The sequence below is a fragment of the Thunnus maccoyii genome, chromosome 8 (genome assembly GCF_910596095.1).
Source record: "Thunnus maccoyii chromosome 8, fThuMac1.1, whole genome shotgun sequence".
Taxonomy (NCBI): domain Eukaryota; kingdom Metazoa; phylum Chordata; class Actinopteri; order Scombriformes; family Scombridae; genus Thunnus; species Thunnus maccoyii.
In genome coordinates, this window is record NC_056540.1 from 3,058,836 (window position 1) to 3,130,924 (window position 72,089).

Consider the following 72,089-nt stretch of genomic DNA (forward strand, 5'->3'; position numbering starts at 1 on the left):
TAGCATTTTCACATCCAGACTGTGGATGTTGGCATGCCCATAAACAGCCGTCTGCTCTGTAGCCTTGGTTGCTAAGGTTCTTCCATGTGTTGGTTGTGTTGTGTTTGCGAATGCACTGGTTGAACGACGAAGGAGAAGAAAGAAGAGGAATAAGTGGTTGCTGGTGGTGGCTAACCGTTTTGTGTTGTGAAAAGTTTGACAACCCACATTTTGACAAATGGGGGATCATATTTATTTAGCACAAGAAAAATCAAGGAGGCCACCGCAGGTTCTTCTGCGCACTTGGAAAGGGAGGGATGAGGGGAGGGGTATTCAGTTGGTTGCAATCTACAAGGTCACCACTAGATGCCACTAAATCCTACACACTCGTCCTTTAAACTAACTTCCTTAAAATGTGTACTGTGTATATGTGCGATACAGAAGGAGGCAGCGATCCATCGCTCTAAGTTTAGGGACGGCCCCTTCAAGCTCAACCTCCATCCCAGAGACTATTTCCAGGGCAACCCATACCACAGTGACAAGCCACTCGCACCAGCACATAAGCCCCTCCCACCCGCACAGAAAGTCTCCCCTGCTCCCTTCAAGCCCTCGTCCCCCAGTAAACAGGTCAGTATCTCTGTCTGCTTTTCTCAGTCAGAATAAGAGTGAAACATCGAACTACTTTTTATTACAAATCAGATACTACCCAATCAGTGTCACCCACCTGTGATATGACTGTTTATGTGAATTTCTCTTGTGTTAGATTGGAGGAATGAAAGCAGGGACATTTGACAGGTATCCCTCACATTCTGCTGATCCATACGTCCTTCGCCGTTCCAGACCGACCAATCATGAACCAATCTTCCGTCCTGCACCTGGTCCTAAGAGCACACCTGTCAAGAGTATCATCACTGTCAATGTTAACAGGTTTGATCCCTGATTCTCTTTAAGCACCTACCCTCTCTGTGCTCTCACATAGGGGGCTTTCAAGTGAGACAAACCACCCAAAAAAAAGTTAAAGGATTAATTAAAGGAAGCATGGTAGGTTAGGGTGAAAAGTTGAAGTAGTAGGACACAGGAAGTTCCTCCTTTTTAACCTGCATTAACTTTTTAGGCCACTTGGGTTCAGCAGAACCAAACTGTAAACACAACACTGACATGCTGAGAAGTTCCAGAGGTCTGACTTCAATTTGTCAGATACAACAAACAGGTATTTGCTTTTTAAATGAGAACAAAAAATACATAAAAAGGAAATTCTGGAAAATTAGTTCATCCAATCTTAATACGTTGACTTTGAATTAACCTTGACATTTTCAAAATATTATTAGATCAATGCAAAATTTGATATCATATTTTATTTCAGCTGCACATCACCCTGAGGAGAGCTGTAATTAAAGTTGACAGCTTTCGCAAGAACAAGAGTCAAAAACAAAATGTATTTTTTGAGCTAATTTTCTAATGTGTTCTTTCTTGTTGTTTTCCTGTTGTTTCAGGAGTGTACATTCTGCAAACTACACTTCAACCATCCCAGCTGTGATGACCTTCTGACTACATTACCCATACTGCACCAACATTGGCTAACTTTTCTTTTTACCCGCTGTATAAGTTATTTTACTGCATTTGTTTTACCACCTGAGTGCTTTAAAAAGTTTGTATTCCAACATGAAGACGATACAGCTTTTAGCAGTGGATTGATTTATGTCTCTGATTACTTTTCTCTTTATAGCATATCTTTGCGTCATGTTCAGGATGTCACACATATGGTAACAAACGAGAGCTCAATAAAGTTGAGAAGAGTTACTTTAGTCTTCAGCTCTGTAACAAGATGTTTTTTTACTATGAATGGAAATATTACTCTTGATGAAGAGTACAGCAGTATGTGTGTGTGATGTTTGTTATGGACTATTGAAAGGAACTAGATGATTTCCATGCAGCAGTATTAACTCCTATGTATTCAGGGTCCTCCAATTTATGGTCTGGAAAAAACGCAAGGAAAAATACAAGATTTCTCAATAACCAGTTAACTTGAACTTACAAATTATGTATTAACATGAAACAATAAACATGAGCCAAGGTGAAAACGGATAGCATAATATATCTGTTTACATTGGAAGTCAGTAGTACAGACATCACAATCTCCATTGCAAATGTAAGAGATTCTGCACATGAGAAATGTTGACAGTGACCTCTACTGGGCAGGTTTTTAACATCAACTTAACTGGCCCTTATTAAAACGAATGGAGCAAGACTACATTTATGCAACTCACCATATTTAGGTGTGTACCCTAATGTTTCATATTGGGAGTATAAAGCTTGTTAACTGAACACACACACACAGTAGTCTCTAAGTAAAGCAACACGGAGGAGCACAAAGTAATGAGCAAACTATTCCCACACAGAGACTGTAGCTGAAATTTGACACTAAATGCAACAGAAATTGGTTACTTATTTTCTGGTCTCACATTCATATTTTGCAGGATTAATACAATCAGGAAAGACATTAAATGCCGCATGAAATATTCCACTGGTAGGGTAACTGGAACTTGGCTACTTCATACTGTAACTAAATCACACTGTGTAAAGCAGGCCTTTGCTAGTTACCTCTCAGGTGCGATTGGCTCATTAGCTTAGTGACTTCTATCAATCAGGAACAAGTAGTAATAACAGGATAATAAATCCTTAAAGGATAAGGCTGGTGATTACTTCTATTTTTCTTATTATCAACAAATCTCATGAACAGAACCAAACAATGAACTGATCTACCAACAAGTATTGTGTGTGTATCCAAAGCCTAATATATCTTATTCCTCTGTGCCATAGACCTACACTGTTGCCATAAACTATTAAAAAACACATCAGTAAACCACACCACTACACTGGGTGACTTGTTCCTTTGCCACAAAGATTATAGTAAGAATAGTTTTTTGGAAACAGCTCCAAAGACTAATAACAGCGGTAACGTTTTCAGTCTCCAGACAGTATTAAGTGTAAGACACACTACACTGAGCATGTGAAGGAACACAGTTCTGTTTACAGCTTTGCTTGCTTGTTGTGCTACATATCACAGCCACTCAACTTTGTACTATACTGTAAATATATTACGAACTTATCTGCTATCCTTTAGCTTGATCATTTGCTCAGTCTTTCTCCTTAGAAAATGCACAAATATATTTGTGTAAATACAATGAAAGAATGGATCGCAAATATTTTATTTAGTAATTCACAGTTAATCCATCTGTCTCATCCCACTGGCCAATTTTAAAGTTTTAACCTCAAATCTATTTAATGATATCTGACTGTTTCTGATGCTGTAGGCCTATGTGCTTTTGCTTGTCTGGCTATGTGTGTATCTCTGTACTCAGGTCTCTCTTGCAAAAGAGATCTTGAGCTTGATGAGACTACCTGGTTAAAAATAAAGGTTAGCCTATATATAATACTTATGATAGCCTATCCAGTCTATACTGGTGTAAAATTCTAAAAGAAAACATCTCTCGGTGGAAGAGTTACACCTCTTATGATATTAATTATATATTTTATATGCATATTTTTAATATAAAACCACTGCACTTTCTGTTGATGTAACTGTGTGAATAACAGTAGGCTAACTCGTATGTTAGTGACAATATTTACATTAAGAAGTTGTTGAACAAATAGGTTATAATATTTTCAAAACATTTTATAGAATAAAAAATAGCTATTAGTGCACCCAACGTTAGTGTCCAAATGTAGATTTCGCATGGAGGGAGTGTGGCTGGTGAACAGGGCCACCCCATAATACTGTATGTGTCTTTGTTCAGGAGAAAATAAACTAGTGGGCCATCTGTCTGTGTGACGATCTTTGGGAGAGCTTCACTTCCCACAATGCATCGCGACAAACTGTACCTTATAAAGTTGTGCGTGACTCTCGCGCCTCCTCTCAGTCCGGAACAGCCATGTGTGAAGAACGTGATACCGAGATCCCCTTAAATGTGGTAAGTACTAAAGTTGTTTTTAACAAATACTAGTGTAAAAATAAATATAGCTTATTGTATTAGACAATAATGTCTCAAGAAACTAATATAGTGTCTCGTTACTTATCAATGGAATGAACCGAAGTTATTTTTGGAAAATGGCGGTTTTAACTTAACGTTAACGTTACTCGTTTTTTCGCAAAGTGTAGAAATGAGCGTTATAGTATCGTTAATTAACGGTACCGTACAACCCTAACTTTTGTCTGGTTTGGTGGGAGCACCTGCTTAAATAAAACCTCAGGAGTGCGTGAGTTCAATAAATGGACCTCGGTTGGCTTCAAGTTTTAATATTAAAGTTTGAACGCAGCAATGAAACAGGCGGGAAAGAACTAATTGTCGTTAATTCTCCGGGTTTTGAATGGAGTTGGTGGCTGAGGCCGGTGTTGCACTGTCTGAGTCAACTGGACACGCTGCTGAAATGCTGCTCGCTGCGTAAAATGTTCAACAGCGCCGGTTAACACGAGCATTTACAAAGTGCTTTACAAGGGGCAGACATAAAAAGAACATGACAGAATAAAATACCAAGTACACATATATTCCCTCAAAGGCTATATAGCATAAAAATAGACGTAAATCAATTTTGTAACGTTAAACCAGTTGCATATTTTACCAGCATTTGGCTAGTGCTAATTTTGTGTCCTGCTAGTAGAAATGAGCACAGAGAAACTTGCCACTTTCAGCAGATGAATATGAAAGCAAACTCTACACATACATCATTCCACACAGTGAAGCTCAAGCATCCAACTGAAAGAACAAGAGAAACATATATTTGAGTTGGGTGGACTTTAAAGAAGACTTAGCAAGTCTGAGATTCTCAGGCAGGTCATTCTATGAAAGCTCTACCCCCTCTTGCAGACTGTCCTGCCTGACAACCCTTAAAGGGTGTACAGGTTGACAAGGAGAGTAACTCAAAGAAATAATCTGGGGCCTTGAAGTGCTTTAGTTAATTAAAGCCAGCTGGCAGCCACTGTAAGGACTTTAAAAAGGAATAATCTCTTTTCTTGGTCTGTTTTAGAAGTATTGCTGCTGCATTTTGTACAATTTGTAGTCTAGGAATTGATTTCTGATTTAGGCCAGATAAGAGGCCGCTGTAGTTATTTAGTCTGGAGGAAATTAAACTGTATGATTTCATTTTTGCCCACTGTACTGCCTGCCCACCAATTTCTATGATAGAAGAAACACTTAGTGGCTCCAGTGTGGCATGTTGTGACATTCATATTGTTTCTTTCAGAGATGCTGGGTCCCCTGATGAACTAACGTGGCAGAGCATCAGCTATGGGATAGAGCCACCAACCTCCTGCCTTTTCTTTGGACTAAAGGTAAATACACAGATAGTGCCGCTTTCAAATGCACATCAGGAAGATTGTTTTACCTCTGATGGTCAGATATTTGTGTAGGGACTATGTTAATCAACACCCAACTATACATTTCAGTATTTTTCAGTGTGGTATTAATAATAAATCCCTGAACTACCATTTGTTGGGAGTACCAGTGATGGTTGTATCCAAGCAGAGCTGCAATGATTAAATGACAGAAAAGTAATCGGTTACCGTTTTGATAATCAAATCCTTTTCAGTGAAAAAGAAATTAGCAAAACGGACAAATGTTCTGGTTCTCAAATGTGAAGATTTGATACTTTTCTGTCATACATGATAGTAAACTGAATATCTGGACTTAAGACTGTTGCTCAGACAAAACAAGACATCGATAATGAAAATCGTTAGTTGAACCCTTATATCAAATGATGTATGATCAGCTTGTTTGCTCAGTGATCTTTGCATTGGGCTCTGCTCAGGTTACACAACCATAACTTCAGGTACTGCAGCAGAACCCACATGGTGGTTCTCTCCCCTTCACCCCAGCACTCAGTCAGCTGTCCAGGCGGTTTGTGTCTGACTCAGTGTTACAGTGCTGGTAGAGCGTCTCTGTACTTGGCCTCAGCTCTGCAGGTTCTGTTTTAGAGTCTGCTGCTGCTGAGCTGCTGCAGAGTGCGGCCCAACGAGAGTGGCCTGTCCTGATCCAACAGCAGGGCAGGCCTAGTGCAGGGCCGCACACTACATACTGACACCTACAGGGTTGCTCTGAAGGTCATTGTTGTAGGTAGTGGTGCAGTGGTAGAAATCACTGTTACAGTGTGGTTCAGAGTGTCTTAAGATGCCTTTACACTTCCTGGTAAGGATGGATTTATTTTTCTATGCCTTGGGACTACAGTGACCACAAACTGGTCAGCTGGGGCTGCTTGTATACTGGCTAACAATATAACAGTGAAATTATAATGAAGACAACAGAGCAGTTTGGAAGGCTCAGTAACCTGTCAGTGATACTAGACATTTCTGTTAAAATGAAGATGGCAGATTTGCTCTGTTTATAGTTAGTCTGACTGAAGTTTGAACTTAATGGCAAATGTTGTATGGCTCAGCTGAATTTGACATAAATGAGACACCAAAATTCAAAACTGGACAGGGGGGTCTCATTAACATGGCCTCATGGTGTCTTTATGGTGAGTGATGTGGTTTGAGAACCTGTTTGAATCGCAGAATGCTACATGGATATTAAAGAATGAGACTTCCATACATCTGACATCTCAGTTTAAATTGATCATTGATTAATCATAGAACCAATTAAAAGGTAGCAACATGACTGATTATTTGACCATAGACATTTTTGTTGTGAATGAACTTGAGTGAAGTAAATTTGTTTTTCCATGACTGTTGCAGGCAGAGCCACTGATGAGCTGCTCACTGTGGAGCTGACAGTCATGCTGCAGGCTGACTGAAAGTGAGTGTTGCAAAACCACTAATAACATCTATATTAACAGTCATGTTACATGCTGTGATGATGAAATATATAACACATCATGCTGACAAAACACCATGGTGAATTCAAACCCCTGAGCATAGCAGCTGACTCTTAGCAGTGACCATAGTGTTTCTGCTTTTCCTGACTCTTCATTTCTCTACAGCAGTGTGTGAAACAGCCAAGCTGGAGGGGGCATTACACTCCGCCAGGAACTAAGACTGACATTAGGTATGTAACAGCTATGGACAGATGTGATGTATTCTGTATGTAGTGTGCAGAAACTGTAACCCCAATCAGTACTGCCATGTCAGAGACCTCCCCTCTCTGCTGTGGAATCGTAGTATTGGGAGAGAAATGTCAGGACTTTGGCACAGGTTTAAGTAAAAACAATTTACCAGAACCTGACTGAAGACCTGCAACATGCTTCTTGTAATAAATTCTAGTAAGCTAAGATTTGAAGGGCGGTTTGTTTAAAAACTTGAGTGTTCTCTAGTAATACATGTCCTCTTGTTTTTTAGTGTTGACAGCATAACCTGCCTGACTGGTCTGGATAACTGGAGTCCACCTGCTGGGATGTGACAGGGCTGCTGTCAGTCATTACCTGCACCTCCATGTTTCAGCCTCTTTTGCTCAGCCTGACTGAGGTCGAGGCTTGAAAATCAAACTGTTGATACTCTTCTGTTGATGTTGTTGTGCAGGCATCACTTAGTTAACGTGTGCAGGCAATAATCACTTGAGCTTTACTGGAATGTAACATCTGTGATGGATGAATAAAAATTGATCTGCAGCAACTTGATGTCCATACATTAGTTATTGTTTTGTTTGTTTTTTTGCTCTTGTTTTTCTCCCAGATTTGTGATCAACAGGTACCATGAAGAGACCAATGTGTTTGTTTCATAACTTTGCAACTTCCTTACTGTGTGTTGCTCTGAGCCTCAAGCCCACTGGTTCTACTGAAGATGTAAATCTAAAAGATTATGTATTTGAGGGGTTTTTTAAAAATCTCAGTAATTTACTAAAACAGCTGGTCAATAGTTAACAAATGTCACTCAACTGAGGAAATGGTGCATTTGTTAGTATTTCTGGCAGGACTGTGAGCTGGACTGACTCTAAATAAATTGGTGTGTTCATGGTAAGGAAGGAACATGTCACCCAGTGCAGCCTTTTTTTAAAAAAAAAAAAAGTCTTTGAACAACAGTGGTGCTCTATGGCAGGCTGTATACAAGTTCAATTCATTGTTGGTTTGGGTCTCCTTGTGGGACTTTTTTTCCCACCGTTTTGCTTGTTAATCATTTGTGCCTGCAGCAATCGAATCTGATTAAAGCAAGAAATCTTTAGTTTGTTATATGAAGTGTTATGAAAAGTTATGTATCCCCAAACACCAGCCAGTCTTTATTTCTTCTGATTCATCAAAACTGTTTAATATGATCACAATTTAACTGTTTACATGGTTTTCTTAAAGTACAATTTGATCTCATTGTTACACAAAAGGAGTGAATTGATTTGTGAATGACATTTTGCTGCTTAACTGTAATTATAACACTTAATCAAAGAAATCCCATTAACACGTAAACACAATTTTAGAATGTAAAATTTAGAAGACTGCACCAACACAAATATTTCTGGGTAACATAAAAACTAGTGTTATATAATGTTGGGTGATTAAAGGAAAAAGCAACGTGTGGTGTTTCACCATGAGCCTCCAGAACAGCTTCAGTATTTGTCATAGATTCTTCAAGTGTGTGGATTCTGCTCAAGGGATGAACAGAGTTCCCGGCCCAGTTGTTCTGAGATATAGACTGATTGGTGTAATTTTGATGCTCATCAACCACCCATCACAGTTTTTTCCTTTATTTTGTCACCTGTCAAACCCTGCTGTTACCCTGTTGTGTTTCCAGAGGTTGGCTCTTCCTCTGACAGCTTGCACATACACACTGCGGATCCAGGTCTAAAACCAAACCCAGGGTAGAGCGGTTCAGTGAATGTGGATTGGAAGGTGTGGAGGTGGATCAGTGTGTCAGAGGAGACTCTGTAGAAAGACAGAGTGCCAGCATGCCAATCCAGATACACTCCTACTCTCTTCGAGTGGAAGGAGGGTGGGACATTGATGTTTTTTTCTTTGTCATTGTGCCAGGCAGAGAAATGATTATCAGAAGCAAACAGAGCCCAAGACTTGTCATTCCTTCCTAACCTGCAGTCATTATCACTTCCTTTCCGTCTGATTCCTCTGTAAGCCACTCCTATAGACAGCCATCCCTCCCTCTCAACCTCCCAGTAACATCTACCAGTCAGACCATTAACACACAGAACCCCATACAAGGAATCAAATCTGTCTGGGTGATGAGGATACGGCTGCTTCTCTGTCACCGCTGACGCCTTTCTGCTGCCTTCAGAGAGGAGGATATCTCTGTTTGCTGTGTTTGGGTCCAGTGTGAGTTCACAGGCATCTGATGGACAGAACAAAACACAATACAGCACAGAGTTGTGAGTGAGATTATTATTATTTTAGACAACCAATGTGCTGAAACTAAAAGTCTTTTTTTGCGTTTGTTCATTTTTTGCAGTGTCAGGTGACCGACCTACTGTGAAAAAAAGAAGTCAAAGGAACTAGCCTATAAGCTAAATTAAAATTTAAGGGATGGGAAGTCAACATGACTCCAAAAGAACATTTTGGTAACACATCCAGTCACCAAGCTTAAAATTCAGTTGCATGTTCCTCTAATGTTGAGTGGAAACTAAAGATTAGAATTTGAGATGCCATTCTTTTGACAGTCTGCAGGTCTGCATTTCATGCATTCTCCATGGAATGTAAAAAAAAAAGTATTTTATTGGAATCTGACTAAAAACTTCACTTACACTTTCTTAAGCCTGGTTTCAACCATTGTTCTCCATGGTCAACCCTGAAAGTAAGAAAATACACAAATTCAGACCCACATATTATTTTTATACAGTAAGTGCATTTATGAAAATATTTGTGTTGCACGTTGATTTCTGTCTCCTAAAGCAGAATGTCACATCTGTATCCATTTTTGTCATGTTCTGAACATTCAATTAATAATAAAACCATGTTTCTATGTGTCGTTTTCTCAACTCAAATGCCCACCATTCAATATAACAAATCCCACACTTAATAGCTCAAAAGAACCGAAAAGCTGAAACATGTTTCTTGGGTTTTATGTTCATATTCTGAGTATCTTTTAGTGTAATGGCTAGCATGATTTAAGTATCTTGCTAATACAATAAAATTGTTTTGTTTTTATCAACAACTCGTGCAATACCTGTTCCGAACAGGCCGATTGCTTGGCCTCCAGTATTGCAGCATTCCATAGAAAAATTAATAGAGTTGATGTGAGGTGAATGAATATACACCAACAATATGAAAGAACCTAACATTCTGTTACACACAGATGTTAATTACTGCAATAATTAATCTTTTCTCATTTCAAATATAATGAGGTCTGCATTTAAAAATAAAATAGGCCTACATAACAGAGAGCTTCCTAAAAAATGTGCATCCTAAAATAAAGTGGATCGATCATATTGGGCTGTTAGATCATTTATTTTCTGTGGCTTCAGATCATTCGAGTGAATATACTTGCTTAAAAGATTTGCGCTTATATGAGACATACTGGTTTTTAACTGCTCATGGGAAGTAGCCTAAGAGTGTCCATTCTTGATTAAAATGTGTTTTCACTGTCTAAATTTCTTTTTAGAGCACGCCATGTGAAAAACCTTTCTCTGACTCAAGGTACAGCTCTGATCGCTGGCTGTGTTCATGTTTACAGTTTTACTATGGAGTACAAAAAATCAGAAACAAATATTTTTTGGTGAAAGCAACTCATGCAGAGACTTGAGGGTTTAATGAGCACTCACACTCAATATTTTCAGTAGTTTTTTTGTTATTTTAATTAATTTGATTTATTAATTGTTTTGCATGTCCAAATGTGTTTTCGCTGTATACTCCTTGCTCAGACACAGAGCTGAGCGACTCACTGTTCACTTGATTATTCACAGTTTATTAATAAATTTAATTTATTGTTAAATGTGTCGCATGTCCAAACACGCCATGTGAAAATACTTTTCTCTGACTCACTGTGCAGCTCTGATTTCTGGCTGTGCTCATGACACACAGTCGCAGAGCCTTGAAGCCCTGCCCCACTGCTGCAGAGCTGAGTGGCTCACTGATTGCTTCTGACTGTGCCTCCTTGGGTCGTAAGCAATATGCCTGCCAAGTGTGAAGTAGATCAAATGAACGGTTCTCGAGCTATGCATAGGACATACAGACAGACAACCATACAGACACACAGACAGAGTCCTTGCTTTATAGTTAGACATACAGTTCCCTCAAGTCTTTGGCCATGCCAATGATTAAGAACATGGGGATATGTACTGTATGTTGTTGAATGCCAATTAAGTAATCATTGTTTTGTCTTGGTTACAATGATAACAGGCTCAGATTTTACATACTGTATGCCTGGAGTCATGAGGCTATCACCATGCCTCATGGGAACCAGTTGTTATCCTAACAAAACAGTTGTTTTACCTTAATCAAGGAGCTCAGTTTTTACTGTAAAGTGCAGCAGTACTAGACATCCATTTACGTATGGACAGAAAACCAGAAACATCCATCCAACACTTTCTACAATTTGAGTCCACACTGCAGTGTCAGCAGGCTAGGCAAGATAACCCATACATTCTTCTCCCAGCTCTTCCTAACCTCCTCAACTGACTAATTTAAATACACAGGTGCAATGGCTCGACTCTGAGCTCTTAGCAGATGTCAGAGTTCCTCATTCTAACATTTAGGGTGAGCCTAGCCACCCTATTAAGGAAACAATTTTGGCCATGTATATCTGTGATCCCATTCTTTCAGTCATTACCCAAAGCTCGTAAGCATGGGTTGAAGGTTAGAATATAGGGTGATCAGTAAATCAAGAGCTTTGCCTTTAGGTTTTGCTCTTTCACTACGGCAGTCCAGTTCAGTACAGCATTACTGCTGACACTAAATGAATTGTGAACAAGATCCCAACATTGTCAAACTCCTTTGCTTGGGGCAGTGACTCACTCTCAACACAAAGGGAGCAATCAACCATGGCCTCAGATTTGGCTCTGAATTTCTGCTCTGAAATGCCTCAAGTGGCAGAAATGTAAAACCACCCCAGCATGCACTGTACAGTATGAATCAAAAGTTTGGACAAACCATTCCATTCCCTTGAATGAGAAAGTGTGTCTAAAGTGTGTCCAAACTTTTGACTGTTATTGTAGTTCTGTAAACAGCAGAAATGCATTCTTAAATGTCAACATACCGGACAGTTTCCACACTTCAGCTACAGCTTGTTATTGCTTTCATTAATATCACAAACAGAATTGTAAAATGGCACAAACCTGATGGAGCCCAGTGCCCACAGAGAACGGACTAACTTCTAGCAGAGAGTGTGGACAGAGCTCTCACTGTGGTTATAAAAGGGCCTAATGGCTCATAGTAATAGCTCCGTACCACATACTCCTGCAGTATACCCTACAAGATACACCAGGGACAAGGCCCTAAGCTATCCTGAGTCCACAAAACACAAGTATGAACAAAAGTTGCACAGCTCTTCGGGTGCCCCTGTGGCTGAGGTGTTAAAACTGCAACTGTGTATCTCAACAAGCCTGGTTTGACCCTTCCATCCCACATGATGTGAAGTTACATACATATGACACAGATTGACAGTATGATAGAGAAAATGGTTTCCAACTGCAAGAGATCTGCCAAACAATGACTACACTTGGTAGAGGGTCTCTCCATACCTGAGAGTGTCAAGTTTCCAGTGTGGATCGTTCAGTCCATCAGAGAGCAGTTTTACTCCCATGTCTCCTAGATGATTGTAGCTCAAATCGAGCTCTCTCAGATGGGAAGGGTTGGAGCTCAGAGCTGATGCCAGAGATACACAGCCTTCATCTGTGATCAGGCAGCCCGAAAGCCTGCAAACAGAAAGTGAGACAATAGTCAGAAAATTTGTGTCTTAAACTGAAATAGTTGACTGAGTAATACATTTTGTGTTTTTATTTGAGCTATTTGTTTACTCCATCAATAACAGAATCTTTAGTATGTAAATGGCAGATGCAGTGATTAGATAAAATAACTAAATATGCTCACAATACAGTAATACATTGTTGTCGGAAGCTATTGCCAAAGATTTGCAACAGAACCAACCGCAGAAAATACTTTGAAGGTTGGTCCTAACTGATGTTGCTATAACTTAAAATAGAGATTTAAAGGGTTATCTGTTGAACAGGTTGATGAATCCTGACCTTAGAGTCTCCAGTCTACAGTTTGGACTCTCCAGTCCAGCAGAGAGCAGCTTCAGCCCTGAATCCTGAAGGTCATTGTTACTCAGGTCTAGCTCTATCAGGCAGGAGGACTTTGAGCTGAGAACTGTTGCCAGAGCTTCACAGCTTCTCTCCGATAGGTTACAGCCACTCAGTCTGAAGACACAATAAAGTGTAAAAATACATTAAAAGATAGGCTTGGGTTTTTTCAAGTCTGCGTTAATACAATACAGATGTCCCAATATGTATATGTATGTGGAAAGGGGTCTTGTGCTGCTGTAAGAATTCCTAATCTCCATACTGGCCCTGAAGCTATTCCCTTGGAGTGCAATTACACTGAGAAGAAATGTGGAAGAAAATCCACAGCCCTCATTCTGTGTAAAAATGCATTCCAAAGTTCAGCTGAAGCTAAAATGAGGCCTCAGCAGTCTCAGTTAACTGAATCGAGTTGGTATTTTCCAATTACAGCCTGTTGAGTACCAAATTCATTCTTTTTGTTTCCGCTGAATTAAGTATCCAGCTGAGTTGTGGTGGAGGGATACCTTCTGGTAGTTGTGTGTAAGTTTGGCGACACTACCTAGCTTTTACTACTCAAGACATGCTTGGCATAAACTTGTAAAAAGTGAATTTTTTTCTTTGCAGATTATAGAGCTGGAATATTTTTGCAGTATTTTGAGGGTTTTGGTGCATGTGACATCTTAGACCCAAGTGGCAACCTCCAGGGCTGAAAAATGAAGCCAGCGCTGAAGTGCAAAACCTGCAGTTCCTCAAATGGCCACTTGAGCCTGGCTCAATGCAGGTCAATCCCTATAGACCCCCATGTTAAAATGCTCAACTTTAAAGCAGAAACAAACATGTTTATAGCCTGGTACAAAAAGTGGTTTTGGTCTCTATAGCTAATTTTCCTGGTCATGACAACTGTATGGGGTGTGAATTTTTATATAAGTCGCCCGTTTAAATTTTATTACGACTTAAAACTATGCATAATTAAGGGTGTGGCCACTTTGAGTGACAGGTGGGTGATGTCACAGGCAAGTCACTACCACAGCGACAACGTTGGTTAGGTAAGGTAACCATTGCATAACCCCAGATTCACAGAGTATAGGCGTAACCATAGCTGTTGATATTTCAGTGTGTTTTCAGTTCATAAAAGTTAATTTTAACATTTTGGTGGGCTAAAAAAATCTTCCTCTAATGAGTCGGATGTTCAGTTTTTTTTGGTAAGTACAGTTTGTTTTAATGGCTTTAAGTCTGTTTTTTGCTAGCAAAAAATAGCATTAGCATTATCACAGTTAACCATAGACTATAAGTGCACTGTGCTTACTAAGCTAGCAGCTAGCGCTAGGGTCAGCTCCACTCTATCGTCCAAATACGGTCACTTCTGGTTCCAAAAAAACAATATTGTGAATTTTGAAGATACTGACTCAATTTAGCTTACACAGACTGCTAAAGCATCATATTGGTTTCAGCTGAACTTTGGAATGCATTTTTACATAGAGCAAGGACTGTGGATTTTGTCCCCCATTTCTTACAGTGTAGTCTCATTCTGGGGGAATAGCTTCAGGGCCAGTAGTAGTAATTGTTCCAACAAGCAAGACCCATTTCCAGTGTTGGGCAAGCTACTTGGAAAGCGTAGTGAGCTAAGCTACCAGTTACTCTACATTAAATGAAGCTCCGCTACATTGACGCTATCCCCCAGAGAAATGTAGCCAGCTAAGCTACAACAACATAACATGACAGTGACTAGTAGCTATATCTACATAAATTTCAAGCAAATAATGTTGACTAACCACCATACTTCGGATTTGTAGAGACTTGCATTTTTGTTGTACCCTCTGTTGGTCAATGTTAAAAACTAGAAAAGTAATATTTCAGAGTAATATAAAACTTTACTCTGTTCCCACATTTCCCCCCCATCTCTTCCCTCCCATATATATGTGTTTATTTTTAGTTTGTCTTTTGAAAGTTGAGAGCAGCTTCTTATTTGGATTGCACAGTTAAATTAATGTATCTGTGAAGGTATGGCTATGGCGACTCCTTCGGGATCAATTTCTCTCCACCCTCAATGTTACATGTTCCCTCTGCCATCTTTCTATCAAGTAAACTGAAGCTCTGAGGCAGTTTTATTTCATACAGCACAGAAAGCTCAGCTGCACTTGAACTTCAGAAAAGCTAATGTAGCTTGTGTGGACGCTACCGCTCTACTTGATCAATAGAAAAGCTTGGCTACTGAAAACACTATTTGATTCAGAAAACAGCAACACTACTACCATGCTACTGAGAAATATAGTTAAACTAGTGGCACTGCTACTTGTAGCGATGTTACTGCCCAATACTGCCCATTTCCACATACTTATTGAGCGTGTCAGTATTGTATTAAGACAGAATGAAAAAACCCAAACCTATCCATTAAATTTCTTTTCAAAATAGAGTTTTAAAGTATATCTACAGTAATCTATTTAAGTATGGGTGTACATACACAGCGTTTTTGGAGGCTTTGACCACTGGCAGCAGTCTCAGAACAGCTTCTTCTGAAGCAGAGTATTTCCTCAGGTCAAACACGTCCAGGTCTTCCTCAGAGGACAGTAAGATAAAGACCAGAGCAGACCACTGAGCAGGAGAAAGTTCTTCTGCATAGAGACTTCCTGAACTCAGATGGTCTTGGATCTCCTCCACTAGAGAATGGTCCTTCAGCTCATTCAGACAGTGGAACAGATTGATGCTTCTCTCATGAGAGGTGCTCTCCCTAATTTTCTCCTTGACATACTCAGCCATTTCCTGGTTGGTCTGTGAGTTACTTCCTGTCTGTGTCAGCAGGCCATGTAGAAGAATTTGGTTAGTCTCAAGAGAAAGGCCCAGAAGGAATCGGAGGAACAAGTCAAGGTGCCCATTTGGACTCTGCAAAGCCTTGTCCACGGCACTCTGATAGAAGAGTTTAAATTTGTCACTTAACAGTTCAGATGTCTGGGATTTTGATTCTTCTTCTGCCAGGACGTTGACACCGTAGTTGATGAATGTCAGATGGTCATAAAGAGCAGCAAGGAACTCCTGAACACTCAGATGGACGAAGCAGAACACCTTGTCCTGGTAAAGCCCTCTCTCCTCTTTAAAGACCTGTGTGAATACTCCTGAGTACACTGAGGCTGCTCTGATATTGATGCCACACTCTGTCAGGTCTGATTCATAGAAGATCAGGTTGCCTTTGTGCAGCTGCTCAAAAGCCAGTTTTCCCAGAGACACAATCATCTGTCTGCTCTCTGGGTTCCAGTGTGGATCTGTCTCAGCTACTCTGTGATACTTTGCATTGCTGAGTTTGGTTTGAATCACCAGGAAGTGGATGTACATCTCGGTTAAGGTCTTAGGCAGCTCTGCGCCCTCTCTGGTTTTCATCACATCGTCCAGAACTGTAGCAGTGATCCAGCAGAAGACTGGGATTTGGCACATGGTGTAGAGGCTTTGTGTTGTCTTGATGTGGGAGATGATTCTTAAGGCCTGCTGCTTATCTCTGAATCTCTTCTTGAAGTACTCCTCCTTCTGTGGGTCATTGAAGCCTCTGACCTCTGTCACCACGTCAACACACTCAGGAGGAACCTGATTGGCTGCTGCAGGTCGTGTGGTTATCCAGAGGCGAGCAGAGGGAAGCAGTTTCCCTCTGATGAGGTTTGTCAGCAGCACATCCACTGAGGTGGACTCTGTAACATCAGTCAGGATCTCATTGTTGTGGAAGTCCAGAGGAAGTCGACACTCATCCAGACCGTCAAAGATGAACACAACCTGGAACTCATCAAACCGGCAGATTCCTGCTTCTTTGGTTTCGGTAAAGAGGTGATGGATAAGTTTCACCAAGCTGTACTTTTTCCCTTTCATCAAATTTAGCTCTCGGAAAGTGACTGGAAATGTGAGCTGTATATTTTGGTGGGCTTTGTCTTCAGCCCAGTCCAGAGCAAACTTGTGTGTTAAGACGGTTTTCCCAATGCCAGCCACTCCCTTTGTCATCAGTGTTCTGACAGGGGGATCTATTCCAGGTTTGAAAATGTCTTCAGATCTGATTGTTGTTTCTGACCTTGCTGGTTTCCTGAATGCTGTTTCAATCTGTCTGACCTCATGTTCGTTATTGATCCGTCCAGTCCCTCCCTCCGTGATGTAAAGCTCTGTGTAGATCTCATTCAGGAGAGTTGGGTTCCCAGCTTTGGCAATCCCCTCAAACAAACACTGAAACCTCTCTTTCAGATTAGATTTGAGTTTATACTGGCACGCTTCAGGAGATTCTGAATTAGAACAACAATTAAGATAATGAGTGGATGTTACATTAAATATCAACTGCAACATAGTTTTCATCTCATTTGATATATTTTGCTGCTGTCCACCACTGTGTGTGGCATGCTACAACCACATTCTTTTTCACCATTTGAGTGAATGACAATATGAATGTAGAGTTAGCAATTTAGATCTGCTTCCTGGTTGGCAAAATACCCAGATTTGCAATACTCAGACACTACCAAATCTCTTATTTTCTTAAATCTTTAATTTTAATCTCTTGTCTTTTCATAAGCAAAGAGCTTTTTTTCATTTTAGCTGCTGCTGAACATTGTTTTTACCAGTTGAAATGAGAAATGTCAAAGGCAGTACATTATATTAGCCAGAGCTAATATAAAGTTAACTTGTAAGTAATTGACTAGAGGTGGAAATAACAGTTTTGGCTGAAATAACAGTTTTGCTGTTGTTTGATTAATATGCTTTCTGCAAACCAGTGTCTGCACTTGGCCAAAGATCATCTTTTAGCAAAAAAAAAAACACTCTCTATAGGGCTGTGGTCAAGACCACTCAAGTCAAGTTCGAGTCAAGACCAAGTCCAAAAAAAAGAAAAACAGTATCCATTAAATCTGTGAAAAAAGTGTGAGAAATATGAGAAAATATGATATGAGAAAAAAATGTTTTTGCACAATACCAAATGATAAAAAGTTTTGTGTCTTTGGTGTGTCCTGGTCCTGGTCCTGGTAGCCTGGTTAAGATGCATGCCACATCACGACAACGTCAATGTTACGATTCCAACAGTGGACCTTTGTTGCATGTCATACCCTGTCTCTCTCTTCCCTTGTTTCCTGTCATTTCTCAACTGTTACTATCTAATAAAGGCATATGCCTTTTCAATCAACAAACAACTAGTTTAGATTTGATACAGGATTATAAAAAAAGCAGATTTGATAAGCAGATTTGTTAGTGGAGTGCAACTGAACTCCAACCCTACCTGGGGATAGCATGCAGTTATATAGAAACACTTAAAGTAATTTTGGAAATGCAATGGACAATTTTCTCTTTGGACAAATTTAAAAAAATAAATAGTAAATAGTAAAATAGTAAAATTTATTTTACAAAGCCTCTTACTGCTCTGCAGAGAGTCAGCCAGCTCATCCTGATCCATTGTCCTCAGGAAGTTCAGTGAGATCTTCAGAAAAGCCTCTCTGCTGCTTCTCCTGTGCTCTTTTTCCTTATCATCAATCACATCCTCATCCTCCCTCTTCTTCTCCAAACATTTTGGGTCATCCGAACTCAGAACCTTCTTGAACCTCTTCAGCTCATTCTTCACAAAAGTGATAATGTTCTCCTCAAGCAGCTGGAAAAGAATATTGTATTATTAAACAATGGGCTCCCAACCTGACCCATGCATCATTGCCCAAAATGTATTGCACCTAAAACTTACCCCTCAACTCAAATTACATATCCATTGGTAATTAACTGGGGTTAAATTAATAACAAATAACAAATGAATAAAACAGGTGTACATTCTTACCCCTTACTTTTCATAAGCTTTATCTCCAAATACTGGAGGTTCTAATTTAGAGCCATAAAGTTAACAAACTCTAATTGTTTTCATTATAATCCAAAAGGTGTATGTGAGGGACTCCTACTGCTCCTACTGAAATGAACAAAACATGATCAGCAAGATTGTTTCATTAAAGAAGACTCACCACTCTGTTGGCCTTGATGAACTGAAAAACAGTCTGCTCACAATCATAGAGCAATTTTGTTTCTTAGACAAACAATCTTTGGCTGCAACATGGACACAGGCTTGCAAGAGCACAGTGACAATACGACAGTACAAAGTTTTTCTACTTAACTTTCATTAGCTACCCAAACCTACACACATGATTTACAGGCCCAGTTCCAGGAGTGTGCCCCAGTATCACTTTTTGCGGGTGAGTTTTTTTTCTAATGTCTTTATCAGTCATAGCACCTTAAAGTACAACTTTTATCTGAATCTGTTATGATAACATTGTACTCACAAAACACGGGAATAGGTCCAACAGGGAGGAAAATGCTACCAACTCTTTTGGAGGTAAAACTGAAACATAATCTGGGAGTACTAGGATATTCCCAAAGATTAGCTGTAGGAAGCTGCATGGAACTTCACGCTTTTGCCACCACAACCCTGACCAGTAAAAATGACTCAAAAATGAATGGAAGGATTGCCTATTGATACAAAAAATATTGTGACTGCCTTACAGGGTGTTGCATTCAGACAATTACAAAAATTGACTCTGTCATCAAATTGACTGTTATTTCATTTAATTGAATGAAGTAAAAGGTGTACATTTACACACCATAAATATGTAGTCCAAGTCTGTTTGATCATGCTTGGGCAACTGATCAGTGGGAACCTCTGACCTCTTCTGGTTGACTCTGTGAAGTACACATGAAATAAAGCGTTAAGTACTGGCTCATATCACAGTATGTCTTCCGGCCTTCCAGATTTTTGAAATGTAGTCATAACAGGTTGACTTAATTCCTGTAACCGTAGCCTCCTGTTTGGGACATTCGTTGGCCCTTTACCAATTTAGATTAGCTGAAAGGATTGGAAACAAATAATAAATAAAAAAACAATGGATGCAGTATAATTTTGATGGTACTAATACGTACGTCATTTTAGGGAAGTCATGTCCATCTCTGAAGGTAAAAGGAGGTTCTATTGATTGGTCACTCTTCATAGACACACAGCTGGGTTCAGGGAAATCTGGTTTCTCCTTACGGATTCTGATAGACAGATAGGAACATCGCCATCTAATTAATCATCAGGAGCTGCTGGATACACACAAACTATTTGGGCAATAGTGCTCAATAAAATTTATAGTTCTTTCCACTCAATATTTTCTTGTCTCTTCTCATACTTTTTAAGCCAGTTGGTCCTTTGGTAACAAAGGATGGGAAGCTGACGAGAATGTTATGCAGGTATTTGGTTATAAAGCAACTATTAGACAAAAAATTGAAACCTGATGAGCCACATGAGGGCACTAACACCATCATAAGGGAACAACAAGGTTATTACATTTTATCCTGAGGGGAATGTGAACATCTATAGCAAATTTTGTGCCAATTCATCCAGTAGATGTTGAGATATTTTACTGGATTAGTGAAAAATCTGACTTGCTGGTGGCACTAAATGAAAAGTCAGGGGTTCACCAAGGTCATTAGGATTTATTCTCTGGGGACCATGGATATCTATACCAAAATTTACAGCAATCCATCAAACAGTATTTGAGATATTTCCCTATGGACCAAAGTGTTGACCGGTAACCAAAAGTCTGACCGACATTGCCATCCATACAGTTATGCTGCTAGTATGGCTAACAATATATATATATTTTTTGTATGTTTTTGTATAAAATACAAATAATGTTATCTTTATATGAAAAATGCAGCATTTTTACAAGCACATTTTTATCCCTATAGAGCAAAACTGTAGAGTTAAACAATGTGTAGATGAGAGTCTGCTCGACAAGAGCAACAGTCTAAACATGATTGGAGTAACAATCTCCAGACACCTCAGTAGACCACAAATGCCAATTTAAATACCTTCATACAAAATAATTTTTGATTTCTTGAGTAGGGCAAGGACAAATAAAATTGTATCTTTTCTGGGAGTCAAAACTGATTAGATATGCATGGTATTGCTCAAAGATTCATACTGTCACATTTAACACTGACAACATCATCCTTAACATGTTGAAATTCAACATGCAATCCAGAAAATGTCCATCTGAGTCATTGTTAGATCATTTTGGAAAGCACTTATATAACCTTCTTCTTTGTTTAGGTATGACGACTTAGTTAAAGCCTCATGATATTACAAGAATAAAGTCGGAATTTTATGAGAAAAATGAACATACATGACCAACAAAACTTAACCAGATGAATACATGCATCATCTAATGCTAGCAACATCTTACTTCTTGTCAGGAGAATAGTGTCTTATGTTCACATGTGTGACTGGGCACGCTTAACGGACACACAGCTGGTTTCAGGGGAGTCGGGTCTCTCTTGATCAATCCTGTACATAGAGATCTGATCTGAGAATTCAGAGGCTCCGAAATACCACAGTGTGGGCAGTCATTTCCCAAATGGCAGGCTGACTGAGAGCATTGTTTGATGAGTTTTAGGGCTGTACCCAAAGCTTTGTTTGTTGCTGTGGTATTTGAACATTAAAATCAGCATCTGAATATTTGTTGTTTTTTTTTTCCTGCCGGCAGCAGTCCAATAGGAAGAGGCGTGAAGAGAGCAGCAACACATTGGGCAGAACAGCTCTTCTCCACTACCTCTGTGGTCTCTCCCTCGCTCTCCATACATTATTGCGTTATGGAAGATCTGATTGGCTGTATCGAAGTTAAGACTCCAGCTATGTAGACTGATAAACAATGGTATTCCATCAAATTAAGGCAAAACTAGGGGGCACCATTATGAAACCAAAAAATTAAAATATAAATTTCTTCCTTTTAGTTTCAGATTTTTTCTTAAAGGAGAGCACAAAAGTGATTTACAGAGCAGAGGTGGATGCTGTAGTAGACAAAAAATGCAATTTCATTTCAGTTGGAGTTTAAGCTTACTTTTTGTCAGGAGGATATTTTCCATCTTTGAACATAAGAGGTAGTTCCTTTGAGTCATCACTCTTAAAGGACACACAGCTGGGTTCAGGGGAGTCTGGTCTCTCTTGATGACTCCTAGAAGACAGATAGGAACATCTTCAGAATGGAGAATTAACTCAATTTAGTTGCACCCATAGCAACTAGGTATCAACAAGACAGGTAGTAGGTAGTATGAATAAAATGATCTATTATGGTATTTGTAATTCTATATCTCCATATCGACATATATCGTTACGTAATACATTTTCTGGAAAATCAATTAAGAAACTATTAATGGATAAAATAACCATCCTGTTTGTGGCCAATACAACTCATTTATAACCTGCCAAATCAAACTGATACAAAATGCGATTTGTCACATTCGTCACATTGATGTAAAAAACATATAAAAATCTAATATTGCCTTACAGCAGTCATGCTCATTGATTTACAACATTGCTCACACATTGTCTATATACAGTACATATAGTATTAGCCCACATGGTCTGATACAACCAGAAATATTAAATGGATAGCTACCATGGTATGAATGCAAGGGTAAAATCTCTGACAATAGACAAATTTATATGGTCTCACAGTATATCGTCATATTGTCCATCCCCATGCGCTTTGCAAGAATCCCCCCCCCCCCCCCCCCCCATAAAGGGTACTGATGGATGGCACATGCTTTTGCACCAAACCTCAAACAACATGTGATGAGGGGAGAGAGAGATAAGGAATGTGTGACAGCTTCTATCACTTTCAGTGCTGCCGAAGCTTATAAGCACAAAAAAAAGACAGCCCTAATGAGTTTGTTTCACTTTTCCAAAGGGCAAGGAGGCATCATTAATGTTAGGAGTCACAACTGTGTTTTGGCTGCTATGGCAGGTCTAAATGAAAATGAAAATACATACTCAACTAACCTGTTATTTCTCCTAAATCATTTTAAAGCCCAACTGAAATCACATTTTATTATCCCTTTTTGCAGTCAAAAATAATGTCAATCTGTTATTTAAATGTACTGTTAATACATTTTTATTATTAAAAGGAAGAAAAAAAAACTCTTTGGGGAAATATCTGACATGCTCCTCTTTGTCGCAGCCAACTGGAGGGGCATGATGGTGACCGTGTTTGATTGACGGCAGATGGCAGGCTGCTATCAGGCTCAGTGTGACCGTCTGCTCTGCCTACGATAAAATGCCACATTATGGATTTACGGAAGATCTGATTGGCTGTATCGAAGTAAGGACTCCAGCTATATAGACTGATAAATAATTGTATTCCATCAAATTAAGGCAAAACTAGGGGGCACCATTATGAAACCAAAAAATTAAAATATAAATTTCTTCCTTTTAGTTTCAGATTTTTTCTTAAAGGAGAGCACAAAAGTGATTTACAGAGCAGAGGTGGATGCTGTAGTAGACAAAAATGCAATTTCATTTCAGTTGGTGTTTAAGCTTACTTTTTGTCAGGAGGATAGTTTCCATCTTTGAACATAAGAGGTAGTTCCTTTGAGTCATCACTCTTAAAGGACACACAGCTGGGTTCAGGGGAGTCTGGTCTCTCTTGATGACTCCTAGAAGACAGATAGGAACATCTTCAGAATGGAGAATTAACTCAATTTAGTTGCACTCATAGCAACTAGGTATCAACAAGACAGGTAGTAGGTAGTATGAATAAAATGTTCTATTATGGTAGGGTCATATTATCCAGCGTCATATTGTCCAGCCCCATGTGCTTTGCAAAGAATTCCCCCCACTGTAAAGGGTACTGATAGATGGCACATGCTTTTGCGCCAAACCCCAAACAACATGTAATGAGGTGAGAGAGAGATAAGGAATGTGTCGCCTGCAGGTTGAGATGGGTGGAGTCATCTAATCTGACATCTTGCACCTGGGCAGTGCTGGATTTAGGTTATTCAGGCTGGCTCCTCCATTCTGTCTCTCTCTCATCATTGGTTTGTCTTCTTTGTTTTTCCTTCGAAACACCACACATTCACTACAGATTAATTTATAAAGTTACTTTTGCCTTCCTCTAAATAAAATATTGTTTAGAATACTTCAAATCCTGTTTGCCTCTTTGTCTAGCTTACTGAGCGGGGCTTTGACACATGCATTAAAGGTCTCTGGCCAGAAACTAACCAGGAATGTTGCAGTTTATGGTTAGCACCTTAAACCCTGTTAGCCTTGAGTTTAAAAGTTGTGTTTCCATAGACCAAGTCCAAGCTTAGGGCATCACCAAAGTCATTAGAATTCATCCTCGGGGGACCATGACAGTATGTACAAAATTTGATGACAGTCCACTCAATATTTGTCAAGATTTGTCAGGACAAGCACACAAAAAAGTTGACATTGAGCAAAGCCAGTTTCACAGAATACTGCTAACAACACTCACTCCTCTCTCTGTTTGTCACAGCAACAGCAGAAAGCCCCAACATTAACAGTGTACACACATTCCTTCACCTGACTGATCGCAAATGCGGTCTTCTTCTATCTTTTTTCTTATTATAGTTAAATCAGTTTAAAATAAGAAGTAGGTGGAATAAAGTATTGGCTACAGTACCTTTTCATGGTGGAAGCTCTCCTGTGTTCACCAGGTTTGTACAGAGAAAGAGCTTTCTGTTCATCTCAGTGCAGCTTGATGAACAGAAAGAATACACCCATAGGTATGAAAGGAGTAAAATATGATAGACATTGCTTATCTTTTTCCGCAGTCCTGTGCAGTGTATGACAATGTGCAGGTTTAGTCATACGATATCTAAGATATGCAGTCTGACTGGTCTGAGCATGCGGGTAGAAACTGAACCACCTGTCGGTGGCCAAGGTTGAGCGGTGGTGCACTTTCACAGTCATCTACAGTGAGGTGAAGAGCAGCTTCAGATGCATAGTTCTGTACACTACAGCACTATGCAGTTTGATTCTTTACAATGACTTTTGCTGTAGCAAGAAACCAAGTAAAGAAAAATCAATCTAAATGGAGATTTGAAATTCATATGGAATTTCCTGATATTCAAATTCCAATTGTGCTTCGTGGTAGCGAGATTGTCATACAGAAGCAACACTATCTAGCAGGAAGTTGATCACATTAGGTCTAGTCCAAAGGACCCCATCCCTTCAAAGGAACTGAGGCCAGAAAAAGAATTCCGAGGACAGAGAATGGTGATGGGGTGAATCTGAATTCTAAGGAAAACAGAAAAGATGTGAATCCAAAGAAGAAAAAAATACCTTTCTACTGACTAAGTTGTTCGTTAAAGCTGCATAAATTATTTTTTTATGTTTGTAGAGCAAGCTATAACCACAACATATTGTCTTTTCTGACACAGAGCAACATTATCATTCATTTACAATTGTTTTTGTCCTCCTCTGATCATTGTAAGTCCAATACTCACTCTACTTTGAGCTCTGTTTCAGTCTATACCAATTCCTGAAAAAAATATCCGGCTCTTTAGACCGACAAAGTTAGCAACTAGCTGGTAAACATAGTGGAGCATGTTGATAGAGAAAAATCTGAGCTAGAAGAGAGTGAATATTGGACTTACATTCACCTGGGGCCAGTTTCAGAAAGTGGGTTTAGTGAAAACTCTGAATTTGTTAACCCTGAGATGAGGGAGAACCTGGGTTTTCAGTTTCAGAAAGAGAAGTAACTTAAACTTAACTTAAACTTAAACCATGGTAACTGACCCTAAGACTCTGTGAACCTAACCTGCTCGCTGGCAGGTTTTCTTCAACAAACCCTGAGTTTCTTTCTGTCTCCTCCCTCTTACAGAGCCAGACATGCTGTTTCATTTCCTCATTCATTCAGTCTGTAGCAAAGTGCATTCATTAGCGGAGGTTCACTATCTGTCAGAATCTAAATCCTGGTTGGATATTAGTTTGTTACTCAATGACTTTCTAAGGTTACCGCTTTTATGTGCATCAGTCATTTCTTTGAACAGCATTTTTTTCTCACACATTCAGATATTACACAGCATGAATTCAGCCTCAGCTTAGAATAAAACCTCTGCATGTCCTTCTGTTATAACATTGAGACTCTGTCAGTTTGTTATAGCAGCTCCTGCACTGAAAACTTTATTGCACATAATGTGTAATCTCAGTTTAAATGTAAACAATCGATATGAAACTTTAGACACGTGAGATCAATGAATAATTATCTCATCAATCATGATGTGATTGGTTGCACTGATGGAACATTATTCCTATAATATTGGAGATAACATGTTAATATGCTTAGTGAGCAGGATAGTGGTGCGGCTGCAGAATGTAGTTTGAAAGTGAGATTTTTAAATAGGGAGCATTATGTTAACGTGTTTTAACAGCATTTCAGTGACAATGTTTAAATTTACTATATTTGTTGAAGTAACTGAAATTAAGTCACTGAATGCTGTTGAGTGAAGATACAAATAGACGTCTAAAAATTTAAAATATTCTGTATTGTAACTTCAACGCCTTTTCAAGTGCAAATCACCAAACAAATTATTACTGATCAGACTGTGAGCTTACAGTCATGTCTCTGTGTCTTTGATCTATACATTTATTGAATCTTTAACTATATTTTTCATCTTCAGTCGCTGCCTCCTGTGTTTTTATCCCCGTCAGATTAAAGCTGAACAAATATATTTAAAATGTAACCTAGCTGCAGCCTGATACACAGTCAGATTCCACTTTATCACCATTAATGAAATGTAAGTCTACTAAATGATGAATTAATGGACAACACTGAATGAAACTTTATTGTGTTCACTTATTGACACTTTCCTGCTCTGACTCAGGCTCTTTTTTTTAAAGATAAATGTGCTTCGTCCATACGCATATACATTCATATCTCTACATCTACTGGATTAAAATGGAGGCTCTGCCTTTTATTTACCTGTTGCCATGGTGACTCATAGCATCAGAGCTCCATTGATAATGGCTTTTTTTATGCATCATGCACACACTTAACTCAGAGTGAACATACTCAGAGTTGATTGAACTGACTCTGATCAACTGTTCTGAAACTGAAAACTCAGAGTTTCCCATCTCAGAATTCATCAACTCAGAGTTCAGGGTTAGACTCAGAGTTTGTTAAACCTGCTTTCTGAAACAGGCCCCAGGTGAACAGAAACACAACACCAAATGAATGCGAATGCTATTTACTAACAAGTTCGCCATATCAGTTCAAAAGGTGTTTCTGCTGTCCCCAAGTGACAAAAAAAGCTTTTTTTTAAAGAAAAAAAAAAGTCCAAATTCTCTTATGAAAATAATCTTATTGGCAGCCATGATCCCAACCATCCACTTGAGTGTCTGATTGGATTTATAAGCCACACCCTACAGGATGAAGACACGCTTTTTTCCTCTTTGACGAATGTCTCCTCCACCAGAGACATACCAGCACTGAATCCCTACAGCAAATCTAAGGAAACTAATATATCAAGCATTGCAAAGACAACCATACGGATCAAGACAACAAAGAAAGGAAAAATCAAAGTACAGTAAAATGTTCTTTGGACCTACAAAGAAAAAAATGTCTCAAAGACAACTTCCAACCAAATGCAAGCTCAGTGACCATCAGCTGGCAACCAAAAAGGGAAGACAGAGAATGGCAACCAAGAGACGGGACATGTGGTCACTGTGCAATAGCGTACTGTAGCTGAGATTAGGACAGATGTGTATTTCCTCCTGACGAGTGGAAGAATACACCCAAACTACTGCAGAAGGCTACTTCAGCAAATCCAATAATCCAAACTTTAACTTGGAGAGCAGCTCAGCCAATCAAATACAGCTGAAACACTTTAATGTGTATCACAATACATTTGTTAATTTCAACTGAATCATCCTCATGCAGTACACACTAGGGGTGTGCCCGAATACAAATATGTTATTCGGCAAAGCACAAATAGTGGGTTTTTTCACTACTATTTGTGTTATACAAATATTTTAAAAATGATTTGTACTCAGGAGGGGAAAAAAAACATGTCAAATACCAGCGCGCAGGTCGGTTACATCGCTATCTCAGTTTCTCTCCTCTGCTCCGCTGTTACGTCCATCAGCAGGTCTCAACAAGGGGAGTCACATCCACCTACTACATGACACACATTTCATAATTTGGACATCACTCCCAGAGTTGGGGGTGTTCCCCAGAGATAAAGCTGAGCTACTGACACAAGCGGAGTGCTCCCAAGGGACTCTCCATAACCTGTTGTTCCCCTTCTCCTTTCTACAAAGTTAGGTTGTAAAAAACAAGCAATAAATGAAAAGTGCAAAGCAAGAATCATCTTTGAATTTCTTCCCTACATGTTACACAGTGTGCTGTCTCTGTGTTATGGGTGTATAAATAGGTAGAGGTCTGTCTGCAATTAGGCGATGAGTAAAGTTTTAGCTCAGTAGTCAGTGCAGTCGTCTATGATCTGAGAGACTCCCGTTTGAGACCTGGTGTGGGGACCTCCTTCATGAACACTTATTGTAACACTTTAATTTTAAAATTAGAAGTGTAATACAAACAAAAATAGTATTTTTAAGCCTCTTTCCACTTTTATTCAAATACAAATACAAATAATTTTGCTGCCTCAACAAATACAGACACAAATACAAATACTGGGATCTCTGCACATCCCTAGTACACACACACACACACACAGACAAACTACTGATCCACACTGCACTATAGAGGGTGTGTACATGTATGCAACAACTCACATCCTCCACTGACAAGACACACACATGCATGCATACACACACGTTTGTGCAGCTATCCTTGTTTGGACATTGCATTGACTTCCATTCATTGTGGACAGCCTAACGCAAACCCTAACCTTAACCTAACCTCAATTCACACCTTACCCATAACCTTAACCAGGAGCTCAGAAATGACATTTTGCCTCACTAGGACCTGGCTTTGGTCCCAATGAGGACTACTGGTCTTGACAAGGTCGGTGTTAATACTGGAAAAGGTCCCAATGAGGTAACAAAAATATGCACACGAAACTATTTGAAAAATATGAATCAAGATTGTCTTATTGTCATGATGTCAGACAATAGTGTTGATAGATAGATAGATAGATAGATAGATAGATAGATAGATAGATAAATAGACAGATAGATAGATAGATAGATAGATAGATAGATAGATAGATAGATAGATAGATAGATAGATTAAAAAAGCCTGTTTGATACTTAGTGTATTTAGGTAACGTAATGTTAGCTGGGGCCAGTAGAGGGCAGTGTGGTCTAAGGAGGGGTACTAATTGCTGTGTCACATAAAACTACACTAAACTGAGTGCATTGATACATTATACACATATAGTATGACAGCCTTACTTTAAAGACATGATTATTACTGTTGTGTTTTATATATGCAGCATAATAGTTAGTAGGTTTCTGGAATGAATTGAATTTAATCTGAGTTCAATAGTCAAAGCTACTTGATGCAGGACAAGAATCCCTCTTTATTTTAATAAAAATATTGGATTTTACATTAAAGCCTTATGGCAAAACTCATACAGAATACATCATACAGAATCTAAAAAAAACACTGTACAGTATAGCAGGACGGTTTTCATGCATGTAAAAACTAATGGTCAACAATCTGAATTCAAGTGTTTACTGTCATGACAAAAAAAGAGAACGTGATAAAGACTGACAGGATGCCACTCCCCCCATCCTCTTGGGGAAAACGCTCATTGGGGCAGGTCCGTTATTTCACAGCAAACTCCGTCGTGAAATAAGCATATTTAAAGGTAAATGCTCTGCTAACATGCACTTGTATTCTGAAATCAATAACAAACACCTTGTTGAAATAGGTCAGTGGCAGCACTTTAATTCGGCTCATATATAATCTGCTAAAAAGCATTTATAAGAAGGTATTTCAATAAAATGTATCAATGCTGCCCGCCGTCTGGTTTTTAATGGATTTGTTGGCGCAATGTTGGGGCCCAGTTTTAATTGTATGTACTTATATGCAGTGTGTGCAAGAAGTGATGAAGACTCTTAAATGTCCGTTCATCATATTCCAGTGTGACATTTCCTCTCCTAAGAGTCAACATTAATCCAGATGAGTAATGTAGTTTGGCAAGAAGGAGAGAACGGGGTTTGGTTTGGAGGCGGAGTTTTCTAGTTGAAGTTAACAGAACTCAGGAGTTTTCCTCAGAGAAGAGCAGTGTGTTAAACTTCTTCAGGGAAAAGTGGAGGAAAAGGGTAAGCCATTAGATCACTAATGTAAAGTAAAGATTTGACTCTAACGTGTTAACGCTGAGGCTCCGGATAATCCCCGGTGATTTAACGTTACCGTTACTGTCAGTAAGAATGCTTGCTTGGCAAAATCAACACAGACGGATGTTTTTATCACGAGTTTGAGCAGCTGTGACCCCTGAACAACTGCTAACAGCTAAAACAGATGAAGACAGTTTATCTACGCAAACTGCTACGTTGATTTCTGCAAAATCTGGTAGGAAAGATTACAAATTATTTGCGAGTTTTCTCACATAAGACAGTTTAATGTGTTCTTCTGTTTTGGTTCAACATCTACAACGATTACACTTCTCAAATCGGCTGCCTGTCACTTTATATTTAACAGTAATAGTATTATGTCTCTTTAGACTCAAAAGCGATTTGCAAAAGTTGAATATGTGCCTTTTGAGATCAAAAATTGATAGGATGGTAAATTGACCGAAAAATGAGTGGAGTTCGGTTTTGTTGTCTGTTTTAGGATATTTTTGCACAAGTCAACAAGGTGGATGGATCATGCTGATATTTTGGTGGATGTTTTTCCGCCACACTGCAAACAATTTTCATGACTTTTTGCCACAGCAAGTAGCTCTTGGCTTATGCTTTTGTCACCAGACTGAGACATATTTTTGCTTTCTCAATAATATGTTGCAAACCTGAAAAAGGAGAAGTGAACTCAGATTGTCTAACATATGGAGAAATCTGTCCAGATGCTGACATGAATTGCACAGCTCAGGGTGGCAAAAAGGGGCAAAAAAAAAAAAGCGTCAGTTTGGCTGTTACTGACCTGCTTTAGTCTTCAAATATTTTTGCTATCATCAATTGGCAGACCTAAACCAAGGTGTTCTTGAAATAACCTTTTCTACATTGCAATTTATAAAGTTATATAAAGAAACTGTTAGGCTTTGAAACAACATTGAATTTAAATGGACACTTCATGTTCTTCCCTCTGAGGTGAGCTGAGGTAGGACGTGGTCCTTTCCTTTCGTGGAGCCTGCTGTCATGGCGAGGTACCTGAAATATTTCACCACTGTGGGTGATGATCAGCCCGTTCAGTTGGATGAAGAAGAGCTGCACCAGGCCAGCGAGGAGCTGGGTCCAGCTACCGGACAGTTTCCAGCAACGTTGACCTTCAGGGAATCTCTGAAAAGGCTCTACAGCTCTGAGCGGTTCCAGGTACGTTCTTTATGCACCTGTTGGTAGAGAACTGTCACAGAACCATTACCCAACTTAATAAAGTGTCAGAAAATAGTGAAAAAGCAAACATCACAACTTCCCACAGGCCAAGGTGATGTCATCAAAGAGCTTGTTTTGTTGCAGTAGTCCAAATCCCAAAGACAGTCAATTAGCCGTCAATCCTCACATCGAGAAGCTGGAACCAATGAATGTTTGGCATTTTTGCTTGTTTCATTGATGAATCTTAAAATAGCTGCTGTAAGAAGGTGTATAAACAGAGGCACCATCTAGTGATTCTCTAACTTTGCTTTCAGGTGGTGGTGGTGATTCTGGTCATCCTGGATGCCTTGTTTGTGCTGGCGGAGCTGCTTATAGATTTGTCAGTTATCGATTTGAAACATGGTCACGTTGTTCCTGAGGTGAGACAAAGATTTATCCACTTACTGCAAGAAACCTCACTTATTATTATCAAGACCTTTTTATATGACATATTGTTCTTCGTAGGTGCTTCACTACCTGAGCCTGGCCGTTCTCACATTCTTCATGGTGGAGCTGGCTGGGAAGCTGTTTGCTTATCGCCTGGAGTTCTTCCAGCACAAGTTCGAGGTGTTTGATGCTGTGATTGTGGTGGTGTCCTTCGTGTTGGACGTGGCCTTCATCTTCCATGAGGACGCTTTTGCTGGGATGAATCTCCTCATCCTGCTGCGACTCTGGAGGGTTGCCAGAATTATCAACGGTAACATTCATTGCTTAAAGGTGTGCACAGGGTGCAGACAGTATAACAGGAACACCTGTGCAACCAGATGCATTTCTAAATATTACCTGTATGAAGTGAATATCCTATTAATATAAAACTATACTTAAAAGTGTTCCTGGTACTTTGTCCACTAGTTGGTCACCTGTTGTGTCAAACTGGTCTATTATATGTCACAAGCTTTAGACCAAAAGCAAGGCAAGTCTGTGGAGCATTCAGGAGAATGATTAACAAGTTTCAAATCAAGTATACAGTCATTAATAGTCCTGGTATTTCTCTAAGTAGACAGATACTGTGACTAATTCATATTTACAATCACACTAGAGGTGTGGCTCTAAGGGGTGGTAATGTCAGACAGTCGGTCCACCACTTTGCTCCACATTGAAATATCTTAAAATTCCCCTCAGTCCTTCAGTTGGACGATTTCTCTGTGCAGAATGATGTGTGTGCAGAGTTTGTTTCAACATTTGTACGTATGAGCATGATTTGTGGCATCACAACCAGTTTGGAGGCAACTGCTACAAGTGTGATGTAGAAACTTGAAGCTTCCTGTGCATAAACACTGAGAATGGACTTTACAGTGAAGTAGCAGACATCTTTTGTCCAACAACTCAACTTTTGAAAGGAAAAATATTTGCATATTCATATTCTGTTTTCTTTTTTTTTTGGTAATTTTATGTAATTCATGTTGGGTATTTAAATTGGTGCAGAATATTAACAAGTAGAGACCATAGAAAGATTAGAAACTATAGACCTGCAGGCACTGACGCAAATGATCAGTCAGAGAGCTCATTTCAGCAGGGTTTTCTAATGATATACCATGTCTTTACTTTATTTGATGTTTGTTTAAAGATACCCTCCACACATATTTTAAGATTTATGTACTCTACTATATAATATAATTATATATAATTTGTGTCTAACATAGTTTTTCCACAAAAAAGTTAAATTATCTTGTTAAAATCCTTAAAATAAATTTCCTTCTTCCTTGTTAAAAATCCCAAAGTCTATAAATATGCAAATATATTTAATCTCAAAAGTTTAACTGCTGGACAAAAGTTGTCTCCTACTTCACTGTAAAGTCCATTTACAGCGTTTGTGCACTGGAGGCTTTAAGTTTCCACATCACACTTGTGTAAGTTGAATACTGATTGGCTTCTAAACTATTTGTGATGCCACAAATCCTGCTCGTAGGCCTGCCTCTTAAAACTGAATTTTCAATGAACTCAAGTCCACTTTCAACTCAAGTCCACTTTCAGCAGATGAATGTGAAAAAAACTCACACATACATCATTCTGCACTGTGATGCTCAAACATCCAACTGAAGGAACAAGAAGAAAAGCATGTTTTTGAGTGGAGGGGTACTTTTAGACATCCCCTGAGTTTACAAGAAAAAGGTACATCTCAGAGAGAAAAGAAAAGAGCGAAGTCAGTATAATAATTGTAACATCTAGATCTATGGTTGACCATGTCTGAATGTGTTGCAGGGATCCTGGTGTCGGTGAAGACCCGTGCACATCAGCAGATCCACAAGCTGAAGCAGAGCTACGACCACCTTGTCCAAAGAGTCACAGAGCTGCAGGAGCGCAATGATAAACTGGTACTTCCTTACATCTTCTTATGGAATTAGACAAAGGTCAAAGGTCCAGATTTACTGAGATGGTGTAGTGAGGAACGTTTTTGCTCCAGATATGTGGGCAGAGATTGAGATATTGAGGAATTATGACAACGTTGTAATCAAAGTAATTGTTGAGATCTTGGAATGCCGCGACGTTGCTAAAGATAACCTGCCTGTGTAGTGTGTAAATCTTAAAATGTGCACCATGACTCAAGTCCAACAACAAATCGACTCTTCTCTGTCTGCATCTGTTCTAGGAACAAGAGAACCAGAAACTTCAAGCCCTCCTCAAGAAGCACGGCATAGACTTCTGAATCAACAAGCTAACTATTGTGGAGCTACTGTTCAATATGATTTATATCATGTACCTTTCTGTACCATTCGTTTTAAATTTCAGACTGTACATTCCATGATAATCCTGTATTGTAGACCTTATTTGAAGGTTCCTTCTACTTGTTTGCATAACCCCAGGTATACTTACTGCAGAGAAATGATCTTTTTTTATATTTGTTATGTAGCAGTCGATCCATATCCAGGTTTGCCGTTATTGTAGTGATGGAAACGTTACTGGGCAGAACTGCATAGAGCTATAAGGTCATGGCCTTTATTTGCTTGTAAATAACTGAAACCTTCTTGACTGATAATGTGTACATAAAACTAAATTGACATCTTGCTGAGTGACTGTATGTTGTGTAAAAAATGAGATTTTAATAAATGAAGTGATTTCATTTATTAAAAAAAACATTTGTTAAATAAAACTTATTTACATTATTCACATTATTCACACAGTATTCCATAGATTAATCACATAGTCTGTGATCTGTATGGTAAATGTCAGCCTACACAGGTGAGTGGAACCTGTCAGGACTGTTATGTAGTGTGCATCACACAAAAGGGAAGAAGAAGTCAAACGGAAGTTTGGCGTTGATGGTGGGTGCAGCTCTGAAACCAGGAAGAGCAGCAGCAGACACCGGTACGAAGGCCACGGAGCTCCTGATTGACAGAAGGCTGCTGCCTCCAGTCAGCAGGGCCTGTGGCAGAACAGACAGTCAGACACGGTACAGATGGTTAGACCACTTCTAGATGTCGGTCTTGAGCTCTGAGTTACAATATAAAGAAACCTGCATGTCTTTTGTTTGTTCCTAAAGGCCTCAGTATGCTTCAAACAAAGTGCTTATCCCATTCTCGAACACCCTTTCCAACAGTGCAATTGTTTTGTTTCACTGCTCTCATCAGCCTGGTTTCCAGCAGCAGCAGGCAGCTGTTTCCAGTGAAAAAGCTCTGATGAAGACATTGTGCACTTCCTGCTCAGCGCCAAACAGCAGCAGTTTGTTTGAAGCATACTGAGGCCTTTAACCTCCAGAGTCCTGCCACAGTAACTGTTCGTCTTACCAGACTGGTGGTGTTGGTTTGGATTACTTCTTTGATGCTCACAACCTGAGCTTGGGGATTCACCAAGGATCCATATTTGGTCCATTCAATTTCTAAATGCAGCGACAATGGGATGTTGCAACTCTGTCCTTCCTGTAAATCACAAACATACTGTTGTATTGTGGCCTCACAGTGTGGTGCATGTATTATATATTTGCTTGCTTGTTATCGACTGTAGTAACACATATGAGTTGATATTAATATCAAGTCTAAATAAGTAGGATGCAATATATTTGAAACTTCTAAGCCTGTCAGGTTTCAATACCATCAAATGGCTTGTGACACCTGTATTCTAAGCCAATGTTTTGTGACAAATGTTTTTACGAGATTTTCAATATTATTATGAACAAAAATTCCATAAACTACGTAACTTTTCTGTCAACGTTCAGCAGCATCTTAACTGATTCACTATCTAAGATATCTAAATATCCAGCATCTCACACTGGACCTGTATTTATATAACTGCTAAAAGTAACATTTTGGACTCAAGTCAAACTTATGTCACATGACTTGCAGGCAAGACTGACTGTATGGACTCCAATTTTCACTGAAAAGTTTGAGATGTTATTGTAGTTTGGACTTGAAATAGGTGTAGGGCTTACTTGCTTATTTGACTTGGCTTGAACTTCTGCAATCAGATTCAGGATTTGACTTGAGACCTCTCTATCTTGGTTGGTATTTTATCAGTGCTTACCCCTGGATTAAAGCTGTTCTTGATGGGCACCCAGTCAAATGGATTGTCTAATGCAGAGTTTCCAAATGCAGCCACGTACTGGGGATAGTTTGGTCCTCGCAGAACATCCAGAAGCACCTGGGAAACCAGGGAGCAGTTGGCAGCATCCTCCAGTCTGCAAGGACAAGACAAGTCACCATCACATATTTCTTAAGGACACAGAGTACCAGTAACCTGGAACGTGATGTGTTGAGTGTGAGGATGTCGTGCCTTAATGTGCAGCCAGACACAGAGTCCAGACCAAACAGGACAGGGGAGCGCTGATGTGGACCCTGCAGACAGTCCTGGTCCTCAGCACTGTGGAGAAGAGAAAGCGTGCCTCTAGGGTCAACGCTTCTCACGATCCCAGTGAAGACGTTAAGGACAAATGCTGGGACATGTAGCACATCAGACCATCATTAAACACTGTTTAAGTACCCTTCACTCCCCTGCTACTGCTGCCTAATTAATATCTTACTATTCATATTGGTTCACACTGTTTATGAATCAGGGTGAGAGAATTCCATCTTACAGACAGGTAAAGGATATTCTGCTATTCTTTGTCCCGACACAAGAGGCAGACCCACCACATAACCTGGATTTCCACTGTGGTGGACAGCCACCTCCTCACCATCCTGCTATACAACAGACACAAGATATAGTACATAACTTTCATTAAGTCTTAAGAATCAAACATTTCCTGTATATCATTTTTCATTCGACCACAGCTTTACTTTTACATTTACAGCACTTCTATCTTACTCAAAGTGTGGAGGGATTTTTTTCAACACTCACACTGAACAAAGAGTGAGAGGTTAACAAACTTAAACTGAAGCTAATGGTCTTTGCTGCTCTATTAAGAATCTCCATTGTCCAGACATGGGATATACTGTATTGAGCACATTATGAAGGTTTTTACAGAACTGCACTCTGGCATGAAGAAAGCACTTAACTCAAGGTACTAACTTACTAGCTTTTTCTGAAGCTTTCAACCATATCTCACAGTCTTGATTCGACAGCAACTGACAACTGAGAAAACCTCTATCCGTCTGTCTGTCTGTCTGTCTATCAGCTGAGGACTGTGAGATGCAGTTGAAAGCACCAGAAAAAGGCCAAGAATTAACTTTCTACATGGTTGTATATGTATATGTAAAAGAAAAATATAAATTTAGAAAAAAGTAATTCTTTTTTCCATTATACATAAAAAATAGCCTGTTGAGTGACACTACCTGGACAAATGTAATATGAAACTCCTGTTCGAGGGGCAGTGTTGTTTCCCGGACAAATCCGAGCACCAGAGACGCCATCACACTCACTATCTGACCAGCTGGGCTGAACTTCATCACATACACAACCTGAGAGGACAGAATGTTTGATTGGTCCAACAATGACTTCTTTTATTTGCAAAACTTGTCATTACGTGTTGTTGTGATAACATGTCCACAATCTAAGCTATACTTTTAGTGTAGTATCGTTCAAATAGTCATGTGTGGGCTCACCTTCAGCACCACATTAGCACACATGGTTGGATTAAGGAGATCAGGGTTGAAGTTTTCTCCTCCGCTGATATTCAGCTCAGTCTGAGTCCCGTCTAGAGACTGCAGGACGACTGAAGCCACCTGCACAGGAACAACCTGCAGCAACACCACCACACCACATATAATCCACCACAGTGCTCATTATGCCTGTTTTTATTATTGGCATCATTGTTATGGATATGATGTTATTATAGAGAGAAATAAAGCACATATTCATTGAAAGGTTTGCACAGGTTTACAACAATAACATATGTGACATAAATAAAAGCAGACAAAGCAGAGCATTTCATCTCTCCACTATGCTGTGAAGAATAGTAAGTGAGAGTGATGTTAAGTGTGATGTGTTGTCAGTGTCAGTGTGACAATAAGTGATAACTTCCTCCTTCTTGGGAACTGAGCATAAAGTTGAGAGAAAAGTCATTTTCCTGTCTTTGCATTGCTACAGTTAACCTCAAAGTGTCTGTGCTAACTTGTTTCACTATGTGGTAAGTTGAAAGACGATGTGTTTTTGGGGTCTGACTATTCTTCTTGCAAACGCAACAGTATCTTGCTAAATTTCCTGGTTAGGTGGAGACTGTGATAAAGTTTTTTGTAGAGTGAGGGTCTCTGGCACAACTTCACCTACTTCCAAGGTGCACGGAGAAGGAAAAGAAGTCTAGAAGTCGCGTCGGTCAACTAATAAAGTTGTTCCTCATACTACAAGTGTTGCTGGAGTTCTCATCTTTCAATAAAGTTCTTTGACAGAGACTTTTATGCAGCTACCTGATTGTTCAATAGTATTTAATTGCACTTTCATATTCTAAAACTTCCTCCTAGCAGAGTTTCAACACATCAACACTGAGCTGGATGACATTATGGGATTTGGAGGCTCTATTCTGCATCAAAACTTAATCTAGGGAAGTACGTTTTAATATGAAAAACTTTAACTGGTTATATATTGTATATACAGCTGACATTTGCACTAAAAGAAATATATTATTTTGCACTACATGTACTTTATGAAGTTTGTCATGAATTTGTGCCATTTAACTTCTGATTCTATGAATTTATCATTTTGGTGGGCATGTGATCACTTCTTCAGTGTACATATATAGTAATTGTTGTTTTAAGACAAGGCAGAGGACTGTAGAGCTACAAGAAATTATTATTTTCATTAAGGATTCATCTGACGATTATTATTTCAATTAACTGATCAATCATTTGACAGAAAATAGTCAAATAAATGGCCAACACATTTCATCCACAAGATATTGGCTTTTCAATCAATCTTGAATCTGGTATTTTTGGGATTTTTGTTTGAAACACAACTTAAATTACTTGATTATCAAAATTGTTGTCAGTAAACGTTCTGTTGATGAATGAGTGTGAATGAATGAATGAATGAATGAAAGAATTAATTAATTAATTAACTGACTCAACATTTCAGAGTTAATACACAAAAAGTAGGCATACTTACTGCAGCATCTTTATTCTTCCCCTGTAGAATGGAAGAGATAGTAGTAATTTAACATATTTAAATTTACATCAACTGATCCTCTCTTTGTAAAGTCCAGATTCAGAAAGGATGGTTGAGGAAAAGTGAACTCACCAAAAAGTAAATGACAACACTTAAAAGAGTGCTCAAGCTGTTTAGTATTGCACTTGCATAAAGTTAGTGAACTCATAAAACTCATACTGTATGTACCTTAAACATCCCTCAATGATAATGTTTGAGAGTGGACTTTTATTTGGATGCACAATGTGAGGCAGAGGAAAGGTGAGACTCACAGCAAAGAGCTGGATGTTAGTGTAGGTGTCCATGCTGAGGGCCGGCAGAGTGCTGCAGTCCTGCTCCAGGACCACACGTCGGGAACACCGGCTGCTCTGCTCCTTCAGGAATGCTGGGGACACGAGCAGGAGAAACACCACTCATAACAAAGAAATATACTCATTTAGCATGTTTGAGATAAGAAATTACATGGAAATAAGATGACAGAAAAAGCTTTTTTTACAAAATTGTCTATGTCTATTCCCTTAACTTGTCATGCTTCAGTCTTAAAATCAATTTAAAAACAGCACTCTTAACAAGCTGTAGATATGAGAGAGATGCTTAACTGATGCAGAGTAAAAAAATGTTAGAATTATAAATAATCTTAATGTGATTAAATGAAGTCATGAAGGGTTATGTTTCTGAAGAAGCATGCTGTATACAGTTGTGCTCATAAGTCTACATACCCTGGCAGAATCTGTAAGATATGTACCATTCATGGTGTCTATAGTTGTGACCATAAAGTTCAATTTTGGTCTGTTCACTCCAAATAACTTTGTTCCAGAAGTTTTGAGGCTTGTGTTGTTGCTGTTTGGCACATTGTTAGCAGGCTGTTTTGTGGTGTTGGCACAATAACGGCTTTTTTCTGGCAACTTGACCGTGCAGCCCATTTTTGTTCAAGTACCTCCTTATTGTTCAGCTTGAAACAGCCACATGCAACTTTCAGCTGAAGTTACATGTGGGTTTTTCTTTGCAACCTGAACTATTTTTCTGGCAATTGTGGCTGAAATCTTTGTTGTTCTACCTGACTGTGGCTTGGTATCGACAGAACTCTTCATTTTCCACTTCTTTATCAGAGTTTGAACACTACTGATTGGCATTTTCAAATTTTTGGATATCTTTTTATAACCTTTTACTGGTTTATAAAGTTCAGCTCCCTTTTCTTGCAGGTCCTTTGACAGTTCTTTTGCTTTCCTCATGGCTCAGTATCCAGTACAGTCAGAGCAGCCCTAGATGAAATGTGCAGGGTCTCTCAAGAGCTGAGAAACACATTGACTATTTATACACAGACATTAATTACAATCAAACAAGTCACAGGTGTGGAAACTTACCCTTCATATCCATTTAAACCTGTGTGTGTCAACGTGTGTGTATATTATCAGGTCAAACATTCAAGGGTATGTAAACTTTTGATCAGGACCATTTTGGTGATTTCAGTTATAATTATGATGTAAAAAGGGAAAATACAATTATGTGAAAATAAATGGCTTCACCTGACTACTATCATTAAATAAAACAAAAGTTTTCAGCATGATCAGTCATATTTTCCAAAATATGGCCGATATTTCACAAATTCTACCAGGGTATGTAAACTTATGAGCACAACTGTACCTCTGATGCTACAGAGGGTAAACCAGCCTTGACTGTGTTTCACTTTTATTGTGTTGCACCTTGGACCATGTGTCATATGACAGCCATCATGTCACATGTTCCTGAGTAACCTCTGCAGCTATTATCATAAACATACCACTCTTAACTGACTGGCTGAGAGTTCTAACACTGTTGAAGTGTTGTCATAGTGTTTTAGATTTACTGCTGTGCTTCTGTAATTAGGCAACTTTTTATTATAGTAATTCATTAGAGTTACTAAACAGAAGGTCAACTTCTGTTTACATGAAGCATTTGGACTCTTCTTGTGATTACTTGTGATACATTGGAGATGTGGGTAGTGGTTCAGAGGTCCAGTCAGGCTAAGTTAGCGTAGCTTTTAAAATCATTTGTGATCTCACTGCAGTATATGCTTCAAGTTAAGGCATTAAAGGAACAATACATGACTTTTGAATAACACATTCTTTCTCCGTTTTCAAATGAAAAGTTACATTTGTAAGCAATAAAAAACTGTTGCTTAATTCAATACACTCAGGGGTATCACTGCTACAGCCTCACTTGTTGTGGTGTGACCGCTAGCTTATGGTGACTAATGTTAGCAAACTTTAGATACTGTTGTGTAACTAACATTACAGAATCAGTTTGCTGACTTTATGATTCTTTTCTAGTTGTAATACTGTTTTAGCATTTACCATTGACTCATAATTTGTGTCAGTTTCACAATTCAGCATAGTTTCACATTAATGTGAGCAGTAGCTACCTGCAGGACTGGTGTCCATACAGTCAGCAGTAACACCGGGAGCTGGCAGCCAGAAGATCCCTCTCTGTCCACTCTGTCCTGCTGTCACCATCACGTCTCCATACTGAAACCACACAGCATCAACAGAGGATGAACATATACTAATCTGATGAAAAGTAGGTCACTACAAATAACCAGTTTGAGAGAAACAGACAGAGATTATTAACAGAGACTTGCCTGGTATCCAGATGAGGCCTGGAGCTCTGCAGTAGACACCTGACCACTGATTACCTCTGAGCCGAAAGTAAAGCTGGTAAATTGTTTAAAGAGCGAGTCAAAGTTTCCGTCAGTTGGAAGAGCAGGCGAGGGATGAGATAATCCATCAACACCTAGACAGAGCAAATTGTTAGCAACTGAGACACACTTGGAGATGGAGAAATAGGTATCATAATGTAGCTCCATAGGGCTTGTCTTCCGTATCAGCCTAAAATTCAGCATTACAATGAACTTAAATATATACTAATTGAGCAACTGGTGTAAGTAGAGCTGCAATGATTAGTCCGTCAACAGAAAATTAATCATTAGCTATTTCGATAATCAAATAATCGTTTTAGTCATTTTTGAAGCAAGAATGCCAAACATTTGCTGGTTGCAGCTTCTCGAATGTGAGGATGTAATCCAAATAAATACTCTTGATGACTTACGGTTCTGTGAATGAATGCAGAAGATGTCATAATTTGACTCCTTCTGGACAGACGACTGTAGCTCTGAGTATCCATCTATTGTACTCCTTAAAGAGTAGGACGCCACATCACGGCTGCACAGCTGCTTGTTGCCGCTGGAAACACACAAGCAGTTCTTGTTGAAGATCTCCTCCAGTCATGTTTTGCGACATATAAAAATGATCTGCTTTGAATAATATTTATGTCTGACATGTTTTTTTGTTTGTTTTTTACAAAAATAACTGAGATTTAAGGTGAGCACAGAGAAACTTTCCTCCTTCAGCAGATGAATAAAACAATCTCTGTACATACATCATTCTGCACAGAGAACAACATCCAACTGAAGGAAGAAGAAAAACACATTTCTGAGTGGAGGAGGACTTTAAACAAAATAATAAACACATGGGATGAACCTTTACATACTGCAGGTATTTCTTATCTCCATTTACAAACCTGTATGAAACATTAAATTGAATGCTCATATTTGCACTGATACACAATGGAAACAGAAGGTCATCAACATAGTAGTTTAGTGATGTGCATGTTAATCATAGAGTTGTATTGTTTAAACATCACTTAATTGGGGACTTTAAAAGTGAACTCTAGATTTATATGAATTGACTGTAAATTCCCAACAGCAGAGAGAACCAGACCTTTCTGTCAAACAGGCCTGCATGTATCTGTTCCTCCATTCTGCCTTTCAGACTGCTGCTAAACTACTAGCAACTCAATATTTTCTACACAGATTTCACATTAAAAGCCTTGCACAAACTCAAATGGCATCATCCCTACCTCTACTGGAAGGCTTTTAATTTGAAATGTCAGCAATGTCTGGACGTATTTTATTCACCTTTAGTGACGGTGACTTAACCATGTTTGGAAAAACAGCAGGCTAAAAGGGAATAGAGCTTTAAACTTTAACTTTCAGTATGACATGACTCTGTTATTGGAAATGTACAGTATGCTGAATTACCCAAGTGAGCTTTTTAAGTAAAAGTGAATCCACCCCTCCTCATTATTGTTTTTTCCAGGGCTTCATTAAAAACCAGCCTTTATTTGTTTGTGCTCAGCCATTATTTGAATCGGCAGCTTTTATTTGAGTGTTTGCAGTAAAATTCAGTGTTTTCTTACTGTACAAACGCTTTCAGGCTCCACGATACTTATGAATCATTGGGACAGATGTTTATTAAAGACGCTGTAGTCTATGATCTCACTTCTTCACACTTTTATTACTTCTTCACTACTACTCAAGGATTAGCTGTATCTCTGCTGCTGAACTGCAGTGACTGGAAGCAGCTTAGCTAAATAATCTAGTGTTCAGCATTATTCTGCTCCTTCTGAATCAGCTGGCAGACTTACCTTACAGTGCCCACTGAGCAGCTGGTGAACAGAGCCACCTCCTCACTACACTCTCTGTCACAGCAGCAGTTGATGTCACACACATCCTTGTGCTCGTCACAGGGACACAACCTGGCAACTGACACACACACACAGACACAGATGTATTTATATTATGTGTAGGCTAAATAGCATATATTAGATGTACAGATTGTGCATGTGTGTGCTCTCTTTTTCTATGAAATATTTTATGATGCAATGCAAAAAGAAAAAGGGTATTATATTTGCTTAACTGGCAACAGATGGACACACGTTTGTGGGACTATATAGCCTATGTCTGGCCCCCACAGTAGCTAACTTGCATTTTGACCGGTGAAGAGCCGAAGAGGAAGAGCAGACGTTCTATACGCCTCAGTTTCTATAATAAAGTTATAGAGTTTGAACCAAAGACGTAGCTACAAGTGGAACTTACCGTTCGTGACGGGGGTGAGCAGGTGGCCGGAGGCAGGCAGCGGTTCGGCGGGGACGGTCGGCCAGAGCGGATACTCGGTGCTGCTGTAGCCTGGTGTTGGGGTCGTAGAGTCAGGCTGTGCTGTTGTAGAACTATCCGTTACGTCGTATGTGAAGGTCTGGTCAGGAAACATAGTCGTATTCAAAGTGTAGTTTGTTGTATTTTCGTCGGCAGTGACGGCAGTAAACAAGAGAAATAAACAGAACAGGTTTAAAGCAGACCAAACTACAACAGTTGAGGCCGACATTTCTGTTTAATGGCGTTGCTATGGTTCCTCTTCTTCTTCGTCTATTCTCATGGCGGGTTACTGCCTCTAATGGAGATTTACCGCCACCTGCTGTTTATGTACAGAATTACTTAAATTCTCTCTCATGAAGCACAGCAGACGAAATGTCAGTGTGTGTTTATATATTAATTTGTTATTTTTGTTTAGTTGTGAGAACAAACAAGAATTACATTTTAAAGTGTCAGTTACCCCCAAATAACAAAAAACTTTTCTCTCTCAAAACTGGCATTAAATGCAGATATCCGGTTTTGTGTGTGAAGGTTTTGACACATCAACCTGCTTAACTTTTGCCACCACCCAAATATAATAGAATAAATTATTTTTTAAAATTATTATTATTATAGTGGCTACATGCTGAAAACAAGACCACTGTAGATCGACCGCACATTGGACAGCACATCGGACCGCACATCGGTCTGCCTCAGGGTCAAATAATCAAAGATTTTTATACAAATTGTAAATAACATATAACCAATACCAGATAAACCCACTCCCGAAAAAAATAGTTAGTAGTAAATTAATTAGTAAATTAAAAAGATATAATAAGATGAAATTTAAAAAAAAACACTCAAAAAAGCAAAGAAAACAAGGGGAAAACAAAATAAAATAGAGTACAGGAAACCATTCATTTCATTAAAAAGATGAAAATTCCATATCATCACTGAGGTCACAGTGGCATTCAGCTTATCTGAAAGGTTTCCCTTCCCTGCCATATCTTCTCAACCTGTCACCAACCCTTACAGGGGTAAAGATTGCTTAAATGACTTTAAGCAGTATGGGCTTTTGGGCTGTCTGGGGTTCACTTGGGGTTAACTGAATGGAGGGCTCAGTGAAAAAAAAAATCTGTAAAACTCTTGCCTTTCCAAAATGTCAGGATAACAATTAGACACTATTTATTTCCTTTACAGAAATTAGTTCTAATGAAGTTAGAAAAAACGTATTTTTAAATCTAATTTCCTGAATAACATAATAGTGTCCTGACAGATGTGTTAACAACCCTGGTATTCACTGAATTTATTACCTGGAATCATTTGATTTAATGTCCTGAAGTTAATGTACATTTACTGAATTACTAATAATACCAATAATTAATAATATATCGTCATACGATATTTACTGTTCTTTTTGAGGAAGAATGAGGTCATGGCCTCAGTATCCGGGGTTATGTGAGAGTTGTAGAAATAAATACATTACTGTGTGTCAAACTCAAATTTGTCAGAAATTAGGTGTTGAAATATTTTCAGTGACTACATTAACTTAATATTTTAAATGTAGGCTCCTGCTCAACTCTGTGGTATGTGTGTTTGATAAACAAAATAAATTAACATTGTTTATTTCACCATCAATCTTTTGTTTAAAGGTGCCTGCTTACCCTTCTATGTCTTTAGCTTTTAGCACTTGAAATACTTTAACAGGAAAGATACTGGTTAGCCCTGTTTTAACCAGCCTTGACAAAAACAGTAATTTTCCATAAAAGCCACACGCTGGACTTATAACATCAGTATTCCTAAAATCCTTTCTATGATAATTGAAGGAACATGTAATACTTTCGAGGAGTGTTGAAGTTTGTAAATGCTTTCTTGCAGTGAATTTCTTCAGTTCTTCTTTTCTACATTCTAAACCAGAGTATCAGACCCAGCACCTTCACTGTGATGTTCCTGTTAGTTCCTCACACTGAGTCAGTCTGAGATCTTAAACTGAGATTGCTCACTGTCATTTTTTGGGTTGAGCTTTCACAGTGTTTATAAAGACATCCTTAGTTCCCTCTTTGTCCACAAGATGGAAGCACAGGACAGTGAAACAGATGTGGTTCAGTTTACTGGGATGATCATACTGTCTTTCCCCACAGCTGTAGGCTGTGTATTGTGTTAGCCCCTCATCAAAATAGCCAACATTGTGATGAATGCAGAAGAGATAGTGAAATGATTATATCCATATAGCTACTGTATTAATATATTAATGTACTGCATTAAACTGATACATTGTGCTTGATGTATTATAAAAACACCAACAAATTGACACAGAGTACACAAGTATTTAATTATTTTTATTTATCTGTGATATGGAATAATTTGGTATAAAACTCTTGAACTTGAACTTCAGATGCTGAACCAATGCAGACCAAGATGCTGGTGGTGGTGGGGAGGAGGAGCACTGAAAGACATGGAAATAATGATGAGTGTATATTGTATGTATTGTATTACATACATTGCTTTGGGAGTGGCCTGATGAAAGAAGGAAAGTGAAGTGATCGGTGATTTGGGAGGAACAGTAGAGAAAAGTGGAATTACAAGAGTTGGAGGGTTTGACTGTAACTACCAAAGAAAATTAAAATGCATCAACTGTATAGAGAACCAGGATGCACATGGTGCAAACTGACTATTTAAAATCATGTGGTAGAGGTGTGTGAGTGGTGAGATGGCCTTGCTGGTTGAACTTCCACTAAAACTCTGATTGGTTGCCTGATCACATAAATAAATTGCACTGCATGTGTGTCAACCCTACAAAGACTTTAAGATCGAAACTCTTGCATCATGTCAGTTTAACTCATGTGGCAAAACCTTACAAACTGTTACTAGAAACTAGCAACAATTATGGAGACTTTATCACCAGTGGGAACATTAAAGCAGCATAAATAGAATTTTTGGGCACAAGCTGAAAACATATGACATATTATCATGTTGTATAGATTGTTTTTTACTGTGAACACTTGCTTATTTACACAACCAGCAGACACAGAGCAACATTAGCATTCATTTGGAGTTGTGTTTCTGAGACCTGGTGTATTTAAGTAGCTGCTAGATGTTCCACTATGTTAACTAGCTAGTTGCCAACTACCAAACTGATGCTATAGCAGTGAGACTGAACCAAAACAGTTAAGTCCAGAGCTGTAAAACCAAAACAATTAGCTAAAAGACACTAAAATGCTCTATAGAGGTGAAGGGAAAATGCAGAGTTGGTGACAATTCTTTGAGGGTTTGTTGCCTCAAATGACTCCTTTCACATTACATATAGCCATTTGACCCATTGCTAATATAAAAATATTCATTAATACAGCTTTAAAGGAAGTTTAATCAGTGTGAATTAAATGGGTCTTTGTGTAAAGCTTAAAAATCAAATGTGTCATTTAAAGTGACTATAATTTAATTTTTGTTAGCAAAAATTAGATGTCAGTGTGTAATCTAAATATAATCTACAGAGCATTATCAGAGACTCTGCAGCTTCCCTCAGCTTTACGGAGCTTTATAGCAAGTTTCAGCTCATCGTTAAGCTGCAACCGTTTTGGTTCACTCTCAGCGCTCTCATAGTGTTGTTGTCGGCTGCAGCAGGCAGCAGTTTTCAGAGAAAAAGCTTTAAAAACCTGCTGTACACTACGTGCTCAGCACCAAATAGCAAACAGACACAGTTAGCTGTAGACTAGCTGGTGAACATAGTGAAGCATTTAGCTGCTAAAGAGCCAGATATTTCCCTCAGGAGTTGAAAACAAAAAAAGAGCTAAAAGAGAGTGAATATATTTATATTCACCAGGCGGACACAAACACGACTCCAATTAAATGATAATGTTGCTCAGTTATTTCTCTGTAATGTGTTAATAAGCAACTGTTTGCTAACTTGTTAGCCATATCAAAGGCGACGATATGTCAGTGTTGTGTTCACAATGTGTTTCCAATGCCCATAAATAGCCTAAAAATCAGTTACAGCAGGTTTAAGGTGACATGTTTGGCCATGTCCAAAGGCCCTGCTCCCACTCTCTCAAACATGTCCTCTATTTCATTTTTATAGAGCTGTAACACACACACACACACAAACACACACACACACACACACACACACACACACTCTACAGATATTATCCTTCAATTATATGTTGTAGCGAGGCAGGTTGTGAAATAACAGAACCAACAGTGAGTGACCTCAACAAAAGAGTCAAATGGGACGCTTCACCTTTTCTCACTCTCCTGATTGACCTCTGACCTCCTTTCCTGTGTCTCTCTCTTCAGTTCCTGCTGGAGGTTAAGTACAGCTATATTTAAACATAAACAGCTGTATGGAGCTTGTGTGTTTCCTGTAACATCACTTTAGTTGCTCTCTCTCCTCCTGCAGCATCTCCCTGCCCCTCACACCCATTAATTAATTGTAAATGGCCATTAAGGCAGCGTGGGCTGAACCGCTGATGAATATATTCAATCTGAGATTTTGAGGATAATATGCAACTGTCGGGGGAGGAACACCTGCCCTATGGAGGGTAATGGACAAGGTGTGTGTGTTTGTAAGAATATGTATACCTTTGTACTATATGTTTGTGTGGATTCTTACACTGTGTGTGTGTGTGTGTGTGTGAGTGTTCATCCATTGAACGATGAACACACAGGTTATCACAAGGTCACTACCTCACTTGCATTGTGTGTGTGTGACCGTGAGTGTGCTTAGTTCAGTGGCAGTGAGAGGAAGGAAGTCTAATTAGAGCATTAATTAAGAAGCAAACGGCTTATTGAATAAATCCTTTGGTCATTAACAGAACACACACCGTCCTGCCTCCTTCCTCTCTGTTTCCTCCCTCTGCCCTGATGTCACTGTGACAACGCTGCTGTAACTTTGTGCTAATAGATCAGTTACTTTCTCACCACTCAGTGTTACTGAAACACTTCTTGCTCTGCTGCAGTATACAAGACTTTAAGGTGAAATAAAGAGACAAAGTCCTGACATTACCTGTGGGTTAGCTTCTGCTCCATAGCTTCTGTAACTCAGTAATTTCATACTGAGGGTTTCTTTAGTCAATTTTTCTAGAAGAAGTGAAATGAATTCCTGGGCTTTGCTATCCATTAGGGCTGCGCAATTTGAGAAAAATACCTTTTACCTACCTGATTCTTCTGACCAATGTTGTGGTTGCAGTTTGTATTGTGGTTATTTCCCATGAATGAAACCATTTAAACAGCTAACAGGTTAATGTTGCTAGTTTTACATACGTTTCTACTGTATGTATACATTTATACTTTAGCAGGTTTTGTCCAATTTAGCACACTTTAAAATTTGAAATATGAAAGGATCAGTATGTAAAATTTAGTGGCATGTAGCGGTGAAGGTGCAGGTTGCAAACAACTGAATACCCCTCCCCTCACCCTCCCCTTCCAAGCAGGTAGGAGAAGCTACGGTGGCCATGAAACTTGCAAAAAAATGGGAAAGGTTCTCTTTAGAGCCAGTGTTTGGTTTGTCCATTCTGTGCTTCTGTAGAAACATGGCGGTGCAACATGGCAGCCTCCGTGGAAGAGGACCCACTCCCTATGTAGATATAAAGGGCTCATTTGAAGGTAATGAAAACACAACGATCCTTATTTTCATGGGATTATACACTAATTAAAACATACTTATGAATATTATATTCAATTTCTGCCAAGTCCGTTTTGCTAGATGCCACTAAATTCTACACACTGGACCTTTAAATTTGTGCCTATAATTGACATTAAAACAGCAACTACGAATTATTTTTATTACTTATTATTTTCATTATTGTTTAGCACTGTTCTTGGGGAGCTGATCTGAACCTTTTTGATTTCAACAAAGTTATACAACAACTAATCTGTTAGCATAACAAAAACTACAATTCCCATGAAAGTTATACAGTGTGGCAGCAGCGTATTTCCTCAGTGTCTGTATCCATCTGCTCTCTCCTCTGGTCATCTTTCCCATATTTTAGATTGAATCATTGCTGTCTGCTGTCCATTAGAGGTTTTTGAGCTTGTGGGAAATTATGTTTGTGAAAGGCCCCTAAAAACAGAAACATAAATATAAATAAATAACAATGTTGTATTTTTTTGTTAAAACTCAATGACTATAACCAGTGTAACTAGTGTCTTCTTGCACATGGGCTGAGGTCAGAGGTTTTTTGAAGGCACCATCTAGTGACCACTGCAGCTTGAGATACTTGTGCTCCGGCTTCAACTTCTATCTGTCCTGGTTGCCACTTAAATGAAAAGTAATTTGATTGACCACATATGACACATCTTGTGTCCAAGTGCCACTTAATGATCCCAAGGACTCACTGTGCACACATGCTGTGTGCCCTTCACTGTGCTTTGCACCATGTACCACTGCTGTAAATCCACTGTATTTCTGCTGTTGCTCTCTCACAGCAACCTGCTTTCAACTCACTATACAAAGCATGTATGTGTGTGTTTGTAGTGTATCATGTCCCAGTGCTACAGAGCAGCACCTCTGCTCCTCTAATCCTCTCAGCCTATCCCTCTCTCTGTCTCTGTCTCCATCTATCTGTCCACTTATCTGTCCATCTCTCATCAGGTCATCGCCTCTACTGTTTCTGCCTTTCAAACATCATCCCTCCCTCTCCGCTGATACCAGTGTCCTTCACAGAAACACACACACATCAAAAGTACTTGTACTGTATTTCCAGAATTACACTTTGACACCCACACTGTCTCTCAATGAATAAATAAAGAATAAATCCTCATGTAGTATCCTGCAGAAACCTTGGCTATTTTTCTGTTTAGGTTGGTGACTGTAAATCAAACAATGTAGCAAAATGCAGTGATTAGAATATCTGGACGTCTGATTTATATCTTTCAGTCTCTCCCTCCCTTATTTTCTCTTCTGCCTCTGTCTGTCTCTGTCTGTCAGTCTGTCATCTCTCCGTCCTGATAACATCATGTTATCTACTCTCCAAATTAAAACACCAGCCTTGTGCCCTTCACTGACACATACCCGCTCTGTGTGTGTGTGTATGTGTGTGTGTGTGTGTGTGTGTGTGTGTGTGTGTGTGTGTGTGTGTGTGTGTGTGTAGGTCACTGTGTTTTGCCATTGTCTTGTAAGAAAGGTCAGATAGGATTTGTTAATCAGTTTCTAACAGTCAGGATTTGCTGTATGGTGAAACATGGAAGCATCTTATTTCCTTCTTTTTCAATGAGATGTAAGCAAAATCACTACACTTTGGTTAATTGTGTTTTGGTACCTAAGACAGAGAAGCACACAAACTGTAACAGGTACTGGATAAAAGCACCTGCCAAATGAAAAAACTGTAAATGTCATTGGTCAGATGCGTAAACACAGGTAGAAGTTTCATGAAGAAGCTCCTATCTGCCCAAATATCACGAAGGCAATGTGATTCACTGTTAGGCCAGACCTGGCTATGGCAACTGGCAGAGAACACCTTTTGGAGGTCAGATCATGTTCCCACCACAAATGAACCACTCCAGAATTCATTTGTGACCAAGATCACTTCCTCTAAAGGGTCTCAGTACAGTTATTTAATCTGAACCTGAGTGCGATTGTTGTGTTCAGATCTGCCCAAATGAGGAAAACCAACCAGAGTCCAATTCAACAAACTTAACAATGCAGGTTTAAAAATGCTCTTATACCAGAAGTGTTTTTAAAGAGTATGTTTCAGTTTTAAAAGAAAATAAAAGATAACCTACCTTAAATTCAGTGTTGAGCACTAAACTTAACTAAACCTTGTGTTGGAAACATCTGAGACTGTCTCCCACACAGTGGCTGAGACAGTCAAGAAGTTAGCTAATGTAACTGAAACACTGTTGGTTTATCTTAATGTCTTGTTTAACTTATGTTCTTGAGTATAGTCAAGTTGACTCAAGTGAACAAACTAGTTGAGTATATTAAAATTTAAAGGCAGTCAGTTATCACATTGTACCAGTATCAGCTTCATATTTTTATGTTGACAACTTTTTACCAAACCACAAATAAAACTATGATGGCATAATAATGAACATTAATGCATACAAGTACAAATCCTCTCAAACTGTGTCTCTAATCAGTTCAGGATAAGGGTGTCCCATAAACAATCTGTGTTGTATTGATCAGTTCAATTAATATGTAACCAGTCAAATTGCATCATATCCATCAAATCACTGGACGACAGTGACTGGACCACATCCTATTTTTAATAACAGGACAATATCAGCCCCATATATTGGTCTAACTTTAATATACATAAAGTAGATGAACACACATTCATATCATATTCAGTCTATCAAATCTGAATTATCCATCATAACAAAGACCTTGGCTTTGCCAGATTTCCATCCAGTTATTACTGGTTATTACTGCCGATGAAAATATAAAAACCCAACAGCTGATTTATCCTCACCAGCTGCATGTGCAGAGCTCAGCTCATTTCAATCACAAACGGCAGCATCTTGATTTACACCGGCCACTGTTTTAATAGAGCTAGCCATGGTCAAATTTAAACTAGCCCGATTAATCAACTAAACATTCAATATCTCCCATTCAGCAGGCGAGCAGCAAGCACACACGGCTTCTCAATATGAATTTTCCGGGAGATTTCTCTATTGATCGACAGACAGATGATTTGTGAGATACATTGTGTGGAGATCAATAGGTGGCCGGTCAATAGCTCATAGGGAGAAATGAACTGTGGTGACGTGAAGGCCACAAAGTCAAGTCTGCATGTAGTCTCACACAGTACATGTAAAAATAGTCAGGCCAGACCAGGGACTCGAACCAGCAACCTTTCAGTCACAGTCCTCCAGCCTGCAGGGCTACAAAGCAGCCAATGAGGTTTAATAAAGTAGAGAGGCACAGAGCCTGGAGTAGAGACAGCAGGGTGGCCAGTGACTTTTACAGCAATCAGCCTCATGTTTCTCTTTCTCACACACACACATACATGCAGCTTCATACGTTCTGCTATTTTCCTGGAGTTCCACTTTGCTGCTCTGCTCTGTAGGGAGACCTCTGTATTTGGGGGGACTGGTGTGTGTATGGATGTGCAATACATGCACACTCATGTGTATGTGTAAGGCCCATGTGTTTCTATGTGTTTCTCTTTGTTGGTGTGTTCAGCGATTCAACCCACTGCGTTTGGCTTGACTAGGGTGTGTGCGAGTGTGAGTGTGTGAAAGAACAGTGAGGTTAGAGCAGTGTCAAAGCCAAGCGGATGATGAATGGCATTAGTTTAGTCTGTCATTACAGGCTGGTGTTTTATGTAGGGGTCAACTCTAATGGAGGAGAGGAGAAAAGGGGAGAGGAGAGGAGAGGAGAGGAGAGGAGAGAAGAGGAGAGGAGAGGAGAGGAGGATATTTCCTCCACCACCAGTGGAGGACACACATTATCAATCCCACTTTCACTTCAACATTGTGCTTCAATCAAATCTTTAAAGGGGACATTTTAGACACAGTTTTTACAGGTCTATAATTATATTTTGGGGCTATACTGGAATATCTTTGCATGATTTACAGTTAAAAACTCTGTATTTATCTTATACTGGATCTTTATGAAGCTCCTCAGTTCAGCCTCTGTCTGAAACAGGCCGTTTTAGCTCCTGTCTCTTTAAGGCCCCTCTCCCACTCTGTTCTCATTGGCCAGCTTCTGGAAGCTGTGTCACAGCCAACTGCTGGCCATGTGGGAGGCTACATCAACAAACCATGAAACAAACTATAGTAATAGGATTTCACAACTTTTTTTTGTTCTTTACACAAAATGTCAACTTCTCAAATACATGCGTACATGTTCGAGCTGGAATCCAATCTGAAATATGAGAGTGGGCAACATGAACAGCACATGGAAAAACCTTAGAAACAACCTTGGCAACCGAGGCTACGTACTGGATGGTCGTTGATGGGCAACAAGCCAACGTCAGCCCATCAGCAAGGTAGAAAAAAACATTGCAAACGAATCGTTTAAAGCAGGTTGTGGCCCTGTCTTTTGACCTGCAGGGAGCATTTCTATATACATTAACCTCAAGTTTTGGAACTTTGACCATGTTTAACATAAATATGCGACATCATAACAGTAAATAAATAACAGAAAATCACAAAAAACATCACATTTTGCCTTTCACTAAAAGTCTAAAGCCCTGCCTTAGCTAGTAAAGACTTTAGCAATGTGTAAGGAAACATCTGTAGCTCAATTAAAAGCAATGTAAACAGGAAGTCATCGAGCATCACTGTAGCTGACATAAATGCAAAAAATAACAGTTTCAAGGGGCCAAATTACATATCAAATTTAAATGCCAATTCTTTGTTAATGCAAGTGTTACTTTTATTCTACTGTATACATAGAGAAAAATATATGATTCAGAGACAGGGAAATATCTGATTATGCTAACCTAACTATCACTAATTAGTAAATTGGTCTCATGTTATTAGCGTAACGTCTTGTAATTTGAGGTATATTGGGTCATTTTTGTAAAATGTAATTTAAAATCTTCCCTGTTTACATCATTATTAAACAAGGTTTATCAAGTGTCAGGTCAGATGTGTCCATATTTCACCTCTTTTGCTCTTCACTCTAAACAGGTCATATATTAGCAAGCTAATGTTTGCCTGTAGTTCAGTTAGCACAGCAGTAGTTTCACCTAGCAGTTACTGTAAATATATACAGTACTGTGCAAAACTTTTAGGCACTTCAGATGTTCAGATTCTTATCCATAATACAATACCATCAGGGAGGCGTCTGGTCGGTCCCAAATTTATTCTGCAGCTTGACGATGACCCAAACATAAAGCCGGAGCCATAAAGAATTTCAGCAACAAGAAGAACAAGTAAGTAACATTATTGAAAGCAGTTTTTGCCAGCTGAGATCCAAACACACACCTCTGACCTCTGACTAGATGTGTGTTGGCTCTGATCACCTTTTGAACACATATGACTGAAGAATATATTCAACATCATTTACAGCAAACCACAAATTCTAAATGTAACCATCTACAGTAGCTTGAACATTTTGTCTGCTTGTGTTTGCCATCTAAAAACTGAGCTCAACAGTATATCCTAGTAGGTAACTCATATCTACTGCATGTTTCCCATGGGACCCGGTCTTTGAGAAGAAGAAGGGATGGAGAGAGAATAGAGAGGATGAGAAGATAGACAGATAGACAAGAAGCAGAGGAGAAAAGAAGGATGGAGTGGAAGGGAGAGAGAGAGAGAGGGTGGGTGGGTGTGTGTGTGGTTGGGGGGGCAGGGGTAAAAGGACATACTCCCTGTAGTCACTTTGGGTGATGGGGCATGACTGACCCCAACCACACACACACACACACGTCATGTCAGAGGGTTGGCAGGGCGCTGCTGAGACAGGCAGGATGTTTTAGTAATCTCCACCAATCAGCTGCTTGCTAGTCTGTGTAATAAAGTGAGCGAGTGAGTGTGTGAGACAAAGAGAGAGAAACAGAGAGAGAGAGAGCGAGAGAGAGAGAGAGAGGGAGAGGGAGAGATTTGCTCTAGTTGTTTTAAATTACAACCTGCTCTCTCTAGGTGAATAACCTCTCACCTACACACTTTATTTGCTGTTACACACACACACTGCCATCCCTACCAATGGCCGATGAACAATATGTTTACCACCTTGAAAAAGGGACACACACACACACACACACATACACACATCAGACCATGGTCACTTTTGAGGACATTACATAGACTTACATTCATTTCCTGGAGACTTACCCTAACCCTAACCATAACCACTGGCCCAAAAATCAGCTTTTGCCCCATTGGGGACACGGCTTTTGTCCCCAACTGGACAAACCATCCCTAATTAACTGGTCCTAAGTCTGAAATTTGTCCCCAAAAGTAGCCTATGACAGACCACACACACATACACACACACACACACACACACACACACACACACACACACACACACACACGCACACACACACACACACATGCACACACACACACATGCACATACACACACATAAACACACACATTTTCCTAGGTCACCTTTGAGGACATTACATAGACTTACATTAATTTCCTGGAGAGACTTACCCTAATCATAACACTTTTTACCAATTGGGGACATGACTTTTGTCCCTAATCGTATAGGCTGTCCCCAATTAACTGGTCTTTAGTTTGAAATTTGTCCCCGAAAGTAGCCTATGAAAGACACACACACACACAAACATAATCACATACGACCAACAGGCCTCTGGGCTCTGTGAGACAGAAACATAGAGGACAGCAGGGTCCTGCTGGCTGACCAACCTTGTTATTAAGTCAGGGTGGCCAAACACAAGAGTAACATGAATTAAAGTGGCCCCACAGCAACCTGTCACAGGCCTGGCTGTTTCACTCCAGGGCCACACCAGGTGACACTTTGATGTGTTTTAACCCTGGAGCAGGTGAACAACAAATAGTTATTTCCAGCAGCACTCTGGAGAGGCAGGGTTACATACATGCATGAGACCTGGGAGCTGCCCAGTGCAGCTTCCATTACTGCTTTTGAGGGGCCACTGAGCCGGACCCAACAGTTCAGTGGTCCCTCAGAAGCTGCTGTTGATGGAGAGGGTAAGCATTAGCAACCAGTCTGGAAACCAGCAAAAATATTACTGCTCCTGTAGACTGTGAGTGATATTAAGTTACAATTTTGACTGAGAAAATAAGTTGAGACTGTGTGAATATGAAAGAAGAGGTAATTTTTGGCCACTTGGGGGGCAGATGAAATAAGCTGTAAAACACAACACTGACATATTATCACCTTGGATGACAAGTTTGCCATATTAACATGTGGCGAACTTGGTTAAGCTAACCTAACCTTGGGTTTAAATTAATACAAACAACCCAAGCTTATTTTTCAGCACTGCTGGACTGATACTGTACTGTACTGTACTGTACTGATGGCAAAGTCAGTTTAATAGAGCAGAGTTTAGAGTGGAGCAAGTAGTATATATACAAACACACATATTACTTAAGTGTTTGTAATCAGCATAATTAAGAATCAACCTGCCCTGATTGGACCAATCAGAGCTGTCTGACTGTTTGTTCTGTCTGACTTCTGCCTTCAGTTTTTTGCTCTGGCATCTGTAAAGTTTTTTTGTTTTGTTTTGTTTTGTTTTTTATATATGCACTCTACACATGAAGATGCACGACAAGGTGTCGTGTAGTAATTATATGTGTGGTAATTACCAATTACCATCAATGTAATGACTAGTTGTAATTTAGAAATTACTTCAAAGAAGTTTTGTAACTCTCATGTCTTCATTTGTAATTTAAAGGTGCAGAAATGTCAGCAACATACATTTCAAGTCGTAATTCCATCAGTGTCAAACAAATTAAATTACATTACATTACATTACAAAAAACATTATAGACTTCTTTCAAGCTTTAAGATCCAGAGTTAGACCTTATAAACCTTATAATTTCAAAAAAAGTTGCTAATACTCAGATAAAGCCACCATCAACATGACTACCAGCAGCTAGTTAGCTAACGAGCTAACTTTGCCGTAACACAAAGTTAGCTTGTTAAAAGGCCAATTTAGATATTAAAGCTGCACTAATACATATTTTTACACTAACAATGGATCAGATAACCATGTGTAATGTGTATTTGTGACTAAACAGATAATTATTACCAACTCTGCAGTTCCCCTTAGCTCTTTTAAGCATATTTTGGCTCATTGTTTTGGTTTCATGGCCAGCAACTACTGTTTTGGTTCAGTCTTCTTTGGATCAAGCTCCCAAAACAGCTTAAAAGACAGTTAGTATTGGACTTGCATTCTTCAGGTGGGCAGAAACACGACTCCAAATGAATGGTGTGTCTATTAGCATGTTCACCATGACAACTTTATAGGGTGATAATACGTCAATTTTGTGTTTACAGCTTTTTCCACTACTTGGGGGTCAAAGTAGCCAAAATAATCAATTAACACTGCTTTAATCGTTTCTTTTGACTTTTGTTCACAGGCTAGTTTAAGTAATATTCTTCAACTGTGTTGTTGCCTGACCTGAGATGTAGACCTCCAGCATGGCTGCTACTGGCTGTCACACCTGAAAGTCCTCTATATTGGCCTCATATATTGTCTAACCCTGGTGGGTGTAGGCTTTTGGATAGGTGTGTGTCAGTGTGTGTCCAGGGTGCTCTGTGGGTCAGTGTAATGTTGTGGGTTCAAGCGCAGCCCCCCACCCTCAGCTGGATGTCATCCCCACTCTGCCTGCTGGGCTTCAGCACGGCTAACCTCTGCCTACGGTGGGGCTACAGGGTCAATATGGTGTTTTACCAACAGGAAAGTGATTCTCCGCAGCTGTCAACATCTATCAGCCTCAATCACACGCACACACGCAAGCACACACAGGTCAGCCACTCAGCCCTACGCACACAACCACGAAAACACAGGCACACTGGGGGTCAGCCACTCATAAAGCCGTAAACAACAGAAAATGGTATGTGGCTGAAAAAGTGTCAGCTCAATTGGATTCTGCAAACACTGCTCTGTTTTTCCACAGCTCCTTTATTTTCTCTGTCCATGTTGATATGTCTTCTATCTTCTCTGCTCGCCTAGAGGTTTTTACTCCATCTAAAGGCTTTCTTAGTTGCTGATGCTTATGGCTCTGTATTTTTCCCCTTTTACTCACCAGTTGGCTCCCTCAGACTAGCACTATTTTCTGTCTTATCTGTGCTGTGTATGTGAATGCCTCAGTTACAGCAAAATTGGCCAAGAATTCTCAGGTATTTCTTAATTGACTGAATAGTTATCACCACAGATATAAAAAGACGTGTCCTTGTAAATAAAGCAATTGGGAATATGTATGCTTATAAATACTATTAATAATTATTCATCACTCGTTTTTTCTTCTTTTCCTATCCACAAGTCAAAGTCCTGTAGTGGCCACTAGAGGCTGTGATGTTCCAGTACAGAAGTGTGAAAGAAAACAAACAACATATGGACAATTTTGATGTTCTTAGAGTCCTGACAGTAGTGGATTTAAAAAAGTAAAATTTGTCTTAAGGGTGATTTTAAAATCAAAAAGGTTAATCCACTTTGGAGCATGAGTGTGCTCAGCAAATTTTATGACAATCAATCTACTAGATGATCTTGGGGTCAAAGTGGGACATTTTATCCCTGCAGTTTTGTCCAAAATGCCAAGGGTTCATCCTCTGGGGAGCACAAATGTGCCCACAAAATTTCATGGCAGTCTGCTTAGATTTAGATAATTTTTCTGTACAAGTTGAGTTGGGTTAAGAGTGGTGCCAAAGGGTGGTCACCTAGTGGTAGTTGAGATATCTACCTTTCTTTGTGAAAATGCATTGGTTAATTTAATTTCTTCTTAATTTAATTATTTGTAAGAACAGTAACCGTGGATGTGTTAAGAATCAGGCGACCCTGTCTGCTAGAATATACAATTAATGTACAACAGCAAATGAATTTTTGAGGGAAACATAATGCCACTCAGATTACATTTTTTATCAACATAATGAGGAAATGTTTTTAATTAATGTGTCTGGCAAGTCACAAAATGCTGATACTGATCATATCAGTAAAATGTCTGGCAACACATTTCATTTGTTTTCCTACAGTATCTATTCTTGCAATTCAACATCCTCTCATAGCAATTAAAGCATAAATAAACTTTTGATGGTTATGGTTAACATTTAACCCAAACCACACTCTTTTCTGAACCTGCTAACGTGCTTTTGTTGCCCAAATGTAACCACACACTGGACTCAGGAAGTGGAGCCCGGTCTTTCGTGTCCAATGTCCAACCATAAATGGGCAAAACAAATTAGTAATGCTGGACCTGGATATGGTGTAGCGAGTTCTGCAGTGGCCAAAAAAAGGAATCCCCTATGGTCCAAAATGCATTTTCTCTTTACATAACTATTATCCAGATGTCTACAACTTGACAGGACAACTCAACCTGCAAGAAAGGCCAATTATTAGTCTTTATGTTATGTTAATTTTCCTAGAGCCTAGAAAATATTCTTTTATTTGTGATAATTATGTCACCATAATGTGAAGCCTATGGGAAGAGAAACAGTCACTCGAAAAGGAAACAAAGCGGGGAGATAGAAAGCTTTTTTGGCATATCCACTATGTGAGCAACGTTCATTGGAATGAATAGAGTTGTGAATTGAGAAGAGCTATTTCAGGCGCACCTGGTTCCAGCAGTAAAAATCCGATTCATTTTTCTCATAGACAATGTGAGCTGACTCACAGTTTGAGTACTTCTACTGTTGGGATCAACATGAAACTCTCCCAGTTAAATCATCAGTACAAGAGAAAATACCTGGTTCTTTAGTAAAAAGTTGAAGGTACAAGACAAAGAAACAAGAAAAAGAAACAGCTAATCACCAAGCACATGCGTCGCTAATGGTGTCATGGTCAAGGTCACAGTGTTGAGAAAACTGATTTACAATCTACAGAGTGAATCAGTTCACTTTTAATTTCTGGGTCACTTTTAAGTGAGTTCAACAACTATGGCATCTGTTTACACCTTCAGTGTGTTTTGAATTCATTACGCTCTGATTCGCACCCATGGCTTCTTCTCCATAGCAACAACAGCCGAGTCTCATGGGTATGGACATGGGACATGGATATGGCTGATTTCTCAGAAATTAAGTTGAAATAATTGAAACTGGTGGTCATAATATAAACTTATGGGACTGGTACATTATCTGGAATAGTCCTGAGTTTCTATCTTCAGTAATATCAAGGAGATTGTTTAAAAATACATTTTGAAAAACACTTATGAAACCTGCAGCAGTGACTGAACCCTTCCACTTTGCAACTCCATAGGCACCATTTATGAGTCTGCTATCCAGTTCTTATAATACACCTGTGGTAGTAATTCATTACAAAACTCACTTTTCAGTTGTCACCTTAGATGTTTTGTTACACCTGTACAGTACTTTTTGTCTTCATTTTTGGTGTTAGGAATTTTGAACGGGGCCAAAGCTGGTGATGCTAATTTACTTCCAGAAGCTGACTGTTCATAACAACAAATATCAAAACAGCAGTCAGAGTAGTGAAATGAAAATGATGTGCTTTATTATCTTACAATCATGGAAGGATCATAGTAACAGAAACTCAACTGAAGGAACAGTCATGTGATCTGCCAGCAGTCTTTGAACTGAACATTAGGTAATATGAGGTACATGTACAACGCCTGATGGTTGGTATGCATTACAGTTATAAATGGATCCAGGCACACTTTCCCACGCTGCATATATAAGTTAGTATTAGTCATGTGTCTCATGTTGAACGTTTTCCAATATATTTGTAATATTGTTAACACTGAGATATCTATTACAGGCCTCTCTCTCTTCAGTATATATTCTCTTATCAGGAAGTGACATACGGATCTGACTTCTTATTGGCACTGTATAAGCTGTATGTGCATGTCTGTGTCTGTGTGTGTGTATCTGTATTCACAGGTTTGGTCTGAGGGTTAGATCTCTGTTGTCTAATGGGAAGAACTGCACTGTGTGTGTGTAGGTGTGTAGGTGTTCTCCTGTGTGTGTGTGTACTGTGATTTAGATGTGCGGCCCTATATTCTCTCTGCCATCTTCATTGTTTTATCTCCTGCGCACACATACACACACCTGACAGGCCTATCCAGTCTAATAGATAGTATTTTAAATCATATTACCTCCATTACAAACTGTTTTATTGTCCTACCACATCTGTCAACCTACTGAGTGGCTATGATGTGTGTGTGTGTGTGTGTGTGTGTGTGTGTGTCTCCTCTCCTCTGATGGTATCTGTTAAGAGGGAATTGAAGCAGGAGGTTGGAGCTGAAAGATTGAGCTGTAGGACATAGATCAGTGCGAAGGAAGGAAGGGACAAAGACATAAAGACATATAAAGAGAAAGACGTAAAGAGAACAGGGGATCTCAACAACAACAACAAAAAAACATATAAACTGGTGGTGTAATCAGTGGTCCTGACCCCACTTTGTCAGCATTGTGTGTGTGAGAGAGAGATAATGAGAGAGAATGATGGCACATTTGGCACCATCTGAATCTAACATCTAACACAGGTTAGAAGTGGATAAGCAGATATATACCGTATATTTGGTTGTAAGAATTGTCATTTAACTCAAAGGGTCAGTTGACCCAAATTAGACTCCTAACTTTACAGTAATATATATATATATATGTATGTATGTATGTATGTATACATATCAGAGGAGGCTCGTCCATAGAGGCAGAGGCAAGAGGGACATGATCAAAATATAAAAAAGAATAATTGGTTGAAATAAACCATTACCAAATCTCACTCTCAGTATCATTTATGATAATAATTAATAATTTTTATGTCTTCTTTGGAAAAAAATCCATTATTGAAATTGTGATTAAAATGCTTCAACAGCGACACATACAGGGCAGGCAAGAGGAGAAAGGACGGTGTGTGTAATTGGTGGGGGGCAGAGGAGGATGGACTCCTGCTGGCCTCCTCAGGGTGGCATCTCTTATATCAATTTAATGTACTTCATTTTTTTCATACTAATCTACGATTGGCCAAAATGCGTAACATGATGTTCCAAGGGAGGACGTCCTTCCTAACCAATCAACAACCAGAATACAATATTGACATGACGTTGGTCCAATGACAGTTTTCAAATTTCATCTTCAAATCTCTACAACTGTGAAGCCATAGTCCAAATCTCCTTTTTTCGTATTTCGTAGGGATGCACGATATTGGACGGACTGTATCACCCTGGCGGTCCCTGTGCTTCGTCCGCAGGCTCCACTTCACTCAGCTGCCCGTGGGCTGCTTCTGCCCACTTTAACCTGAATAACAAATCGGGGCTCGGTGCTCCGGTTGGATCCACATGGAGAGTCTGACGGGCAGCTGAGTGAAGTGGTCTGCGGAGGAACATGGGAATAGCCAGGGTGACACAGTCCGTTGAGGGAAGCGCAGTCAGAATTCGCAGACGCCAATGTTTCATTTTAGAGCTATTATCGGCTGATATCGATGACGTGCCGATAATATCGTGCATCCCTAGTATTTAGTGGTTACCCTTTACTACTTCTTATATCAAGCAGTAGATAGCTGCTTCAGTTAACCAATGCAACAGTTTGCTTGTTGTAGCAGTCCTGAAGGACTGTTGAGGACTGTTGTTAAGCTAACGGGAGAATGGATTTGGACTGGGCAGCGCTGCAGCGGCAGGATGCCGCCAGGGAGCAGCTGGAGAGCTCTGCTCTGCTGTCTGGGATGGAACCTCAGTGGGACTACGGTGACATGCTGTGGCCCGACATACCACTGCTCTGAAGTGAACTCCTCTCAACAACAATAAAGTTAACAATATAATTGTTGCTAATGACATCAGACTGGTTAACCAGTAGCCACAAAGTTCTGTTAACTAACAAACACGATGACCAACAGCCACACATGGATGTTATGACATGAATACTTCATCTCCATGAAAGAAAGAAGACATCAGATAATGTGAGTCAGATACAGCTTCTCTCTGTCTGTCTCTTTGGTCACTAATTTCATCTCTGATAGTTAAATGCCTCTGTGTGGCTTTTTTTGTGTTTTTTATCTCCTTAACAGGAATGCAGCAGAGATCATATAATGTGCTTTAGGTAGTTTGCTTGTTGAAGTTACAGTGAGCTGTCTGGACTCATTCATTTGGAACTGATCCAGTTTTTAATTGAGTGGTTGTTCAGTCACCTGTTGATGTTATGTGATTAGTGAATGAGTGTGCAGGAGGTTTGGCTGCTTGTTGTGACATTTTCTTCAGTTGGTTTTGAGTAATAAGCTTAAAGTAAGTAGAATAACGAGTGTTAACATGTCAGCTTTGTAGACTATATTTTGTATGTGTGCATATAGATCAGAGTGTGTAAGTCATGTATTTGATACATGCATTAATACTTTGTGATGTGAACCTACACTTTTAGATCTATGAATGCACAACATAAATCTGTTGTCACAATAGAACAATACTATCAATTTTAATTTAACTTTGTTGGTGAAATGACACATTCTGAACCACTCCACGGCTGAAATGAGCACTTCTTTGTTTAGAAACAATATGTATATGCTAAATGTATTTAAATAAGCGGCCTTTTCACCACTCAGGGTTTTTGTTTTTGAAAGCAAATTGTTTTATTGGCATATAAAATTGCCCCCCACCCCTCCGATTTCATCAGCTGGGGGAAAAAAATGATTTTTGCCTAATGTTATTACTAACAGTTTGCATTGTGACCCCACTGATGTTGAACAGTTTTTCCATGTGTGTACAATTAATAAGAACATTCAAATTAATGTGAATAAATAAACTCTGGTTAGATTGATAGATACTCTTGAACATTAGTTTAGCAGTTTTTAACATTGTATAGCAACCACAGGCCGCCGGGGACTACTTTCTTGTAAATAACTCTATAATTGTTATTTAATGAAATTGTTTTTATTGGATTGTGTCTGTAATTTCTATAGTATAATATTTGGTAACCGTTTTACAAAAGCAATATCTCACTCCTGGCAGTGGTATATTGTGATTATATCACAGCAACCGAACAATGCTCTTTCACTGTGATATAATCACAATATATCACAGCTTGTCATGAGATTTTGCTTAAGTATAAACTTAGGGCAACTCCAGGGCATAATATCAGCAGCTTATTTGCATTTTCTCTCCATTTTCTCATTACTCATTTCACTGTAGGCATATGACTAAAAGCAATTATTTTACTTTTTCAAATGTAGTAGGGCTGTAGTCAACCAAAGAAAATCTTGGTCTACTCTTCTTAAGTACAAATTTGAGGTACGTACAATTATTTAATGCTACTTGATACTTCGACTACACAAAAATTCAGATGGAAGTAAAATACTACATTTATTTGCCAGCCGTAGTTACTAGTTAACTTATATTCAAATTTGACATTAGTAAAAATATAAGTTTATAGAGCACATTGTTACAGATCAAACCAGTTGTGCCAAACCTTTTGGTTTGTAGTTGTGGCTCCTTCTCAAAGCAGAGTGGAATCTGTCTGCTGAAACTTTGATTTCTTCTTCTTTATTCTCCCATTACGTAATCACCTCATGACCCCTCATATTTATCATGTGACCCTTTGGAAGGGCCCGACCAAGGCTGGAACCAGGCAAAGCTGGCAACTGCCCAGGAACCCCAAACCCCCAGGGACCCCAGTGGACCCCAAAGCCCCAGATTTTCATCTATATCATTTGGGTCTACATCATTTGATTAAAAGGGACCCTGTGTCAAAATCTAGTTTAAGACCTGAATTGTTCTGGTTTATATTGAGCTCATTTGGCGTAAAATGTTGTAAAGTGAAAACTGAGGGCCAGGAAGTATTATTCCATCATATTAGCACCAACAATTGTTTTCATTATTGCTCAGTGTATTAAGTGTCATAAAATAGTGAAAAATGAAGTTGATCATTATTCCCTGAAGCCAAGTTAACATATTCATATGACTTGTTTTGTGTGACCAACAGTCAAAAAACCAGAGATAGTGAGAGATATCATGGAAAACTAGCAAATATACACATTTGAGAATTTTTGGCATTTTTATCAAAAAACATGACTATAATGTTTAATCAATTATTTAATTGTTGCCATTTAATTTCGTGTCAAACAACTATTCAATTAGTCAACTAATCATTTCAGCTCTGGAGGATTACCATGTAGCATGGGGGTCAGTAGGGGCCCACCAACAAACTTTTGCTGTGGGGCCCCTAGATTGGGAACTACTGAACTAAACTAGCCAGCTGTATATAAAGCAGCTGAAACCAGCCTCAGTATTAATAATGTACTTTATTATGCAAAACCATTACTTTTACTTTGAAGTAAATTTAGCTGATGATACTTCTGTACTTTTACATAAGTAGGATTTTGAATTGACTTTAACCTGTAACAGGGTATTTTTATATTGTTACTTAAGTAAAGGAATTGAGTTCTTCCACCGTTTGACTGCTTAGCTTCTGGGAAAGAGCTGCAGAGCATCTGGGCCAAAATTAGTTTGTTAACAACTTATAAATGTTTATGAATGCAGAGTTAATGACCTATTAAAAAGTGTTGTTTTTCTTGATAGCTACGTGTCTGGAGGAGGATGAACACCAGCTGTAGAGATTTTAAATGATTACTGATCTATAAATCATTCATAAATGATTTGTTAACAACTTATAATTATAGTGATACTCAAATATTCCCTAATCACCAACGTGTTTCTGCAAAGTGACGTATTTCATAGTGCTGTGACTGAAGTGAATAAATACCACAGTGTCAATACATATAAAGGGGTATGCATGAATGATTATTGACACTGAAGCAGGATTATAGAAACAAAAAGCAGGGAAAAAAAAAATCCTTAAAAAGCCAACTCATGTCAGTCCTTAACATTATGAAGAGTATCTGCACATACTCTGTGTTTGTGTGTGTGTGTTGTTCTGGTAACGGGCAGCAAGGTCATAGCAGAAGACAGTAGTGTGTGTGTGTGTGTGTGTGTGTGTGTGTGTGTGTGTGTGTGTGTGTGTGTGTGTGTGTGTGTGTTTTAGTGTTAGAGGTTACTGGGTAGAGCATTGATTTAACCAGTGCATCCAGCACATATGACTGGGAACGGCCCCTCAACATGGAAATGGAGAATGCGTCAGTGTGTTGATGCATAAAGCTACCATGCAGAACACACTCTGATGGGACATACACACACTCACACACTCACATGCTCTGATACACACATTCACGTTTGGCTCACTTCATCCAGAACGTTCTCTGATGGCTTTATCATTCTCCCCTGCTCCCATACACCCTGCTGATCACTGTGTGTGTCTGTGTGTGTGTGTGTGTGTGTGTGTGTGTGTGTGTGTGTGTGTGTGTAATATAGAATAATATTCATGGGGAATATTCAGATTTATAGTTGGGTTATTAATTGCGGCGGCGCTTTAAGTTATTCCTATTTTATGGGGCGGAAAGATAATAACCTAATAAGTTTCCCCCTTGTGTGTGTGTATGTGTGTGTGTGTTAGAGTGTGTGTGTGTGTGTGTGTGCATGCATGTGAGGTCAGTGAGGTCAGCGTGTGTTTGTATTGTTTCCTCTCTGAATATTCAGTGTGAGGTCCAGAGAGGCTGAACATATAGCTCATCATTAACAGCAGCATTTGTTTGACTTATTCTGTCACTGATAGCAACTATTAGTTTAGTCCAGAGAGCTTTAAAGGGACAAACCACTTATTTTTAAGAATGAGTAATTGTCACTCTGATAGTGCAGAGCGCTCCTATCAGTTACTGTGAATGTGAACAACCAACACATTCTCCTCTATGAGATGTCATCCACAGAGAAGGAATTAGGAAATATTATGAGAGTGGCTGAGGGAATCTTTAAAAAAAAAAAAAAAAAGAACATAAATGCAAATAAAAAAACATACAATAACCAAAAAAGTACAGTTGATAAGTCAGAGATGATGATGATCTTTGCTATGTTTGGTCAGTGATAGTATCCTTTTAAACTTCAGGTGTCAAACTGGATGGTCTAAACTGGACTGAAAATGATTCATTTGAATATCAGAAGCCTTCTACCAAAAGTTGATTAATTTAATAATACTGTATGGATAATACTGTATCCGAATCTTGTCTCGCTAACAGAATATCTGACAATGAAATTGGGGTGCTGGTGTAGCCACATATGTGTCCTCTAATCTAGTTTCTGAGTTAATTATCCCTGATGATGAGCCTTTACATTTTGAGTGTGTTTTTGTAAAAGGTAACTGCATTAGAATAAGTACATAACTATTGGAAATATATATAGACCTCCCAGTGCACCTGCTGCATCATTTCACTGTATGGTCTCTGCTGTAAATTCTATCACTGAATGAAATCATTATATTAGGTGACCTCAATAAGAATTGAATTGGTGAATCTTCTAGCAGAGAAAAAAAACGTTTTTGGAAATGTGAACCCAACTCAGTTAATTGGTGAGCCCACTCATGTTACACCTACATGTCAATCTCTGCTTGACTGGATAGTGGTTTCACACCCAAACAGAATTTTATAAGCAGAGGTTATGTCCGAGTGCCTCAGTGATCATGCGATTGTGTACTGTATTTGGAAAATTAAACTACCTGAATGAATTAGAATCAGGCAATATAAGAAAAGGAATATAGATCAATTTATTAATGACTTATTTTCAATTAATTAAGACAGGTGTCGACTAATACCAAATGTTCATGATGCTTGGGACTTTTATATTCTGAATTGACTGAAGTTATAGATAAACATCCACCCTTGAAAACTACCAAAGTCAAGGGAAAACATCTTCCCTGGATAACTTCTGATCTTAGTAGTTTCAGGCAGAGAGATAATGCATGGGCCACATTTCGACAGTTGAGAAATATGAGCAAAACTATGACCAGAAATGTCACATCCAGTTATTATGAAGAATCTCCTGCTCATGACTTTAAAAATCCTTTACTTTAACCGGAAGAAACCTCAAGCAGAACGGGGCTCTAGGCGGGCGGCCATCTGCCTGGACCGGCTGGGTTGAGAGATGGAGGGGGAGAGATACACAAAGGAGAACAATAACAATGATAATAATGATAGAAATATGACTAATAATAATAATAGCAGGTGTGGGTGTCAAGCAGGACTGCAACAACATGGGGATCACCACAGCCACGGTCCATGGAAGCCTGCAATCCATAACTAGGGGGTCCATGACCCCAATCCATAGAAACCTGTGAGACGAGAAAGCACGAAAACTCTTTGTTAGTTAGTAACATACAATAATTGTACATGAAAGTGTACAGATGGAAAGGGGGAGGAGGAGAGAGGAGCTCAGTGCATCATGGGCAGTCCCTCGGCAGTCTAGGCCTATAGCAGCATCACTAGGGGCTGGTCCAAGGCGAGCTTGGTCGGCCTTAACTATAAGCTTTATCAAAAAGGAAAGTTTTAAACCGACTCTTAAATGGAGAGAGGGTGTCTGGATCTGGAAGATGGTTCCACGAGAGAGGAGCCTGATAGCTGAAGTCTCTGCCTCCCATTCTAGAGACTGTAGGAACCACCAGTAAACCTGCATTCTGGGAGCGCAGTGTTCCAGTGGGGTAATAGGGTACTATGAGCTCTTTGAGATATAATGGTGCCTTACCATTAAGAGCTTTGTATGTGAGGATAAGGATTTAAATTCAATTCTTGATTTTACTGGAAGCCAATGCAGCGAAGCTAAGATGGGGGAAATATGATCTCTTTTTCTAGTTTTAGTCAGAATACATGCAGCTGCATTCTGGACCAGCTGGAGAGTCTTTAGAGACTTGATAGGGAAGCCTGATAATAATGAGTTGCAATAATGTTCATTTGGACACCTGACTGTTGTTTTAAGATAAACAAAATTGACAAAAAATAGACAAAAATTGTGATCCCATCCTTTAACTTGTTTTCTAAATTATTAACTTGTTTAAGTAAGATTTTTGTCAAAATACACAGAGTTGAAGGTAGTGACTTTATTCCAGTGTCTGGATCCTCTCTAGCCAGGATACTTCAGCTCCACAGTCTATACATAAATCTGCATAAAAGTTTTTTGATAGTAAAGGTTGATTTAGATACATATTCATGAGATGTTAGCTGCTTGAAAAATAATAACAACTAATTATAAAGCTAGCTAGAATATGTTAAGTTTAGTTTTAAAATCTTGTATATATGTATTTACCTCATGGCAAATTCTCATCTGACGACTTTTTGAACCAACTTTATTTTACTTTCCACTGAAAATAGTTGGCATCACCTATATGCCATATGTTTCCCAAAATGTTGAACTATTTTTTTCAGTGCTTCCCATAAACAACACATATATTGATCAGTTCAACTATAATTGATCAAGCTACACCATGTTCTTGTACCAGATCCCCTTTTCAATACTGGTTGCATATTCAGAGTGTAAACTTAAGAACAGACCTGTAACACACAGCTCAGCTGAATCTAAGAGCCTGTAGCGGTCAGTGTTATGTTCTGTCTACAGTTCACATGCAGATGGGACCAATTAGCAGCCAAATGAAGACTTATTGATCCCACACCATCAATACACAGCAGGAGCAGGAAGGCCTTCCACTCTACTGTTAGTTCTACTATTAATACTACCACTGCTGCAAAACTGCTCACTATGACTGTCACCACAGACTAATAAAACAATGTAAAGAAACAGAAAGCAGGTTTAACAAACTCTGAGTCTAACCCTGAACTCTGAGTTGATGAATCCTGAGATGGGAAACTGAGTTTTCAGTTCCAGAACAGCTGATCAGATTCAGTTCAATCAACTCTGAGTATGTTCAGAGCAGGAAAGTGTCAATAAGTTAACACAATAAAGTTTTTTTCAGTGTTGTCCATTAATTCATCATTTAGCAGACTTACATTTCCTTAATGGTGATAAAGTGGAATCTGACTGTGTATCAGGCTGCAGCTATGTTACATTTAAATATATTTGTTCAGCTTTAATCTGATGGGGACAAAAACACAGGAGGCAGCAACTGAAGATGAAAAATATAGTTAAAGATTCAATAAATGTATAGATCAAAGACACAGAGACATGACTGTAAGCTCACAGTCTGATCAGTAATAATGTGTTTGGTGATTTGCACATGAAAAGGTGTTGAGGTTACAGCTGAAGGTTACAGAGTGACAACGACAGCAGATTTTGAAAATTTTAGACCCTGCAGCTGCACCACAATCCTGCTCACTCACAAACATTAACCTGTAATGTCCAATATTATAGGAATGATGCTCCATCAGTGCAACCAATCACATCATGAGTGATGAGATAATTATTCATTGATCCCACGTGTCTAAAGCTTCATACCGATTTTTCAAAATTTAAACTGAGATTTCACATTATGTGCAGTAAAGATTTCAGTGCAGGAGCTTCTCAGCCCGCCAGACCTTTACAATTATAGAGGAAACAATGACATGACAACACTTATGCCATATCATGATATTACGATATCTAGTCTCATATCATGATATCTATATAATATCCATATATTACCAAGCCTTAGCCTTACAGATTTAGTTACCACGGTAACTGACCCAAAGTTTAAGTCATCTCTCTCTGGAACTGAAAAGCCAGAGTTTCCCTCATCTCAGGGTTAACAAACTCAGAGTTTCCACTAAACCTGCATTCTGGAACACACCCCCGGTTTGTGTCTTGTTTTTCATAGCGTACGATACATTTATCTTTCTTGTGTGTGTGTTTGTGTGTGTGTGTGTGTGTGTGTGTGTGTGTGTTGCAGGTCAAGCGTCCCTCTGGCCTTTCCATTTTGTTTGCTGTGTGATGGGTTCATTAAATCCCTCCAACCCACCACAGTCTCCACACACACACACACACACGTCCATGAGGGATGCTTTAAAAAACTAATTTGATCAATACTTAATTTTTCCTCCTCTATGTTTTTTTTTCTCTGCCAAGCTGTGATAAGACGAGGGAGGGGGCGGGGCTGCGTGCTATTTTGTGTGCGTGTGTGTGTGTGTTTGTGTAAGACATCTGCGCCTGGCTGTGTGTTATCAGTGTGTGTGCGTGAGTGTGTGTGTGTGTGTCCCTATCACAGCAGTGTGTGTATCAGTGCTGGGAGCTGCCACAGTCTCTGGCTGTAATTTTCACATAGCCTGCTATTACCTGTGTGTGTATGTGTGTGTGTGTGTGTGTGTGTGTGTGTGTGTGTGTGTGCATGCGTGAGACACTATCGGGCCATCTGGTAAATGGATAGGTTGGTGAGGTGTCGTCATGGCAGCCAGTTAGCTGGGGGATCCAAATGATGTCATCCCTCACCGCGGCAACACTTAAAGAGATAAGTTCCCTAAAGAGGCAGCCATTTATCAGCAGCCAATACACTGATACACACCACAACACACACACACAAAAACACACACACACACTGGGAGAAATACACACACACATATTGAAACATAACAACACAAACACACACACTCTATTGTTGAACCATTTGACCGTTCTAGCCCCCGTTCTCCATTTGTAATCACCCTGTCATGGCAGACACTGAATGGAGGTGGGGTGATTCTGGTCACATTACTGTGTGCGTGTGTGTGTGTGTGTGTGTGTGTGTGTGTGTGTAGCCTACATGTCGTGAAGGAATTCAACTTAAGATGTAACATTCTCTCAGTGGTCATGTTTCCTACAGTCACACACTCTGACTTTCTAAAGGCTGATACTGATATTTCTTTAGTTTTAAGGTGCTGATAGTTAATGTTTTTACAAATAATT

At 39.2% G+C, this 72,089-nt stretch overlaps 4 protein-coding genes and 1 non-coding gene across 8 annotated transcripts in view; 3 read left to right on the top strand and 2 right to left on the bottom strand.

The window, feature by feature from the left end:
- Positions 1 to 1,833, top strand: part of c8h4orf47 (chromosome 8 C4orf47 homolog) — a 6,268-nt gene extending 4,435 nt beyond the window's left edge. The window contains exons 5-7 of the mRNA XM_042419475.1: positions 421 to 606; positions 743 to 906; positions 1,473 to 1,833. Coding sequence (XP_042275409.1) covers positions 421 to 606; positions 743 to 906; positions 1,473 to 1,527 — 405 coding nt within the window. The 3' untranslated portion in view covers positions 1,528 to 1,833. The remainder of the gene's footprint in view (positions 1 to 420; positions 607 to 742; positions 907 to 1,472) is intronic.
- A 4,013-nt stretch (positions 1,834 to 5,846) lies between these two features.
- On the top strand, positions 5,847 to 6,045 carry LOC121903025. The gene has a single exon (XR_006097985.1). It is a non-coding gene; the product is annotated as a small nucleolar RNA SNORA74 (small nucleolar RNA).
- Positions 6,046 to 7,307: 1,262 nt separating this feature from the next.
- On the bottom strand, positions 7,308 to 24,567 carry LOC121902263 (NACHT, LRR and PYD domains-containing protein 12-like). The gene is given in 12 exon segments (XM_042419520.1): positions 7,308 to 9,235; positions 9,645 to 9,688; positions 12,579 to 12,752; positions 13,083 to 13,496; positions 15,580 to 17,420; positions 18,344 to 18,348; positions 18,486 to 18,714; positions 19,703 to 19,781; positions 20,019 to 20,132; positions 21,980 to 22,114; positions 23,460 to 23,594; positions 24,560 to 24,567. Coding segments are annotated over 12 exon segments (3,747 nt in total). The 3' UTR covers positions 7,308 to 8,666.
- Positions 24,568 to 29,547: 4,980 nt separating this feature from the next.
- hvcn1 (hydrogen voltage-gated channel 1) lies at positions 29,548 to 34,446 on the top strand. Of its 3 annotated transcripts, none has more exons than XM_042419675.1 (6): positions 29,548 to 29,711; positions 31,153 to 31,374; positions 31,689 to 31,793; positions 31,879 to 32,110; positions 33,616 to 33,728; positions 34,004 to 34,446. In XM_042419675.1, exons 2-6 carry the CDS (start codon positions 31,201 to 31,203, stop codon positions 34,058 to 34,060), a joined length of 681 nt encoding a protein of 226 aa, XP_042275609.1. In that variant the 5' UTR covers positions 29,548 to 29,711; positions 31,153 to 31,200; the 3' UTR covers positions 34,061 to 34,446. The 3 variants fall into 3 exon arrangements, with proteins under 3 accessions (XP_042275609.1, XP_042275608.1, XP_042275610.1); XM_042419674.1 differs by lacking the exon at positions 29,548 to 29,711 and adding an exon at positions 29,800 to 30,168 and having other exon boundaries at positions 34,004 to 34,445; XM_042419676.1 differs by lacking the exon at positions 29,548 to 29,711 and adding an exon at positions 30,177 to 30,418.
- A 15-nt stretch (positions 34,447 to 34,461) lies between these two features.
- Positions 34,462 to 44,169, bottom strand: tctn1 (tectonic family member 1). Of its 2 annotated transcripts, none has more exons than XM_042419673.1 (14): positions 43,835 to 44,169; positions 43,384 to 43,501; positions 42,007 to 42,140; positions 41,540 to 41,691; positions 41,324 to 41,426; positions 39,195 to 39,307; positions 38,884 to 38,904; positions 37,389 to 37,523; positions 37,119 to 37,244; positions 36,439 to 36,524; positions 36,121 to 36,258; positions 35,872 to 36,025; positions 35,139 to 35,270; positions 34,462 to 34,777 (listed from the first exon to the last, which is right to left on the bottom strand). In XM_042419673.1, the coding sequence occupies exons 1-14, from the start codon at positions 44,118 to 44,120 to the stop codon at positions 34,631 to 34,633; spliced, it is 1,845 nt and encodes a 614-aa protein (XP_042275607.1). In that variant the 5' UTR covers positions 44,121 to 44,169; the 3' UTR covers positions 34,462 to 34,630. The 2 variants fall into 2 exon arrangements, with proteins under 2 accessions (XP_042275607.1, XP_042275606.1); XM_042419672.1 differs by having other exon boundaries at positions 36,439 to 36,527; positions 43,835 to 44,168.
- Positions 44,170 to 72,089: the final 27,920 nt, after the last annotated feature.

Bases quoted from the DNA above. Each gene is read 5' to 3' on its own strand.
- tctn1 (XM_042419672.1), bottom strand. From the start codon at position 44,120: ATGTCGGCCTCAACTGTTGTAGTTTGGTCTGCTTTAAACCTGTTCTGT. The intron at 41,692-42,006 runs GTAAGTCATCAA...TGCTCTGTCTAG, and splicing joins CTGCATTCATTCACAGAACC to GTGTTGATGGATTATCTCAT. The intron at 36,528-37,118 runs GTAGTGTCACTC...TCTGTTGTATAG, and splicing joins TTCATATTACATTTGTCCAG to CAGGATGGTGAGGAGGTGGC.
- hvcn1 (XM_042419675.1), top strand. From the start codon at position 31,201: ATGGCGAGGTACCTGAAATATTTCACCACTGTGGGTGATGATCAGCCC. The intron at 31,375-31,688 runs GTACGTTCTTTA...CTTTGCTTTCAG, and splicing joins ACAGCTCTGAGCGGTTCCAG to GTGGTGGTGGTGATTCTGGT. The intron at 32,111-33,615 runs GTAACATTCATT...AATGTGTTGCAG, and splicing joins GGTTGCCAGAATTATCAACG to GGATCCTGGTGTCGGTGAAG.